The 59,928-nt window shown below is 46.6% G+C and overlaps 4 protein-coding genes and 1 long non-coding RNA gene across 13 annotated transcripts in view; 2 read left to right on the plus strand and 3 right to left on the minus strand.

Annotated features, from left to right (window-relative positions):
* The window catches only part of tedc2 (tubulin epsilon and delta complex 2), a 6,845-nt gene extending 1,708 nt beyond the window's left edge, over window positions 1-5,137 (minus strand). Inside the window, exons 1-8 of one of the 2 annotated variants that reach the window (XM_084678761.1) lie at window positions 4,804-5,137; window positions 2,592-4,432; window positions 2,391-2,446; window positions 1,752-2,298; window positions 1,549-1,602; window positions 1,364-1,442; window positions 913-1,057; window positions 308-397 (exon numbers count right to left, since the gene is read on the minus strand). In XM_084678761.1, the coding sequence (XP_084534887.1) occupies window positions 308-397; window positions 913-1,057; window positions 1,364-1,442; window positions 1,549-1,602; window positions 1,752-2,298; window positions 2,391-2,446; window positions 2,592-2,695 (1,075 nt within the window). In that variant the 5' untranslated portion in view covers window positions 2,696-4,432; window positions 4,804-5,137. Of the gene's footprint in view, window positions 1-307; window positions 398-912; window positions 1,058-1,363; window positions 1,443-1,548; window positions 1,603-1,751; window positions 2,299-2,390; window positions 2,447-2,591 lie in introns of both variants that reach the window. The other variant, XM_084678762.1, reaches the window with a different exon arrangement.
* A 9,193-nt stretch (window positions 5,138-14,330) lies between these two features.
* LOC146253800 (uncharacterized) lies at window positions 14,331-20,439 on the minus strand. Its single transcript, XR_014731788.1, has 3 exons — window positions 20,400-20,439; window positions 20,279-20,326; window positions 14,331-14,527 (listed from the first exon to the last, which is right to left on the minus strand). It is a non-coding gene; the product is annotated as an uncharacterized LOC146253800 (long non-coding RNA).
* Window positions 20,440-25,198: 4,759 nt separating this feature from the next.
* On the plus strand, window positions 25,199-32,888 carry LOC146253801 (uncharacterized). Its single transcript, XM_084676979.1, has 9 exons — window positions 25,199-25,483; window positions 25,568-25,687; window positions 25,767-25,885; window positions 25,971-26,121; window positions 26,222-26,340; window positions 26,416-28,654; window positions 29,294-29,488; window positions 29,534-30,495; window positions 31,118-32,888. The coding sequence occupies exons 1-9, from the start codon at window positions 25,204-25,206 to the stop codon at window positions 32,816-32,818; spliced, it is 5,886 nt and encodes a 1,961-aa protein (XP_084533105.1). The 5' UTR covers window positions 25,199-25,203; the 3' UTR covers window positions 32,819-32,888.
* Window positions 32,889-34,785: 1,897 nt separating this feature from the next.
* On the plus strand, window positions 34,786-41,520 carry hmox2b (heme oxygenase 2b). Of its 7 annotated transcripts, none has more exons than XM_084678080.1 (7): window positions 34,786-34,893; window positions 35,993-36,111; window positions 36,397-36,523; window positions 36,811-36,928; window positions 37,308-37,799; window positions 38,527-38,650; window positions 38,863-41,520. In XM_084678080.1, exons 3-7 carry the CDS (start codon window positions 36,450-36,452, stop codon window positions 38,988-38,990), a joined length of 936 nt encoding a protein of 311 aa, XP_084534206.1. In that variant the 5' UTR covers window positions 34,786-34,893; window positions 35,993-36,111; window positions 36,397-36,449; the 3' UTR covers window positions 38,991-41,520. The 7 variants fall into 7 exon arrangements, with proteins under 7 accessions (XP_084534206.1, XP_084534205.1, XP_084534204.1 ...); XM_084678079.1 differs by having other exon boundaries at window positions 34,875-34,893; window positions 35,990-36,111; XM_084678078.1 differs by lacking the exon at window positions 34,786-34,893 and adding an exon at window positions 34,920-35,068.
* A 5,034-nt stretch (window positions 41,521-46,554) lies between these two features.
* Window positions 46,555-54,208, minus strand: LOC146253803 (eosinophil peroxidase-like). 2 transcript variants are annotated; one of them, XM_084676959.1, is made up of 16 exons: window positions 52,970-54,208; window positions 52,779-52,834; window positions 52,492-52,563; window positions 52,315-52,402; window positions 51,886-52,070; window positions 51,651-51,783; window positions 50,939-51,068; window positions 50,614-50,820; window positions 50,102-50,465; window positions 49,729-49,889; window positions 49,328-49,586; window positions 49,052-49,222; window positions 48,541-48,778; window positions 48,252-48,463; window positions 47,772-47,819; window positions 46,555-47,577 (listed from the first exon to the last, which is right to left on the minus strand). In XM_084676959.1, exons 3-16 carry the CDS (start codon window positions 52,559-52,561, stop codon window positions 47,141-47,143), a joined length of 2,703 nt encoding a protein of 900 aa, XP_084533085.1. In that variant the 5' UTR covers window positions 52,562-52,563; window positions 52,779-52,834; window positions 52,970-54,208; the 3' UTR covers window positions 46,555-47,140. The 2 variants fall into 2 exon arrangements, with proteins under 2 accessions (XP_084533085.1, XP_084533084.1); XM_084676958.1 differs by having other exon boundaries at window positions 52,492-54,208.
* Between the last annotated feature and the right edge of the window lie 5,720 nt (window positions 54,209-59,928).

Consider the following 59,928-nt stretch of genomic DNA (forward strand, 5'->3'; position numbering starts at 1 on the left):
GGAGGGCAGGCAGGATAAAGCACTCAACATACTGTTGCTGAATAATTTCCGAACATCTCCGTGAGCAGATTATTTTGAAGGGGGATGAATAGATCGCACCTGTAGCTCTTCATTTCTCATTTCTCAAGTTTGCTTGCCTCGAAACCATTTGGACCTTGGTCCACAGCTGGACTTTGAGCCGGTGAATCAACGTGATTTCTGACTCAGGGTGTCACCACAGCAATCCGAGTGAGGGTACTTTAATGAGGCCAGCTCGGTCCCTGAGTGTGTACATGAGCGCGTGTGTGGGAGGAACTGCAATCACTACCTTGTCTCAGCTTGTCTGCTCGCTGCTGAAGGTCTTTCACCATCTTTTCTAGGCCACCCAGCATTAGCCAGGACTCGTAGTTCTTCCATGCTGCCACACACACAAAGACACCAAGTTACATGCGCTCTATCGGTCCTCAGTTTTCCCATAAACCCATGTATGTACACTCCCCCAAAGGATTTGATGTGGAAATATCCATGTTACTACTTAACCTTATATGAAATCACAGTTGCTTATTCAACACCAATTAAGCACAGAAGACTAATTATTATCTGGGCATAAAAACATGCCCAGACCTTATGAAACTAAAGAGTTGCAGTAGATAAAGAGTGGCAGCAGCTAGCAGGTTCAGAGAAATGAGATGTTAGAAGACGAAAAACAAATCACAACTCAAAAATAGATGACTGAAAACTCTGTGTTGGAAAAGATTGCTTCCCCTCACCCCCAACTGTTATCTGCCGAGACTCTTCATTTCTTATCCCCCACCAATCTGTTGTTTACTCACCTCCTTGTTCTCCCTTTTCATCCCTCACCCCCTCCCATCACACCATACATTTTTCCTTCTCTCCTTCTCTCTCTCCCTCCCTCCCCACCCCAGCTGGTACCTGGCTGCCTGCCACTTCTGGAGGCCTGGTTGGCCAGCAGAAGCTGAGTTTGGTAGCAGTGGGTCAGGTTCTTCCCCAGTCCAGTCAGTCTTTCCATCTGGGCCCGGATGTCTGCTGGGCTGCCACTAGGCCACTCGCTGGGGAACTGGCACACACACATACAATGAAATATATGTGTATATACACACACACACACACACACACACACACAGACAGACGCGCGACCTGTTGAGACCAGGCAGGCACTTGAGGATATACAGAAGGTCATTCTCTCAAAGCATAGTATAGTGTAGCGGAATGGAGTCTGTGTGAATCTGAATATCTGGCAAAAGCTGACACTGACTTTGATGCCGTGCTAATTGGTAGCAAGCAGCCTGTGTGAAAGAGTGGGAAGCAAGCTGGTTGATTAGCTAGCTGTCAAAGACCTATTGAAGAGAAAGGACTTGGATACCGTGGCTCTCATTTGCTCCACAAAGCGAGTCTTCTCTGGCACTGGCTTGAAATGTGTTTCCATTACTTTGTCCCATAACCTGAGGGCATAAAGCGTCTATGTTGAAAACAGATCATATAAAAGTAACAGTAGCCTATTCAGTTTATTTCAACCTCAGTCATGAAATTACTTTGAGTCAGATTTACCGGTTCTGTTTGTTCTTGAGAGTCCTCCATTTAGAAAGCATCTGGGAGGATATGCTGCCAGACACAAAACACAAATGAAACAGATTGTTGGAACAAAGTCAAATTACTACCTCTCACAGATCAACATAGCATTTCCACATGGACATGCTATACATTGCGGTCTACGTGAATGCAAAAGTCATGTATATCGCTACGCGTCATACCCAATCTGTGGCTGTGGAAGGTGTACTGAGGTAGACCCCACGATGTAGCAAGCAGACACTGGGTCTTCACGAATAGGTAGACAGGTAGCTGTGCCTTTGCCTGAGTCTCCCACACACACAGTATACTCAGAGGGAAAGTGAACCTGTTCAACCTGAGCTGGACCTGGGATAGTTGGCTTTTCTTTCATAGGCGGGTTAGGCAATCTCTTGGCTGGTTCCACTGATCGTTTTTGGACGGAACCTCGAACCAGGCTGGCCCTGCCGTGGTCCAGCTGATGTGTCGGCCTCCTCCGCCCTCCTCTTGAGGAACTTGGTACTGGTACTTTTCTTTCAGCAGGTTTGGTTCCTGCTGATTTCTCTTTGGTGCTTCCTGAGCCTTGTACACCACCCTTAGTCGTCTTTTTCAGCACATCTCCAACATCTTTACGAGGCTCAGTGCAGATGTGAGTTTGTTTGGTGGGTGCGCTGCTGCGCACTCTAAGGGCTTTTTCTAGCACCTTCTGCAGCAACTCCATCTCCTCCCTCTCCTCGGGGGGAAGATCAGAGTCTACACATGGGAAAATAATATGCAGATTAGATTCATTCAAAATCAACAGTGACACATAATTTTCCCAGTACCCAGGGTATGTTTATTCATACCCTTGTCAAGAAGATGAGCGGATTCAATTTCTTTGGGTGGCTTCTTTGCTGGTCTCCTGCAGAAAATAATCACTCGAGTCAGTGACGTTGGTTAAATTCGCAGAAAACTGACAGCTGTCCTGACTATAGATAACTTATCTGCAAACTGTGTGACCCTTTACTGAACTTCCAACGACGACAATGATTGTCAGTTGTACTTACATGGATGCCAGTATCTCTCTGCTTTGTTTGATGTTTTCATTTATTCTAGCTTCTTCAGCGTTGCATAACCTGATAGCCTCATTCACAACACTGAGCAGTGACATTCTACCTAAACAAGGCTGCCTAAAAATTCCACCCACTGGCGGTAAATAATCACATGATCGTTTGGACTTAAAATAGTTTAACACTGACAAAACAAAGAGTCAAGGAGCGATCATTTACTTCACAATGCTTGACACTTATAATCCAAAACCGCTGCCCAACATTTACTTGTACGACCTAGTGCTAGATGTTTTTCGTAATGCCCCGCGAAAGGATGCGGAAGTGAAATAGCAACTAACGACTTTCACTCTGATATAACTAAAACAAATACTTTAAGACACATGTATATACTTAATAATGTTTTCACGGGTACATTAAAGACTATGTATATTAAAGAACGCCACAGGTTAAAAGGCTTGGTAGTCAGAGCTAGGTAGACCAAAGAGCACTTTTTCAGACTCAATCCCGATGTTGTGTCTCGCTCTCGCGATATTCAGCTTCGTTGCTATGGAAATTAGACGCAGATGCTTCAGCCTGACTGTGTAACTGACTTTTCAGTTAAATTTTTTGACAATTGACATTTGTGGAGTTCATAATTTAACATGGAGCCATTTGTAGTCAAAGCAATTCCTGTGCAAATTACAGTTGCGTGTGGGAATAATGTGGTAAAGCATCCATGGCATTACCAGCACAGAAGGGCTGTGTGGGAATAACACCACTGACTACCACGTACAGTACTGTCCAGTAGTAGGCAGTCAACTGTAGACAAATAGCTAGTATAGGAATGTATGGCAAAAACGCAAAACAACAAAAAATACTTAATTTATATAACCTTATTTGTGTTTATGTACATAAATATTTATTAGCTTTGTTTTTAATGCATCGTTAAACATTTGCCAGCTAGTGAGGCAGCTATATCCAGCTACAGTAGCTAGCTGCCTCATATTCTATGTATGTTGCTCGCTAATGCTAGAGGCAGCTATGCTTCCCATTAAGATACATCCTCTCTATAAATGCTCAAATCTAAAACTGTACGTGAGTGTCTTGACTGAACTGCAGTTGTCAACATGAGCAACAGATATCGAAAGATCATCATTGACATGACCAACATGGAGGGAAGACTAGTCTTCAAGTTCAAGTATTTTATTGTCAGATGCACAGAACATCACCAACAGGGTCAGACCCGGCACTGACATTCTGTGCACAAGACAACGCAAAGCAACCTGGCATAACATGCTCTTTTGGTTCTACCCATTGGCACTTATTGCTTTTTCACAATGTATGCTTCATCTTTTGGCTACCCGCAATATTTGGGGCTATCTCGTTGTTTATGATCATGCTTTTTGTAAAGCTCTCTAATGGAAGTCACTTTGGATAAAAGCGTCTGCTAAATGAATAAATGTAAATGTAGTCAAAGGTGAATCCCAAGTAATATATATTTAATTATGGATATGGATGGCTAATATGTTACTTGGCAGATAAAACATTTCAATAGATTGTATTTTTGCTTTAATTCAGTGCTTGTCGATGTATTCAAACACAGGCCTGACCTGTAAACACAAGGGTGTGAAAAGTTTTTGAACACAATAGGAGGGCTGGTTGAAACTGAACCTGTACTCTAGCTCTATAGCTAGTTTTGATAAAAGTACTGTAAACTATTGTATTTCCTAGAGTAAACTGATTACATTTAGCTTTTGCAGAAGGGCAACAAGCCCAACGAGTCCTTCTTCAGCTTTGTCTGGGCTCAATTCAATGGCCTAGTCCTCGGGGATTCCCAGAAGCTTGATGCGTCTGTGGACCTGGGAGTAAAGTACAACTTTACCTGCAGCTTTGAGTGTTCAGAGGCTGCTGACACATTGGATGATGTGGCACATAAACCAGTCATACGTGAGCTAACATAGGTATTGTCCTGGCTATTGATTGTACTGCAATTAGCTGTTAAAAAACAAACAAACATGTTAGCAACGTCAGCTGATTTGAAGCCGAAAGAATGTTCAACATCTTTGGCGAACTATTTCTCTGCTGATCAACACTACAAATGGTAACAAATAAATTGTAAAAAGACACACTGTGTTAAGTTATTTTTTTGGCAAATAGCCGTGTAATAAGCGGCATAATGTATAGAACGCTGGTCATAGTCGGGAAATTAAGCCCCGTCAGCCCACATTACCTCAACCGTTAGGACTTCATTTTCGTCACAGCGGTTCTCGACCCCTGCAGCCAGGCGTAGCAGTGGACCTCGCTGTGGTGAGAAAGCCGGTGATGTGTGCTGCTGTACCGGCTGCTGTTGCTGTTTGCTAGCCTACCTTTGGAATGGCTAACTAGTTAATGCCGCCTCTCCCATGATTGAAATGTCGAATGATTTTCCACCACACAACCGACATTTGGCTCGTCCCGGGTCTTTGTCTGTTGTAATGTATCTTTCCATTTGTAGCCAAGCATCGTTACATTTTCCTTTGCGTTTTGAATTATCCCTCGCGCTTTCTGAGTTACTGTTGCTGCGGCCATCGAACTTTTCAGTTAGTATGAGAGCGTATACTTGCTTATATTTTGAACGTATTTCTTTTAAAAGCATGTGAATTATTTAAAACTTAGTGTAAATGAACAATATGAAAATATGATAACAACTTTCCATGACTTTTCCAAAACTTTTGGGATTTTATTTTTTTCAAGCACTTTTCCAGGCCTGGAAATAACCATTTTAAAATTCCATGACTTTTCCAGGTTTTCCATGACCGTAAGAACCCTGTATGCATCATCACATAATTGGTCCCTTGTCCAGGGGGTTTCAAATTACATATGTGAAAATGCGTTGGCCCCTCTGCCCTTACATACATGTGGATATGTACAGGCCCATGTTGGGTGTCCACACCGGCTTTCTCTTTGAACGGAGTCTGTGTCTCTTAATTAGAATAGGGATGCTCACGCTTTTTTACACAGAAAAAGTCAGCTTAACATAGGACTGGTGCTGACCTTTGTATGACAGCTCCAGACAGACAATAGGAGCTCCAGACACGCTTCCAGAAGTTGGGCCATAAATGTACGTCATCATTTATGTCTAGGCCTCTACATTCCTACTAGTGGTCTTTCTCACATCCTCCTCTAACACCAACATCTCACACTCCTATAGTTCATAATCAGTCAGAGCTTAACAAGGTTTCCAATAATACAAAATACAATATAAGGGTTAAATGAGACATTCACTTTCAATCAAATAGTTCCTTAATCGTAACCCATCTTCATCATTTCAACAGTGTGATATAAATTTGGACATCAACCCCACCCCTGGATTATCTGCTGAGGTTGCTTACCAGGAGGACAGCAGTAAGGTACACCCCCACACCCCACACACACACACACTTTGGCCTGCCATACCATTTGGTCTGTATAGGAAATGACAAATCATTACCATTACAGACACAACCTTTTGTCTCTTCCCCTGGGCTCGTGGCTGTCAGTCAGATCATTGTTGGGCCCGACCTGCCTTTGTCAGATGGTGTGACGATAACTTCCTAGACCTTAATGTATCAAAATGAAGGACTCAATGATTGATTTCAGGCAGAATAGTAACAAACCAATAGTCAGCATGATACATGGCAAAGACGTTTACATTGTCGACCCAGTTTCAAGTATCTGGATTTCGAACCGAGTCGGTTGTTACGCGAAGACAGCAAATAATTCACTTAATGTAAAAGCTGAACTATTTGAAGTTTTTTCACTTTCTCATGTATTTGCCGGTTAAATGTGTTGTCTGTGAAGGACAAGCAGAGCTTAAATGCTATTGTGAAAGCCTGCTACAAGATAACTGGAACCCAGCAAAGAGACTTGGGCTCCCTCTGGGAGAAACAGGTGGCCCAGAAAGCAAAAGTAGTTATCAGCCAACCTGAACATGTTCTGTACAGTGAATTCACCTTCTGGTTGACACCCTTGGGAAAACAAACCGCTGCACTAAGTCTTTCCTTCCTTCCACTGTCAGGCTCATAAACACTGACTTTAGTCATTGGTCAGGAGTGTCACATTATTTTAAACTCGATCATTTATATAACTATATTTTATTTATATTTTTCAATATTTATACAATTTATGCTTTTGTTTTTATCTGTGCCTGCATGCCTATAAATCTTTTGTGTGTGTGAATGGACTGGGTAAGCTGCATATTGTTGGGATCTATAAAGTTGTCTGATTCTGAAACGTTAACAAGCTTCTTAACCTTAAACCCGGCCATTCTAGAGGATATGTCGTGTATAATCACAACAGGACACACGGAATGATTATTATGAATGTATCTTCTGTGATTTCTCTACTCCTTTCTGCTTGGCACCCAGCCATCTTTAAATGGAATCATCTGTGTGCCAGAGCCTCTGCTCTCTGTTGTCCAACTGTCAGAATCCAACCTGTTGAAGGTGACAGTGGAGACAGCCTACTCCGTCCCGGAGTTGTGGAACCCTGCCTTGGGGTCTGACTATGTGGCTGCACTGCAGATACCCCTCACAGCTGAGGTAAGAGAGACATTAGGTCATCTTTAAACAATCATGAAGCTCCTATTAAATAGCCGCCTCTCTGTGTTTGTGTGTTAGCAAGCTGAGAATGAGTTCCAGATCTCCTTCCACTTTGTGGCTTACATCAACATGGCCCCTCTATTGTATCACGGGGCGAAACATATCCGAGGAGCATACAACCTCTACCCCTTCTACGACTCTGAACTGTTAGCTAAGGTGAGGACAAACAAACGAGGGAAAGCAATCTTGCAGGCAGACACGGATGAAGCCACTTCAAGACAAAACGTTGTAATGGTGCTGTTTCTGTGACAGTACAGTACAACAGGTATGGAGAGGGGCAATAGGACTGAGTCAGAGGAGCATGTCAGACTTGACTAGCAGGAGCTGGGGGAGAAGAAAGAGGGTTCAGCATCAAAGAACAGACGTAGCCAATCATGTGAAGTTAAGAATTTTCAGCCACAGCAGTTGGCCAGATTGTTATTATTTTCCTGCCAAATGCCACGTCCCTATAATTTTCTCTGTCAGATTGGTTCTGTCCAAATCTGTTCAAGAGTGTTTTTGAGGATATTTGATTAAGAATTTTTCTTCTTTATTTCCTTTCTTTTTTAATTGCTACATTACAACATAAATTGTTCTCAAAAGGAACATTTTAGACATTTTTCATCAAACATCTTATGAGATATATATATATATATAATATAAACTATCTCTGGGGTCCATTTATCACTGTTGTTTCCACCATAGTGTGGGCTCTGGTCTCTTCAGATAATTTAGTTACCTGTGTCGTTCCAGCACTGATCATTATCTGTTTTTTTCAGTCTTTTGATGTCTGCCTTGCTGAAATCCATCATAAGTGCTCTGATGCTCTAAGAATCTCCAAGTGATACCTCTGAGCTCCGCGGCAGGCTGTTTCCGTGGCAACTCGGAGCGCCCGCTCGCCAGTTTTCACAGTTATCACCAAGGTTATTATAGTTTGGATTTTTTTTTTTTTTTGTATTTTATTGTATTTTATTTTAGTTTTGCGACCAAACAATACAGCTTAATTTTTTTTTTATAACTTGTTTTTATTTTTATTTCAGTTAATGGCAATGCTTTTTACCACCTAGTTTTCGTTATTTTGTTTGTTTTCTTTTAAGATTATAACCTTGGTTATCATCAGGGCTAGACATAAAGTGTTTTGCTCTCCAGCCACTGTGGCTAGTGATTTTCCAAAGTCACTAGCCACAATTTTGTTGTTGGGAAATTAAGTTTTATTTATTTTAATTTGACTACGGTTTGCTTCAATTTTCTTGTAGAGCTAGATTTACAATCCTTTCAAATGTAAATGACTATTTTAAACACCCAAAATCAAGACAACATCAAATGTATGTGTTGCCAAATCTTCAGCTCTTAGAAGTGTTTAAAGCTCCTTTTGTATGAAAATATGCAAACTATTGAGACAAAGACAAAAAGAGTAGCACATTGCATATAACGGGGTGTAAAGATGTAGCCTATTGAAAATATATGAACTAAACAGAATTTATTTTTGTCCAGTTAAATATTTATAAACAACACCAATAATTTTTGTCTCTTTATTTTCGGTTTTTACTTTCATCACCAGTTTTCTCTTTTTTTGTCTGCCCTCCTGGTTTTCCTTAGCCTGACGTTGTCATACTCATAATTCTAGTCAGAATATGAGTCTGATAACTCTCCGTTGGGCTGCGACTATGGGGCGTGTTTCAACCAAACTCGTAAAACAAATGCCTCCTCGCTCAATTGGATAGACTTACAACCAATCAGAGCAACTTAATATGTTGTTTGTTGAAAACGAATTCAACCCAAGCGCTCTTTCGTGACGTTGTTGATTACGTTACTGTTGATCATCTGTTCATCATCGTATAAAGCCCGCCCTGGCCTCCCAGATCCTGGTTTTATATAGGTTGTCCCCAATACAGCCCTTCCAGACCCAACTTCCCGACCAAATTTTTTTGTGGGCGGGGCCAAGTTGGGCTGGCAGCCAGGCTAGGTTTTCCTACAACTGTTATGTAGCCTACCGCCAAATCCGTGCCTTGCACTGAGCAGGGTCCTCAAGTTTGATCAAAAGCCCCACAAGACGAGCTTTCGCGTGTGTTCGCGCGTCTATGTTGCTTAGCAACGAACGTACATGGCCGAGACTGTTTAAGGCTCCGTCCACACTAGCGACCCTAGTGTGGACGGGTGACCCTGATCCGTGACCCTGATCCGTCCCCACCACTCTCCCTACGTAAGGAGACAAGCATCAGTTCTAACTGCACAGCTGATTAGGCGATGTTAGCGTGTGTAACGTTGGCCACACAAAAGTACTACAACACCTGAAAAGAAAAAGTGTATTATGATTATTTTAACGTATTTTTGGAGCCGGCGTTTGTGCTTTTAGGCTTGGCGTCTTCCTGGTTGTCATGGAGATGACGTTAATAGGCCCGTTCTTTTGGCTGCTTAAAATTGTAATGTTTGGCTCGCTCCTTTTCATTCAGTGTTGATCATCTGTTCATCATCGTATAAAGCCCGCCCTGGCCTCCCAGATCCTGGTTTTATATAGGTTGTCCCCAATACAGCCCTTCCAGACCCAACTTCCCGACCAAATTTTTTTGTGGGCGGGGCCAAGTTGGGCTGGCAGCCAGGCTAGGTTTTCCTACAACTGTTATGTAGCCTACCGCCAAATCCGTGCCTTGCACTGAGCAGGGTACTCAAAGTCGCTTTACAGAGTCCAGCATACATTCAGACACAGTCAAACCGGTGGTGGCACGGAAGCGTGTCTGTCAATCAGCGCCTACGGCCCCTCCGACCACCACCAACATTCGTTACCAACATTCATTCATACGACGCATGTCTTTATGATGGTGGGGGAAACCGGAGTACCCGGCGGAAACCCACGCAGGCATGGGGAGAACATGTAAACTCCACACAGAAAGGACCTGGAAGCGACCGTCATGCCCTGGTTATCACCTGTGTGACCTTGTGTGTTTCAAAGGCTAAGTGCAGCGTCAGCGTTCTGAAGGAGAACGCTGGGGCGCAAGGAAGAGGTTGAGCTCCTTTGTCCGTGGGGTCCTGCAAGGCTGCCCCCAGCAAGTCCTTCGACAGCCACAAAGGTTAGGAGGACACCAAGGAATCGCCCAGAAAAGTAAGGCCGGCTGCCAAGAAAGCAGTCCTGTATGTTCTGTAGCCTTGCTCTTAGTTACAGTGTGGCTCACAGGGCCGACAAAGGCCGCCTGTGCCAGTGGTCTGTCTTAGATCAGAGCCGGATTTCCCATCTGATTGAATCCGGTTCCACAGTACAGAAGCTGCCTCCAAAGCAATTAGCAGTAACAGCAGCAGCTTGTGGCTCCATCAGAGGATGGTGAATCATCTTGTTAGCTCATCTGCCCCTCACCGGCTCCCTGTGGAGGCGCAGCAGACAGAGGGAGAGAGGAGCACACAGCCACCCCAACAACTGAGCATCTGACACGGCAGACGGCTGCCAGACAAATAACACATAACTCCCACACGCGTAGACTCACATGCACACACGAGGTGGCACGTGCGTGCACATGTGTGCGCACGCGCAGAGCTTGAAAGTGCAAGTGGGCACACGCATTCAAAACACCAGCAGACTGCATGGGCTCGACACATGTACACACACTTACACAAATGACAATTTTTTTAGTATTTGTTGAAAAACTCATTGAACAAATTTGTGGCCTCATACGTGACTCATGCTCTCTCGCCCACACATGCCCACAGGCACCTGCAATAGAACCGGTTATTTTTCGAATTGTGCTCATTTCCATAGAATTGAATCAAAGGCCAGATTTTTCTGCTCCCCAACTGAATTTGCAACTGTCTTCAACAATCCATGACCACACTCTAATGAAGAGAAACAGCTGAAAAAAAGCTGGGAAGTTTTATATATGGGCTAACTATACTAAGGATACATAAACTAGCAATACTAAGTGGAATACAATTAAAATATGCAATAAATAAAATAAAGTTGCCATGAGATAAAATAAAATATAAGTTGCCAAGTTACAGTATAGAAAACAATATAAAATACAAATATTACACGAATTGTGAAGTAGTGCAAATGCAATTGTTTTAAGACATGAAGTCATTAAAGTCAGTGTGAACTCTTGGCCTTGTTGAGGAGGCCAACAGCGGAAGGGAAGAAACTGTTTGTGTGGCGTGAGGTTTTGGTCCTGATGGACCGCAGCCTTCTGCCGGAGGGGAGTGACTGAAACAGGGAGTGTCCAGGGTGGGAGGAGTCGGCCACAATCTTCTTCGCTCGCCTCAGGGTCCTAGAGGTGTGCAGGTCCTCGAGGGAAGGCAGATTGCAGCCAATCACCTTCTCCACAGAGCGGATGATACGCTGCAGCCTGCTTTTGTCCTTGGCAGTGGCAGCAGCGTACCAGATGGTGATGGAGGAGGTGAGGATGGACTCAATGATGGCTGTGTAGAAGTGTACCATCATCGACTTTGGCAGGTTGAATTTATTCAGCTGCCGCAGGAAGTACATCCTCTGTTGTGCTTTCTTGGTGAGGGAGCTGATATTTAGTTCCCACTTGAGGTCCTGGGAGAGGATAGTGCCCAGGAAGCGGAAGGACTCCATAGCGTTGACTGGGGAGTCACACAGGGTGATGGGGGTGAGTGGGGCTGTGTTCTTCCTGAAGTCCACAACCATCTCCAATGTCTTGAGCTCATTGAGCTCTAGGTTGTTCTGGCTGCACCAGGTCAACAGGTTGTCCGCTTCCCACCTATAATCAGACTTGTCTCCACCAGAGATGAGCCCAATGAGGGTGGTGTCATCCGCAAACTTCAGGAGTTTGACGGACGGATGACTTGAGGTGCAGCTGTTGGTGTACAGGGAGAACAGCAGAGGAGAAAGGACGAAGCCCTGAGGAGATCCAGTGCTAATGGACCGGGAATCAGAGACGTGTGTTCCCAGCTTAACGCACTGCTTCCTGTCAGACAGGAAGTCTGTGATCCATCTGCAGGTGGAGTCAGGCACGTTCAGCTGGGAGAGCTGAACGGGGCTGATGGTATTAAAGGCAGAGCTGAAGTCTGTCTATTGACAGGGTGAAGGAGCTGCTTATTCCCAGACGCCCCCTGCCTCGCAGACCCGCTGGAGCAGAGAGAGTAATCACAACACACACTTTACAATCACACAATACAATCACCCTGACGCTAGCACACTTCTCCATTCACTTTGCTGTGTCGACCCCTTGTGGCCATTTGTCTGCCACTACAGGTCTTCTTACTTCCTCCTGCTGGTGTACAGGAGTGACCAGTGCTGACTGCAGTTGTGCCTTAGGCTATCCAAGGGTACCACAGCCAGATTGCCAGTGTGGCGGGCCAGGTTCTGGAGCAGTACAAGCAGCTGTTTGGAAAGAAACCTACCTTACTGTTTGTGTGTCTGTGTGTGTTTTTTAGTACTCTGTGGTGAAGATCGAACAGGAGAAGATGCTGAGGACTGAGGCCTTCACTGATGCTGAGTAGCTCCAGACATTCCCCAGCCAGCTCCATGTGTTTCTGGTGGATGAGATGCACGTGGCTCTCAACAAGGCAAAACACACCTAGTTACCACCTTAGAAGTGTCTGGAGATGTGTCCACAGCGACAGTAGCAAACCAGCCTTGTGCCGTGTCATCCATTAAGTTCTTTCCCATAGTTTTCCTTGGTGTCTTGTTACCTAGCCTGGCTCTGCCCTCCTATGTACTTCCGCTCAATTTTCATTTTGCTTTTGTACTGCGTCTGGGCTTGAGGTATGTTGGTCAGACGTCTCAGGTAAAAAAATGTACTGGTCCAATCAGCAAACAGAGGGAGTGGCTGAGAACGATGAAGTTGATGTGTGCTAGTTTGAGTTGTAGTTCCCTAATGGCGGCGGAGAAAGATGCGAGCGAAGCCATTCGGTCCGTTGTGGCAACGCTGCTGAATATCCAGAAGTTAAAGCCGGAGCAAGAACAATCTTTGATCCCCACGGGGTTCGTTTGATTTTCCAGCTAGCTCCATTAGTGGTGAAGGAGTTGGCTAAGGCGAACGCTAGCGATTGGTCATGGCAGATCCAGTGGCTCTGGGCAGAACCAATAGTTTAGTAAACTTCAACAGAGTACTCGCCTTCAAGGAAGTTAATACTTGTCAATAGAGCGAGCCCAGACTCTCTGTACAAATGGAATGTACGAGAGTCCGGTTAGGACCAGGCTACTTGTTTCCCCGTCTCCAGACCCTATGGATGCCCAGGAGAGCCCACTTCACCCGCTGCTAGACTGTGCCCTGCTGGGGCACTTTGCCAGGGAGCCTCAGCTGAGAGGAGACTACCAGCTGGCTTCTCAGTACTACCAGGAGGTCCACTACCACTGACCCTGGCATGAACACGCTGCCAACACCCTCTTCAAACCTATTTATCAAAATACCACATGGGTTCATTCACCATTCTGTCCCTCAGTGAACCTACTGGTTTATCACTGGGTGTTTTCTGCAATTTTTCCTCACCTGAATTATGCCATCTTCTGGGTGTTTTGCTGACTACAGGGGCTGACTCGAGCGCAATAACCCATCCCACTGGTTTGACCACGGGGTGTTCTACATGCTGAGAGCTGACTTCCTGAAGGCTCAGGAGTGCTTTTACTATGCTGTATCCAAAGACCAGGCACACCTGCCCAGGTGAGCAGGCAGCAGAGTGGGGGCCTCTGGCTTCAGCAACGCTTCCGCTGCTGCGAAGCTGGGAATGTTCACCCATCTGGTATAGGCTAACAGTGTTTCCAGCCTGCAGCTTGATGTGTGCATGTGTGAGATGGGTGAGCCCCACGAGGAGGCAGAGACCTACTTTGAGAGAGCCACGTGCATCAACCCCACCAGTGTGGCTGTTTGGTGACAGCACACATCCTGAGGGACTCAACTGTGTTGAGCATACACTAAGAATAGGTAAACCTATTGTGTGAACACTAAAACCATAACAAATGTTCATAGAGCCAAATGGCGCCACGTCCATGAACACTAACCATTTCATCAACCAGCTAGGACCAATTTGTTCTACCAGAGACTAGGGGTGTAACGATGTACTCAGCTCATGTGGTTAACGAACATTGATTTTACACAATAATTCCGAGCTCCATTTAATAACCGACAACCATATTTGCATACCAAAGGACCACAGGGGTGAAGAAACGCAAAGCTGCAGTTTCCTATAACTGGTAACACCTTTTCCAGTAAAGATTAAGCATACAAAGGTGGAAGCAGGCCTACGCAATTGTACAGCAACATTATTCTATGGTTCGTCTAAAACCCAATTCAATATTGTCCAGAAAGTCAAACAGCAGTGCTTTTATAGTACCGTCAAATTGAACACTACCCTGGAAACTCAACTACTGGTCCAATCCAGAGTGAGAAGGTCCTTTTACCAATTGAGCTGTGAATTTAAATTAAGGACTCAGGACAAATCAAGTGTAAAACAATGTTTGGATAAAAGTGTCTGATAACCAACATACCGTATAGAATAGCATCCAGCAAAAATACATTTCTAAACCAGTAAACCAGTGTAAAGGTGAGAATTTATTCAAGTAAAGTTACACAATTACTTCAAAAAGAATTGTTGAGTCACTTGCTACGAGTTCTCGGGAGCAGGTGGAGGGAGTGCACCCCTACTGCGAGACCTAAAGCCAGGAATCCTTCTTTGGTCCTCCACACTAGCAGTGGTGGAAGACTTGGCGGTACCTGCTGGAGCCGGTGTAACACTCGACTGAAGGGAAGCATCGTCCTTGAACATGATGTCGTACACTGGATGAACCATCTGCTTACCCCTCTTTGATTTAAGTCTGAAAAGGGCAGCATTAATGCAGGGAGACCCAGGAAACTGAGGGGACCCAGGAAATGGAGGGGAGCCGGGGGAACCTGGCAGCCCTTGAAACTGAGGGGACCCTGGGTAACCTGGCAGTCCGGGAAACTGAGGGGACCCTGACAGTCCAGGTAACTGAGGAGACTCAGGGAAAGGGGGGTAAGGAAGGTCTGTTCTCTGGGGGCCAATGGGCGCAGCTATTGTCGTGGTAGTCATTGGGAATGGTCCAGGGAACTTGGGGTATGGAGGCAGCTCTACTGACTCAGAATCTGATGACCCTGAGACCCCAGGAAACTGAGGAGACCCTGGGTAACCTGGCAGTTCGGGAACCTGAGGGGACCCTGCCAGCCCTGGAAACTGCGGGGACCCAGGAAACTGAGGGGACCCTGGGGAACCTGGCAGCCTTGGAAACTGAGGGGACCCTGGGGAACTTGGCTCTCCTGGAAACTGCGGGGAGCCGGGAAACTGAGGGGAGCCTGGCAGCCCGGGAAACTGAGGGGACCCGGGGGAACTTGGCTCTCCTGGAAACTGAGGGGACCCGGGGGAACTTGGCTCTCCTGGAAACTGAGGGGACCCGGGGGAACTTGGCTCTCCTGGAAACTGAGGGGACCCGGGGGAACTTGGCTCTCCTGGAAACTGAGGGGACCCGGGGGAACTTGGCTCTCCTGGAAACTGAGGGGACCCGGGGTAAACTGGCAGCCCTGGAAACTGAGGGGAGCCGGGGTAAACTGGCAGCCCTGGAAACTGAGGGGAGCCGGGGTAAACTGGCAGCCCTGGAAACTGAGGGGAGCCGGGGTAAACTGGCAGCCCTGGAAACTGAGGGGACCCTGGGGAACCTGGCAGTCCGGGAAACTGAGGGGACCCTGGGGAACCTGGCAGTCCGGGAAACTGAGGGGACCCTGGGGAACCTGGCAGTCCGGGAAACTGAGGGGACCCTGGGGAACCTGGCAGTCCGGGAAACTGAGGGGACCCTGGGGAACCTGGCAGTCCGGGAAACTGAGGGGACCCTGGGGAACCTGGCAGTCCGGGAAACTGAGGGGACCCTGGGGAACCTGGCAGTCCGGGAAACTGAGGGGACCCTGGGGAACCTGGCAGTCCGGGAAACTGAGGGGACCCTGGGGAACCTGGCAGTCCGGGAAACTGAGGGGACCCTGGGGAACCTGGCAGTCCGGGAAACTGAGGGGACCCTGGGGAACCTGGCAGTCCGGGAAACTGAGGGGACCCTGGGGAACCTGGCAGTCCGGGAAACTGAGGGGACCCTGGGGAACCTGGCAGTCCGGGAAACTGAGGGGACCCTGGGGAACCTGGCAGTCCGGGAAACTGAGGGGACCCTGGGGAACCTGGCAGTCCGGGAAACTGAGGGGACCCTGGGGAACCTGGCAGTCCGGGAAACTGAGGGGACCCTGGGGAACCTGGCAGTCCGGGAAACTGAGGGGACCCTGGGGAACCTGGCAGTCCGGGAAACTGAGGGGACCCTGGGGAACCTGGCAGTCCGGGAAACTGAGGGGACCCTGGGGAACCTGGCAGTCCGGGAAACTGAGGGGACCCTGGGGAACCTGGCAGTCCGGGAAACTGAGGGGACCCTGGGGAACCTGGCAGTCCGGGAAACTGAGGGGACTCAGGGAAAGGGGGGTAAGGAAGGTCTGTTCTCTGGGGGCCAATGGGCACAGCTATTGTCGTGGTAGTCATTGGGAATGGTCCAGGGAACTTGGGGTATGGAGGCAGCTCTACTGACTCAGAATCTGATGACCCTGAGACCCCAGGAAACTGAGGAGACCCTGGGTAACCTGGCAGTTCGGGAAACTGAGGGGACCCTGCCAGCCCTGGAAACTGCGGGGAGCCGGGAAACTGAGGGGACCCTGCCAGCCCTGGAAACTGCGGGGAGCCGGGAAACTGAGGGGAACCTGGCAGCCCTGGAAACTGCGGGGACCCGGGGGAACCTGGCAGCCCTGGAAACTGCGGGGACCCGGGGGAACCTGGCAGCCCTGGAAACTGCGGGGACCCGGGGGAACCTGGCAGCCCTGGAAACTGCGGGGACCCGGGGGAACCTGGCAGCCCTGGAAACTGCGGGGACCCGGGGGAACCTGGCAGCCCTGGAAACTGCGGGGACCCGGGGGAACCTGGCAGCCCTGGAAACTGCGGGGACCCGGGGGAACCTGGCAGCCCTGGAAACTGCGGGGACCCGGGGGAACCTGGCAGCCCTGGAAACTGCGGGGACCCGGGGGAACCTGGCAGCCCTGGAAACTGCGGGGACCCGGGGGAACCTGGCAGCCCTGGAAACTGCGGGGACCCGGGGGAACCTGGCAGCCCTGGAAACTGCGGGGACCCGGGGGAACCTGGCAGCCCTGGAAACTGAGGGGACCCGGGGGAACCTGGCAGCCCTGGAAACTGAGGGGACCCGGGGGAACCTGGCAGCCCTGGAAACTGAGGGGACCCGGGGGAACCTGGCAGCCCTGGAAACTGAGGGGACCCGGGGGAACCTGGCAGCCCTGGAAACTGAGGGGACCCGGGGGAACCTGGCAGCCCTGGAAACTGAGGGGACCCGGGGGAACCTGGCAGCCCTGGAAACTGAGGGGACCCGGGGGAACCTGGCAGCCCTGGAAACTGAGGAGACTCAGGGAAAGGGGGGTAAGGAAGGTCTGTTCTCTGGGGGCCAATGGGCACAGCTATTGTCGTGGTAGTCATTGGGAATGGTCCAGGGAACTTGGGGTATGGAGGCAGCTCTACTGACTCAGAATCTGATGACCCTGAGACCCCAGGAAACTGAGGAGACCCTGGGTAACCTGGCAGTTCTGGAAACTGAGGGGACCCTGCCAGCCCTGGAAACTGCGGGGACCCTGGGGAACCTGGCAGCCTTGGAAATTGAGGGGAGCTGGGAGAACCTGGCAGCTCTGGAAACTGCGGGGAGCCGGGAAACTGAGGGGACTCTGGTTGCCCTGGAAACTGAGGGGAGCCTGGCAGCTCTGGAAACTGAGGGGAGCCTGGGGAACTTGGCTCTCCTGGAAACTGCGGGGAGCCGGGAAACTGAGGGGAGCCTGGCAGCTCTGGAAACTGAGGGGACCCGGGGGAACCTGGCAGCCCTGGAAACTGAGGGGACCCTGGGGAACTTGCCTGCCTTGGAAATTGAGGGGAGCTGGGAGAACCTGGCAGCTCTGGAAACTGCGGGGAGCCGGGAAACTGAGGGGACCCTGGTTGCCCTGGAAACTGCGGGGAGCCGGGAAACTGAGGGGACCCTGGTTGCCCTGGAAACTGCGGGGAGCCGGGAAACTGAGGGGACCCTGGTTGCCCTGGAAACTGCGGGGAGCCTGGCAGCTCTGGAAACTGAGGGGAGCCTGGGGAACTTGGCTCTCCTGGAAACTGCGGGGAGCCTGGGGAACCTGGCAGCCCTGGAAACTGAGGGGACCCGGGGGAACCTGGCAGCCCTGGAAACTGAGGGGACCCGGGGGAACCTGGCAGCCCTGGAAACTGAGGGGACCCGGGGGAACCTGGCAGCCCTGGAAACTGAGGGGACCCGGGGGAACCTGGCAGCCCTGGAAACTGAGGGGACCCGGGGTAAACTGGCAGCCCTGGAAACTGAGGGGACCCTGGGGAACTTGGCTGCCTTGGAAATTGAGGGGAGCTGGGAGAACCTGGCAGCTCTGGAAACTGCGGGGAGCCGGGAAACTGAGGGGACCCTGGTTGCCCTGGAAACTGCGGGGAGCCGGGAAACTGAGGGGAGCCTGGCAGCTCTGGAAACTGAGGGGACCCTGGGGAACTTGGTTCTCCTGGAAACTGTGGGGAGCCGGGAAACTGAGGGGAGCCTGGCAGCTCTGGAAACTGAGGGGACCCGGGGGAACCTGGCAGCCCTGGAAACTGAGGGGACCCGGGGTAAACTGGCAGCCCTGGAAACTGAGGGGACCCTGGAAACTGAGGGGACCCTGGGTAACCTGGCAGTCCGGGAAATTGAGGGGACCCTGGTTGCCCTGGAAACTGAGGGGACCCTGGTTGCCCTGGAAACTGAGGGGAGCCTGGCAGCTCTGGAAACTGAGGGGAGCCTGGGGAACTTGGCTCTCCTGGAAACTGCGGGGACCCGGGGGAACCTGGCAGCCCTGGAAACTGAGGGGACCCGGGGGAACCTGGCAGCCCTGGAAACTGAGGGGACCCGGGGGAACCTGGCAGCCCTGGAAACTGAGGGGACCCGGGGGAACCTGGCAGCCCTGGAAACTGAGGGGACCCGGGGGAACCTGGCAGCCCTGGAAACTGAGGGGACCCGGGGGAACCTGGCAGCCCTGGAAACTGAGGGGACCCGGGGGAACCTGGCAGCCCTGGAAACTGAGGGGACCCGGGGGAACCTGGCAGCCCTGGAAACTGAGGGGACCCGGGGGAACCTGGCAGCCCTGGAAACTGAGGGGACCCTGGGGAACTTGGCTGCCTTGGAAATTGAGGGGAGCTGGGAGAACCTGGCAGCTCTGGAAACTGCGGGGAGCCGGGAAACTGAGGGGACCCTGGTTGCCCTGGAAACTGCGGGGAGCCGGGAAACTGAGGGGACCCTGGTTGCCCTGGAAACTGCGGGGAGCCGGGAAACTGAGGGGTCCCTGGTTGCCCTGGAAACTGAGGGGAGCCTGGCAGCTCTGGAAACTGAGGAGAGCCTGGGGAACTTGGTTCTCCTGGAAACTGAGGGGACCCGGGGTAAACTGGCAGCCCTGGAAACTGAGGGGACCCTGGAAACTGAGGGGACCCTGGGTAACCTGGCAGTCCGGGAAATTGAGGGGACCCTGGCAGTCCAGGTAACTGAGGGGACTCAGGGAAAGGGGGGTAAGGAAGGTCTGTTCTCTGGGGGCCAATGGGCACAGCTATTGTCGTGGTAGTCATTGGGAATGGTCCAGGGAACTTGGGGTATGGAGGCAGCTCTACTGACTCAGAATCTGATGACCCTGAGACCCCAGGAAACTGAGGAGACCCTGGGTAACCTGGCAGTTCGGGAAACTGAGGGGACCCTGCCAGCCCTGGAAACTGAGGGGAGCCGGGGGAACCTGGCAGCCCTGGAAACTGAGGGGAGCCGGGGGAACCTGGCAGCCCTGGAAACTGAGGGGAGCCGGGGGAACCTGGCAGCCCTGGAAACTGAGGGGAGCCGGGGGAACCTGGCAGCCCTGGAAACTGAGGGGACCCGGGGGAACCTGGCTGCCCTGGAAATTGAGGGGACCCGGGGGAACCTGGCTGCCCTGGAAATTGAGGGGACCCGGGGGAACCTGGCTGCCCTGGAAACTGAGGGTAAGGCAGAATGTCTGGTGTCAGGATAGTGTCATCAGTTGTTGCCGGAGCAGCAGTTGGAGACAGGCAGGATACTGTAAGCCGTTGGCCATCCAGCAACAGGACGAGAACATAAACCGTATCCTGTAAACACAAAAGCATTAGTGGAAGACCCAAATATACCATACATATTTTTGATCAGAAGTTGGAACTAAACCTCCATCTTGACGCAGGGTTCTTTGTAAGGAGCCCTGATCATCAATCTGCTAGAATGCGATGCTACAGTAAATCCACAAAGTTGTCTAGATGACAGCAGGGGCTCCCATACGTTAGAGACTAAACGTAAGAATTAACCATTAGTCATTTAGTCAACAAACGGTTGAAATACAGTACATGAACTTTGATTCCAGAAATGAGAGCAACTGCTGAAATGTACCTTTTACAGAGAGTGCATCTGCTGCCATATTACCCATATTCAACACCATGCCTTTTCGGAGGCAGGAGACTGAAAGGTGAGGAGGTGCAAGAGGACAAGACATTTTCATGGACTCCCCCCACAGCTTTAGATGCAGTACATGATCACCACCCTGTTGGAAGAGTAGACCACTTGGCTCAAATGTAACCAAATAAAGAGGGGTGTGTTTAGTCTGCCATTACGTCATAATGAATTACCTGCTCAGTAACATGGCAGCCTTGGTATGGAGCTACAAAAAGCACATCTCTGCGTGACCGTCTCACAGATAATCCACACTGAGATGGCAGCCGAGTCATGGGAATGAGAGTCCCGTCACCTGTGCACAAAGCAGATTCTCAGATCAAACTACTTGCCGTTGTCACGGGAAATCCACAGAAATGCATCCTTGACCTCACCGTTGTCAACCAGAAAATGGGGAGTCTTCCCTCCCTTCACCCGCAAGGTCATAGCATCATCAGCGCACTGCACCGAAGGTCCCATGCGCTCTAGCTTAGCATTCATCAACAGGTGCCGAGCTAAGACAGTAGGGAGTAAGTCATTATACTGGAGGCACCGCTAAACACGCGTTGGCTAACTTGAGGGATGTTGTGTATACTCACAAGCCATGCCTGTGGTTTGGTTAGCCTCACGACCATCTGAATCAAAGGCAAGAGAGCCCGTTCTAGTTATGACGCCAGTTGGAGTGGATTCATTTGCGTCACCAAAAAGGTCTCTTCTAAATTTGGTCCCAAATTCCGTTGGATCGGTCTCTTCATTTGTTAACCTCAATGTGCTCCCATCTCTAATACTACCATAGGAAACTGCTACAAAAGAGGTCAAAGTCCTCAGTACTAAGATGCAAAACTGAGCATTATTCCACGGCACCATGTTGAACAGCATCTCAATGCCACCCTACCAACATAATGTCAATACACATATCACAGAGCTTTAAGATGTTCTCTCAAATTGGACGACCAATCCAATTTGAGGAGGGCAAGCCTTCGTTCAAACGCACCTGAAGTGCAATTTGATCATCGTTAGACGTGAAGTGACTTTGTCAGTGATTGTTGCAGGTAGAGGGGTTTGTGCACGTGGATCCTCCCATTTGGCAATTTGTTTGGTCAATTTAGTGCTGATGAGCTCCTGCCAATCCGACTCGGAAATTGTATAATTATTACTTTCAACTTCCAATTATTTCGTTATGTCTGTTTTTGAACTCACCGTTTGCTTCTGAAATATTTATGATAACATTTTACAAGATTTGATTACGATGCTTTTTTGATGTTTTACAGATTGCTTTCAGAGTCCGTGTAGGCCTACCTAGTGGGTATATTGTTTTTTCTATTTTGCAACCCGTGTTGACAAACGCAAAATAGGGCTGTAATATCGTTTTGTCACTTTAGTAACTCAGACTTCAGTAGGCTATAACGGCTGGTTTTCGTTTTTTGGGAAATAATGTAATAACCATATAACACAAATAGTCTAACAAGCCATCAATCGTTGGTTTGATTACTCCATATCCTTTATGCTGGTATCTGCAAAAAAAAAATGCATAACAGGCTCGTAATATCATTTTGTCCATTTCGGATGACAGAACTAGATTATGGGGAAATGCTTGGTTTCCGTTGTTTTGTTTCATTTTGGAATCACGGAATAACCATATAACACAAATGGCATAACGAGCCATTTACTTGTTTGTTTGATTTACCGTAATAATACGGTAGCCAGTATGGTATGCATAATTATGCATACTGACCATACTGGCTCTCGTGAAAAAGAGAGAGATGTGCAATGATTGGAGGTGTTATTATTTCCGAACACCAGAGGGCAGCAACGAATGTCTTTTTTTTACCTGTGATCTGTAGGCCTACTATCTTGAGGACACAGCAGCAGTTTCTTTAGTAGAAAACACACACACACCAAGCTGGATGCACTTGTTGACCGAGTTTACTAGTTGCTACTTAGTTAGTAAACAATTCTTTGATGAACCAAGTTTAATATATATTAGAAACAGGGCCTGACATTATTATTTTTTGCTTACCAGCCACTGTGGCTAGTGGTTTTCCAAAGTTACTAGCCACCCTAGCAATTTCACCAGCCACAATTTTGTTCTTGGGCAATTAAGTTTTATTTGATTAAAGTTGACTACGGTTTGCTACAATTTTCTTTAAGAACTAGATTTACAATCCTTTCAAATGTTTATTTTTCAATTGGTAAAACCTTGTCTAGTGAAGGTGATGTGTTTTTGTCACTTAATTTTTCAGTCCCACCCTTACGTTTCTTAGCATGGTTTTCCAAATTAATTATAAACATTTAAAACTGAAAGCATGCAGCCAAGGAGCTCTCCACCTTTATTACTCATTTAAAAACTATTTGATCAATTGAATATAAAATCATCATAGAATGTACAGTAAAGTTTTTTTGAGCAATTAAATATATTTCTTGTTTTGCCTGTTTTGTGATATACATGCCTAAAAGGTGCGTAATATTTATATAGACCTACTGAAATAATATCGGCATTATAATTATAATAACTTATGATTTTTCAGTTGGCAATTTTTTGGTGCCCCCTCAGGCCTTGGTGCCCTACGCACAGTGCGTAGTGCGCGTTATGGGAGCGGCGGCACTGAAGTAACCCCTCCCCCCACCACCTAAATGACCGCTTTCAGCTCTGTTGTACGTTTTAATGAAGTGCATTGAGGCAATCATAGTGAGCAAGTTGACGTCATGTGGTCTACCTTTGCAGTTTATATATTAATATACTATATATGAAACTTGGGTTCCTCAAAGATCATTGTTTATTAACTAAGTAGCAAGCCCACAAGTTACTAAATAACAATTAAACTGGCAAACTTCCATAAGCAGGCACTGCTGGCTTGGCAATTAGCTTGTAACCACAACTTTTCACCTAATCAATATTTTGTATGGAATAATAGAGATATCTTGTATAAAAGAAAGTCAATATTCAATGAACATGTCAGCTGTTATCGTACTCAGAATTCTTACAAAAGTGTCAGATTCCTGTGAAACCAAAGGATTATGCAATTATCTTTGACAATTGTCAATCATCTCAAGTAAAATGGTTTAATTGCTGCGATTTTCTGGATATCCACCTGTTGATATACACTTACAAGCCCCCACTTGCAGTGTTACGATATTTATTGGTGATATTAACATTGTCAAAGATAAATGCAGTAATAGATATATTAGAAAATTACTAAAGAACAATTATACGCTGTGTTTTACTATATTTTGGTCATCTAAATTTGAAGACATTAAGTGGAGAGACGTATGGATAATGCCAAAACCATTTTTTAAATAAACAATAAAGTTAGGGAGTTTTCATGAAAAACATTGCACAGAATTTATCCTGTCCATTTGAACGTTTCAACTTGGATATGGAAAACTCGTGAAGTTTGTGGCGTTTACAGCAAAAAATAATAATGTCAGGCCCTGTTTCTAATATATATTAAACTTGGTTCATCAAAGAATTGTTTACTAACTAAGTAGCAACTAGTAAACTCGGTCAACAAGTGCATCCAGCTTGGTGTGTGTGTGTTTTCTACTAAAGAAACTGCTGCTGTGTCCTCAAGATAGTAGGCCTACAGATCACAGGTAAAAAAAAGACATTCGTTGCTGCCCTCTGGTGTTCGGAAATAATAACACCTCCAATCATTGCACATCTCTCTCTTTTTCACGAGAGCCAGTATGGTCAGTATGCATAATTATGCATACCATACTGGCTACCGTATTATTACGGTAAATCAAACAAACAAGTAAATGGCTCGTTATGCCATTTGTGTTATATGGTTATTCCGTGATTCCAAAATGAAACAAAACAACGGAAACCAAGCATTTCCCCATAATCTAGTTCTGTCATCCGAAATGGACAAAATGATATTACGAGCCTGTTATGCATTTTTTTTTTGCAGATACCAGCATAAAGGATATGGAGTAATCAAACCAACGATTGATGGCTTGTTAGACTATTTGTGTTATATGGTTATTACATTATTTCCCAAAAAACGAAAACCAGCCGTTATAGCCTACTGAAGTCTGAGTTACTAAAGTGACAAAACGATATTACAGCCCTATTTTGCGTTTGTCAACACGGGTTGCAAAATAGAAAAAACAATATACCCACTAGGTAGGCCTACACGGACTCTGAAAGCAATCTGTAAAACATCAAAAAAGCATCGTAATCAAATCTTGTAAAATGTTATCATAAATATTTCAGAAGCAAACGGTGAGTTCAAAAACAGACATAACGAAATAATTGGAAGTTGAAAGTAATAATTATACAATTTCCGAGTCGGATTGGCAGGAGCTCATCAGCACTAAATTGACCAAACAAATTGCCAAATGGGAGGATCCACGTGCACAAACCCCTCTACCTGCAACAATCACTGACAAAGTCACTTCACGTCTAACGATGATCAAATTGCACTTCAGGTGCGTTTGAACGAAGGCTTGCCCTCCTCAAATTGGATTGGTCGTCCAATTTGAGAGAACATCTTAAAGCTCTGTGATATGTGTATTGACATTATGTTGGTAGGGTGGCATTGAGATGCTGTTCAACATGGTGCCGTGGAATAATGCTCAGTTTTGCATCTTAGTACTGAGGACTTTGACCTCTTTTGTAGCAGTTTCCTATGGTAGTATTAGAGATGGGAGCACATTGAGGTTAACAAATGAAGAGACCGATCCAACGGAATTTGGGACCAAATTTAGAAGAGACCTTTTTGGTGACGCAAATGAATCCACTCCAACTGGCGTCATAACTAGAACGGGCTCTCTTGCCTTTGATTCAGATGGTCGTGAGGCTAACCAAACCACAGGCATGGCTTGTGAGTATACACAACATCCCTCAAGTTAGCCAACGCGTGTTTAGCGGTGCCTCCAGTATAATGACTTACTCCCTACTGTCTTAGCTCGGCACCTGTTGATGAATGCTAAGCTAGAGCGCATGGGACCTTCGGTGCAGTGCGCTGATGATGCTATGACCTTGCGGGTGAAGGGAGGGAAGACTCCCCATTTTCTGGTTGACAACGGTGAGGTCAAGGATGCATTTCTGTGGATTTCCCGTGACAACGGCAAGTAGTTTGATCTGAGAATCTGCTTTGTGCACAGGTGACGGGACTCTCATTCCCATGACTCGGCTGCCATCTCAGTGTGGATTATCTGTGAGACGGTCACGCAGAGATGTGCTTTTTGTAGCTCCATACCAAGGCTGCCATGTTACTGAGCAGGTAATTCATTATGACGTAATGGCAGACTAAACACACCCCTCTTTATTTGGTTACATTTGAGCCAAGTGGTCTACTCTTCCAACAGGGTGGTGATCATGTACTGCATCTAAAGCTGTGGGGGGAGTCCATGAAAATGTCTTGTCCTCTTGCACCTCCTCACCTTTCAGTCTCCTGCCTCCGAAAAGGCATGGTGTTGAATATGGGTAATATGGCAGCAGATGCACTCTCTGTAAAAGGTACATTTCAGCAGTTGCTCTCATTTCTGGAATCAAAGTTCATGTACTGTATTTCAACCGTTTGTTGACTAAATGACTAATGGTTAATTCTTACGTTTAGTCTCTAACGTATGGGAGCCCCTGCTGTCATCTAGACAACTTTGTGGATTTACTGTAGCATCGCATTCTAGCAGATTGATGATCAGGGCTCCTTACAAAGAACCCTGCATCAAGATGGAGGTTTAGTTCCAACTTCTGATCAAAAATATGTGTATGGTATATTTGGGTCTTCCACTAATGCTTTTGTGTTTACAGGATACGGTTTATGTTCTCGTCCTGTTGCTGGATGGCCAACGGCTTACAGTATCCTGCCTGTCTCCAACTGCTGCTCCGGCAACAACTGATGACACTATCCTGACACCAGACATTCTGCCTTATCCTCAGTTTCCAGGGCAGCCAGGTTCCCCCGGGTCCCCTCAATTTCCAGGGCAGCCAGGTTCCCCCGTGTCCCCTCAGTTTCCAGGGCAGCCAGGTTCCCCCGGCTCCCCTCAGTTTCCAGGGCAGCCAGGTTCCCCCGGCTCCCCTCAGTTTCCAGGGCTGCCAGGTTCCCCCGGCTCCCCTCAGTTTCCAGGGCTGCCAGGTTCCCCCGGCTCCCCTCAGTTTCCAGGGCTGCCAGGTTCCCCCGGCTCCCCTCAGTTTCCAGGGCTGCCAGGTTCCCCCGGCTCCTCTCAGTTTCCAGGGCTGGCAGGGTCCCCTCAGTTTCCCGAACTGCCAGGTTACCCAGGGTCTCCTCAGTTTCCTGGGGTCTCAGGGTCATCAGATTCTGAGTCAGTAGAGCTGCCTCCATACCCCAAGTTCCCTGGACCATTCCCAATGACTACCACGACAATAGCTGTGCCCATTGGCCCCCAGAGAACAGACCTTCCTTACCCCCCTTTCCCTGAGTCTCCTCAGTTACCTGGACTGCCAGGGTCCCCTCAATTTCCCGGACTGCCAGGTTACCCAGGGTCCCCTCAGTTTCCAGGGTCCCCTCAGTTTCCAGGGCTGCCAGTTTACCCCGGGTCCCCTCAGTTTCCAGGAGAACCAAGTTCCCCAGGCTCTCCTCAGTTTCCAGAGCTGCCAGGCTCCCCTCAGTTTCCAGGGCAACCAGGGACCCCTCAGTTTCCCGGCTCCCCGCAGTTTCCAGGGCAACCAGGGTCCCCTCAGTTTCCCGGCTCCCCGCAGTTTCCAGGGCAACCAGGGTCCCCTCAGTTTCCCGGCTCCCCGCAGTTTCCAGAGCTGCCAGGTTCTCCCAGCTCCCCTCAATTTCCAAGGCAGCCAAGTTCCCCAGGGTCCCCTCAGTTTCCAGGGCTGCCAGGTTCCCCCGGGTCCCCTCAGTTTCCAGGGCTGCCAGGTTCCCCCGGGTCCCCTCAGTTTCCAGGGCTGCCAGGTTCCCCCGGGTCCCCTCAGTTTCCAGGGCTGCCAGGTTCCCCCGGGTCCCCTCAGTTTCCAGGGCTGCCAGGTTCCCCCGGGTCCCCTCAGTTTCCAGGGCTGCCAGGTTCCCCCGGGTCCCCTCAGTTTCCAGGGCTGCCAGGTTCCCCCGGGTCCCCTCAGTTTCCAGGGCTGCCAGGTTCCCCCGGGTCCCCTCAGTTTCCAGGGCTGCCAGGTTCCCCCGGGTCCCCTCAGTTTCCAGGGCTGCCAGGTTCCCCCGGGTCCCCTCAGTTTCCAGGGCTGCCAGGTTCCCCCGGGTCCCCTCAGTTTCCAGGGCTGCCAGGTTCCCCCGGGTCCCCTCAGTTTCCAGGAGAGCCAAGTTCCCCAGGCTCCCCTCAGTTTCCAGAGCTGCCAGGCTCCCCTCAGTTTCCAGGGCAACCAGGGTCCCCTCAATTTCCCGGACTGCCAGGTTACCCAGGGTCCCCTCAGTTTCCAGGGTCCCCTCAGTTTCCAGGGCTGCCAGGTTACCCCGGGTCCCCTCAGTTTCCAGGGCTGCCAGGTTCCCCCGGGTCCCCTCAGTTTCCAGAGCTGCCAGGCTCCCCTCAGTTTCCCGGCTCCCCACAGTTTCCAGGAGAACCAAGTTCCCCAGGGTCCCCTCAGTTTCCAGAGCTGCCAGGCTCCCCTCAGTTTCCAGGGCAACCAGGGTCCCCTCAGTTTCCAGAGCTGCCAGGCTCCCCTCAGTTTCCAGAGCTGCCAGGCTCCCCTCAGTTTCCCGGCTCCCCGCAGTTTCCAGGGCAACCAGGGTCCCCTCAGTTTCCCGGCTCCCCGCAGTTTCCAGGGCAACCAGGGTCCCCTCAGTTTCCCGGCTCCCCGCAGTTTCCAGAGCTGCCAGGTTCTCCCAGCTCCCCTCAATTTCCAAGGCAGCCAAGTTCCCCAGGGTCCCCTCAGTTTCCAGGGCTGCCAGTTTACCCCGGGTCCCCTCAGTTTCCAGGGCTGCCAGGTTCCCCCGGGTCCCCTCAGTTTCCAGGGCTGCCAGGTTCCCCCGGGTCCCCTCAGTTTCCAGGGCTGCCAGGTTCCCCCGGGTCCCCTCAGTTTCCAGGGCTGCCAGGTTCCCCCGGGTCCCCTCAGTTTCCAGGGCTGCCAGGTTCCCCAGGCTCCCCGCAGTTTCCAGGAGAGCCAAGTTCCCCAGGCTCCCCTCAGTTTCCAGAGCTGCCAGGCTCCCCGCAGTTTCCAGGGCAACCAGGGTCCCCTCAGTTTCCCGGCTCCCCGCAGTTTCCAGGGCAACCAGGGTCCCCTCAGTTTCCCGGCTCCCCGCAGTTTCCAGGGCAACCAGGGTCCCCTCAGTTTCCCGGCTCCCCGCAGTTTCCAGGGCAACCAGGGTCCCCTCAGTTTCCCGGCTCCCCGCAGTTTCCAGAGCTGCCAGGTTCTCCCAGCTCCCCTCAATTTCCAAGGCAGGCAAGTTCCCCAGGGTCCCCTCAGTTTCCAGGGCTGCCAGGTTCCCCCGGGTCCCCTCAGTTTCCAGAGCTGCCAGGCTCCCCTCAGTTTCCCGGCTCCCCGCAGTTTCCAGGAGAGCCAAGTTCCCCAGGCTCCCCTCAGTTTCCAGAGCTGCCAGGCTCCCCTCAGTTTCCAGGGCAACCAGAGTCCCCTCAGTTTCCCGGCTCCCCGCAGTTTCCAGAGCTGCCAGGTTCTCCCAGCTCCCCTCAATTTCCAAGGCTGCCAGGTTCCCCAGGGTCCCCGCAGTTTCCAGGGCTGGCAGGGTCCCCTCAGTTTCCCGAACTGCCAGGTTACCCAGGGTCTCCTCAGTTTCCTGGGGTCTCAGGGTCATCAGATTCTGAGTCAGTAGAGCTGCCTCCATACCCCAAGTTCCCTGGACCATTCACAATGACTACCACGACAATAGCTGTGCCCATTGGCCCCCAGAGAACAGACCTTCCTTACCCCCCTTTCCCTGAGTCTCCTCAGTTACCTGGACTGCCAGGTTACCCAGGGTCCCCTCAGTTTCCCGGACTGCCAGGTTACCCAGGGTCCCCTCAGTTTCCCGGACTGCCAGGTTACCCAGGGTCCCCTCAGTTTCCCGGACTGCCAGGTTACCCAGGGTCCCCTCAGTTTCCCGGACTGCCAGGTTACCCAGGGTCCCCTCAGTTTCCCGGACTGCCAGGTTACCCAGGGTCCCCTCAGTTTCCCGGACTGCCAGGTTACCCAGGGTCCCCTCAGTTTCCAGGGCTGCCAGTTTACCCCGGGTCCCCTCAGTTTCCAGGGCTGCCAGTTTACCCCGGGTCCCCTCAGTTTCCAGGGCTGCCAGTTTACCCCGGGTCCCCTCAGTTTCCAGGGCTGCCAGTTTACCCCGGCTCCCCTCAGTTTCCAGGGCTGCCAGTTTACCCCGGCTCCCCTCAGTTTCCAGGGCTGCCAGTTTACCCCGGCTCCCCTCAGTTTCCAGGGCTGCCAGTTTACCCCGGCTCCCCTCAGTTTCCAGGGCTGCCAGTTTACCCCGGCTCCCCTCAGTTTCCAGGGCTGCCAAGTTCCCCCGGCTCCCCTCAGTTTCCAGGAGAGCCAAGTTCCCCCGGGTCCCCTCAGTTTCCAGGAGAGCCAAGTTCCCCCGGGTCCCCTCAGTTTCCAGGAGAGCCAAGTTCCCCCGGGTCCCCTCAGTTTCCAGGAGAGCCAAGTTCCCCCGGGTCCCCTCAGTTTCCAGGAGAGCCAAGTTCCCCCGGGTCCCCTCAGTTTCCAGGAGAGCCAAGTTCCCCCGGGTCCCCTCAGTTTCCAGGAGAGCCAAGTTCCCCCGGGTCCCCTCAGTTTCCAGGAGAGCCAAGTTCCCCCGGGTCCCCTCAGTTTCCAGGAGAGCCAAGTTCCCCCGGGTCCCCTCAGTTTCCAGGAGAGCCAAGTTCCCCCGGGTCCCCTCAGTTTCCAGGAGAGCCAAGTTCCCCCGGGTCCCCTCAGTTTCCAGGAGAGCCAAGTTCCCCGGGTCCCCTCAGTTTCCAGGAGAGCCAAGTTCCCCCGGGTCCCCTCAGTTTCCAGGAGAGCCAAGTTCCCCCGGGTCCCCTCAGTTTCCAGGAGAGCCAAGTTCCCCCGGGTCCCCTCAGTTTCCAGGAGAGCCAAGTTCCCCCGGGTCCCCTCAGTTTCCAGGAGAGCCAAGTTCCCCCGGGTCCCCTCAGTTTCCAGGAGAGCCAAGTTCCCCCGGGTCCCCTCAGTTTCCAGGAGAGCCAAGTTCCCCGGGTCCCCTCAGTTTCCAGGAGAGCCAAGTTCCCCCGGGTCCCCTCAGTTTCCAGGAGAGCCAAGTTCCCCCGGGTCCCCTCAGTTTCCAGGAGAGCCAAGTTCCCCCGGGTCCCCTCAGTTTCCAGGAGAGCCAAGTTCCCCCGGGTCCCCTCAGTTTCCAGGAGAGCCAAGTTCCCCCGGGTCCCCTCAGTTTCCAGGAGAGCCAAGTTCCCCCGGCTCCCCGCAGTTTCCAGGAGAGCCAAGTTCCCCCGGCTCCCCGCAGTTTCCAGGAGAGCCAAGTTCCCCTCAGTTTCCCGGCTCCCCGCAGTTTCCAGGAGAGCCAAGTTCCCCTCAGTTTCCCGGCTCCCCGCAGTTTCCAGGAGAGCCAAGTTCCCCTCAGTTTCCCGGCTCCCCGCAGTTTCCAGGAGAGCCAAGTTCCCCTCAGTTTCCCGGCTCCCCGCAGTTTCCAGGAGAGCCAAGTTCCCCAGGGTCCCCTCAGTTTCCCGGCTCCCCGCAGTTTCCAGGAGAGCCAAGTTCCCCAGGGTCCCCTCAGTTTCCCGGCTCCCCGCAGTTTCCAGGAGAGCCAAGTTCCCCAGGGTCCCCTCAGTTTCCCGGCTCCCCGCAGTTTCCAGGAGAGCCAAGTTCCCCAGGGTCCCCTCAGTTTCCCGGCTCCCCGCAGTTTCCAGGAGAGCCAAGTTCCCCAGGGTCCCCTCAGTTTCCCGGCTCCCCGCAGTTTCCAGGAGAGCCAAGTTCCCCAGGGTCCCCTCAGTTTCCCGGCTCCCCGCAGTTTCCAGGAGAGCCAAGTTCCCCAGGGTCCCCTCAGTTTCCCGGCTCCCCGCAGTTTCCAGGAGAGCCAAGTTCCCCAGGGTCCCCTCAGTTTCCCGGCTCCCCGCAGTTTCCAGGAGAGCCAAGTTCCCCAGGGTCCCCTCAGTTTCCCGGCTCCCCGCAGTTTCCAGGAGAGCCAAGTTCCCCAGGGTCCCCTCAGTTTCCCGGCTCCCCGCAGTTTCCAGGAGAGCCAAGTTCCCCAGGGTCCCCTCAGTTTCCCGGCTCCCCGCAGTTTCCAGGAGAGCCAAGTTCCCCAGGGTCCCCTCAGTTTCCCGGCTCCCCGCAGTTTCCAGGAGAGCCAAGTTCCCCAGGGTCCCCTCAGTTTCCCGGCTCCCCGCAGTTTCCAGGAGAGCCAAGTTCCCCAGGGTCCCCTCAGTTTCCCGGCTCCCCGCAGTTTCCAGGAGAGCCAAGTTCCCCAGGGTCCCCTCAGTTTCCCGGGCTGCCAGGTTCCCCAGGGTCCCCTCAGTTTCCCGGGCTGCCAGGCTCCCCTCAGTTTCCCGGAGAGCCAAGTTCCCCAGGGTCCCCTCAGTTTCCAAGGCTGCCAGGTTCCCCAGGGTCCCCTCAGTTTCCTGGGTCCCCGCAGTTTCCAGGGCTGGCAGGGTCCCCTCAGTTTCCCGAACTGCCAGGTTACCCAGGGTCTCCTCAGTTTCCTGGGGTCTCAGGGTCATCAGATTCTGAGTCAGTAGAGCTGCCTCCATACCCCAAGTTCCATGGACCATTCCCAATGACTACCACGACAATAGCTGTGCCCATTGGCCCCCAGAGAACAGACCCTCCTTACCCCCCTTTCCCTGCATCCCCTCAATTTCCTGGGTCCCTCGGCTCCCCTCAGTTTCCCGGCTCCCCGCAGTTTCCAGAGCTGCCAGGTTCTCCCAGCTCCCCTCAGTTTCCAGGAGAGCCAAGTTCCCCAGGGTCCCCTCAGTTTCCCGGGTCCCCTCAGTTTCCAGAGCTGCCAGGCTCCCCTCAGTTTCCTGGCTCCCCGCAGTTTCCAGAGCTGCCAGGTTCTCCCAGCTCAGGGCTGCCAGGTTCCCCCGGATCCCCTCAGTTTCCTGGGTCTCCCTGCATTAATGCTGCCCTTTTCAGACTTAAAGCAAAGAGGGGTAAGCAGATGGTTCATCCAGTGTACGACATTATGTTCAAGGACGATGCTTCCCTTCAGTCGAGTGTTACACCGGCTCCAGCAGGTACCGCCAAGTGTTCCACCACTGCTAGTGTGGAGGACCAAAGAAGGATTCCTGGCTTTAGGTCTCGCAGTATTGGTGCACTCCCTCCACCTGCTCCCGAGAACTCGTAGAAAGTGACTCAATTTTTGAAGTGATTGTGTAACTGGACTTTAATTTTAATAAATTCTCACCTTTACACTGGTTTACTGGTTTGGAAACTTATTTTTGCGGGATGCTATCCTATACGGCATATTAGTAATCAGACACTTTTATCCAAATATTGTTTAACACTTGCTGTGTGTTTGACATGCAGCTCTGCCAGCTTGATTTGTCATGGTTCCTTAATTTAAATTCACAGCCAGTTGGTAAAAGGACCTTCTCACTCTGGATTGGACCAGTAGTTGAGTTTCCAGGGTAGTGTTCAATTTGACAGTGCTATAAAAGCACTGCTATTTGACTTTCTGGACAATATTGAATTGGGTTTCAGTACACGAACCATAGAATAATGTTGCTGTACAACTGCGTAGGCCTGCTTCCACCTTTTGTGTGCTAAATCTTTACTGGAAGAGGTGTTACCAGTTATAGGAAACTGCAGCTTTGCGTTTCTCACCCCTGTGGTCCTTTGGTATGCAAATATGGTTACTGTCGAATAAATGGAGCTCAGAATTATTGTGTAAAAGCAATGTCACAAGGCTCATATCTTTGGCACTTCTTGCAGCCTCCAAATTACTTGGAATTAACTGTAGAAACAGGACTGTTCCGATTTGTCTAAAGTCTTGCTTACCTTTTTGGTTGCATATTTTTGTAACCCATTTGAGTTGACCTAGACACAGCACCACTAATCTGAGTTCATGTGAATAAAGTCATGCATTTGTAAATTTAGAATATCATTGGGACTATTTGAGAACCTTCCTCCACGACTCGGGCTACTGACCCTATCATTACTGTAACGGTGTAGCACTAGGACCCGGCAGTAACAGGAAGTATATATAAGGTGGAGTGTGATTCGGACTCCCTCTTGACTCCTGTTGGTTGGAAGGCACATGGTCTGAGCTAAAAAGGAATTCCCGTTCCGTTCAACAACAAAAAACGCCACAAACTTCATGAGTTTTCCATATCCAAGTTGAAACGTTCAAATTACACCTTGACAGGATAAATTCTGTGCAATGTTTTTCATGAAAACTCCCTAACTTTATTGTTTATTTAAAAAATTGTTTTGGCATTATCCATGCGTCTCTCCACTTAATGTCTTCAAATTTAGATGACCAAAATATAGTAAAACACAGCGTATAATTGTTCTTTAGTAATTTTCTAATCTATCTATTACTGCATTTATCTTTGACAATGTTAATATCACCAATAAATATCGTAGCACTGCAAGTGGGGGCTTGTAAGTCTATATCAACAGGTGGATATCCAGAAAATCGCAGCAATTAAACCATTTTACTTGAGACGATTGACAATTATCAAAGATAATTGCAAAATCCTTTGGTTTCACAGGAATCTGACACTTTTGTAAGAATTCTGAGTAAGATAACAGCTGACATGTTCATCGAAAATTGACTTTCATTTATACAAGATATCTCTATTATTCCATACAAAATATTGATTAGGTGAAAAGTTGTGGTTATAAGCTAATTGCCAAGCCAGCAGTGCCTGCTTATGGAAGTTTGCCAGTTTAATTGTTAGTAACTTGTGGGCTTGCTACTTAGTTAATAAACAATGATCTTTGAGGAACCCAAGTTTCATATATAGTATATTAATATATAAACTGCAAAGGTAGACCACATGACGTCAACTTGCTCACTATGATTGCCTCAATGCACTTCATTAAAACGTACAACAGAGCTGAAAGCGGTCATTTAGGTGGTGGTGGGGGGGGGGGGGGGGGTTACGGTGGAGCAAGAATGTTGGTTCGCGTTCGTTACTATACCGTTTGAATGACGAATTTTAAGGATTTTGTGTTGAAAATAGCATCTGATATTTACACAGATAACAGACACCCTTCTCTTGAATTCAACAACAAAGACGGTATAATGTGACATTTCAGTCTCCCCTTCTTTTGGATGCGATATCAAGACGAAATTCTTCACTCTTTGAATCGCGCGCGCTCCCGCGAGGGGGTGCCAATCCTGAGAATCATGCATCGGGTGATATAACACCGGTCCTAATGAACGAATCGTTCACGAACGACACATCAGTAGGTGTAAGTGAACTGTTTCCCGTAAGGTTTTGTAGTCAATGGGACTGCAAGCTAACAGGAAAGCTGTATACGTGCTTGTTGGTTGTACACTCTCAATTTTGAAACTGAACTGCAGAAAAAAATATCCTGGGAGGATTGTGCTTGCCAGCCTTGCCTGATACTATTTTAACCTTTAACGGTAGGCTACACGTTGCTTTTCTTCAACCAGAAACAGGCTGTACTTTCAAAGTACAACCAGAGAATGTCTACTACTTTGTGACGGACACGTGATTGTAACTTGGCCACTCAGCACTTCCTGTTTTGACAGTGAACAACAGTGGACAGATTCGTGGAGAGGTTCGCTAGGCTTTGTTAGTCTTTGTACCTTGGACTGTAAGTTTTCAAGTTCAGTGATGTACAGTTAGTTTTCTAGGCTCAGAAGGACTACCATTCTTAGAACTAATTGAAATCAGTCTGCCACATCCGCATGTTGACTAAGACAGCAGCATTTAAAGCTCGTGGTAGTGCTAGCACTATCAAGCTAACGCATAATGTTAGCGAAGCTGCTGACTGTAGCTTGCAAACTGCTGTTGATGGTGATGCTTCGGTCATTATTTGGGAGATAATTTAACGGCTCGGCTTGTCGTTTGCCTGCAGCTAGCTTCTTAGTTAACGTTTTTATGAATCCAAGTTAACGTATAAATATATCGTAAATGTACTTTAAGTAACTGATAAGTTATTTACGACAATACTTGTGGGGAATGTGTACAGTGTTACAAGTCATTACTATCTGGTTGATATACTGTAGGTACCGTCAGAGCTATAAAAAAAAACGGAATAAGTGTCATGAATGACCTTCAGTTCGACATGTGCTTAGCTAACTTCAGTAACGACCAGAAAAACTGTTATCCTCTGTGTGTTCGTGTACTGACGACATCGTGTGTGTGTGTTTGTAAGCTCCTTTTGTGAATCCATGTTCCTAGTTCCAGGCCATTGTTGATTTCTCTTTCATTATTGGAGGCCTTGCTAGGCTGTGCCAGCTGTCCAGTTTTTCACCAGAGGTCTGTTCAGGTTAGTTTATCAATGGCTGAAAGTCATACATGCACCTCCTTCTCTCTAGCAGGCTGAAGAAGGTCACAGATGAACTAACCGGCAGGGGACACTATCACTGACCACTCAACCGCTGAACAAGGTCAATACGGCAACAATCTGTCACGTTTTGATACAGGGTTGAGGATTCAGGTAGGCAGCATTGCTACTCTCATACATGTTGATGTTAAAGTGCTGTTTGTATTTTAGTGTGGTATTAAGTTGGTTGTTAAATTAAAAGCAATGTAACTAGTACATTTCAAATGGTCTTTTGTTGGGGGGATAATGAGTTTTTCTTACTTATTCTGGGCATTTTTTCCTTATTGTTTAGTATAAAGTACACCACATAATCAAGAGACATGCACAGTAATATATAATAGCTTTGCATGGCAGTCTTCCACAATGTCCAATGCTACTATACCAAAATACTTTGGGCAGATTGAGGCGCAGGGTGACACAGACGAGTGGAACGAGCAACGTCATAGGTGACGATGGAGAAGACAGTGACTGTGTCCAATGGAGCAGGGATGGTGTATGCTGAGAAGGAACCAGACACCACTCTCAGGTAATCAGCCCAGCACATCCCTGTAAGATCCCTGTATCCACCAGAGGCCTTGTTTCTAAAACGGCGCGAGCTCTGTGGAAATGAGGTCTCAAGGTCTGACTCTTTTTGTAAATGTGTGCATGAGCCTGTGTGTGTGTGACAACGATGGGTTGTCGTATCTTCCAATTCAATGACCAGAACTGTATTTCTGTATAGAAGGTGGTGACGGGACAGGGTACATACAGTATACCCCTGGTTATCTGTGTGGTATCAGTGTGTGTGTTTCTTCTCAACCCTCGTCCTCGCAGCCCTGAGGACCTGTCGGAGCTGCTGGCAGCGGGGACCAAGGAGGTGCACGAGAAGGCTGAGAGCACCCAGTTTGTCAAAGACTTTCTCAGGGGACGGATCCGCAAAGAGCTCTTCAAGGTCAGCCCCCGAGAAAGAGAGGAACAAAGCCTCCATTTAAAGAATCAGTACCTCTTGTCTCAGTTCCTGCCCGACAAAACACAGAACAACACGGAATGTATTTACAATCACATTGATGTCGTGTAGTAATGTTGTGTATTCATTTAGCGGATGCTTTTTTGATCTGAAATGACATACAGAAGGGGGATTTAAACTTTTGACCTCTTGATTTGCAGTCAGGTGCTTTAACCACTATACCTAGCCCTATACAATTGTCAATGATGTCATTGCCATTGATTGTTTATGCTGTCATGAGTGCAGAGGTGTGTTATAACTAGTTTTTGTTTCATGAAAACAGAATCTGAACCATTGCATACTGTGCTAACTCTTGTTCCCCCAGCTGGGTGCAGTGGCTCTCTACTTCACCTACTCTGCCATGGAGGAGGAGATTGAGAGGAACAAGGACCACCCCCACTTTGCCCCGCTCTACTTTCCCAACGAGCTGCACCGCCGCGAGGCCCTGGCGAGGGACCTGGAGTACTTCTACGGAGCCGACTGGCAGGACCAGGTCAGCTGCTCCTCGGCCACCCAGCACTACGTGGACCGCATCCACCAGGTGGGGCGCGAGGACCCGGTCCTGCTGGTGGCCCACGCCTACACCCGCTACATGGGGGACCTGTCCGGGGGCCAGGTGCTGAAGAAGGTGGCCCAGCGGGCCATGAAGCTGCCGCCCACGGGGGAGGGCCTTGACTTCTACACGTTCGACGCCATCCACAGCGCCAAAGCGTTCAAGCAGCTGTACCGCAGCCGGATGAACGAGCTGGAGCTGGACAGGGATACCAAGGATAGGCTGGTGGTCGAGGCCAACCTGGCCTTCCAGTTCAACATGGAGGTGAGGAGGGAAGGAAGTTGTTTTGTTTTTTTCTTCAGTAACTTGTTTATACATATCCGTGGCATCAGGTCCATGCTAACACCCAGGCCTTCTAAACATGTGGGGGGGGAGTTAATTTCTACATGGTGATCGCAAGCGCACCTGTGGGCTTTCTGTAAATTTGGGTTTGTGGTTAAGAGCATTAGCCCATTCACATCGGTTTCACAAAGGAAGATGTGCAGCTCTCTAAACCCTTTCATTTAATTAATCTCCCCAGCTAATTAGCTAGCCTCCATCTCCGTCCCCTAGAGTAAAGCTAGGAGCCCGATGAGATTTAAGAACTACAGATGGCTGGACAAAGCTTATCACCGTAACCCTCGGGAACAGATCCAGACGAGAATAGAAAGATATAACTGAAGGGTTGTCCTAGAATTTTAAATTATAACACGATAAATGTATTCAGTTCATCAGGTTAGGCCACATTCTAAATGTCTCTTTTATTACAGTCTACCAACCCACAGTGTGTTTTTTATTAATAACATATTTATAATTAACATATTATGATTAAACGGGTCACAAGTTTTACTCATATTGCCTACTCATTAGCAGTAATTGCCTCAGCTTTTTCTCTGTTTTTCCAAACTGGTAGAGAGCTGAGATTGCTGCAGCAGTGGTTTTGTGAGATGTGCTTGGATGAGTGGTGATGTGCTTGTTTTGGTCTTGTGTGTGTGTGTGTGTGTGTGTTCAGGTGTTTAACGAGCTGGAAGAGATCGGGAAGACCATCCAGGAGGAGGTGCTGGATGCAGGCATGCCTGTCCATGGAGCCACGGATGGAGACATCAACAAGTGCCCATATTATGCAGCCAAGACGGGTAGGTTCTCCTTTCTAATGAGCTCCAGAGAGAACAGCTTCTCAGCCAGTATAAAGACGGATTTGGTCATTTCATGGTACCACCTGTGCCACAGTACATTAGACCTGTGTATGAAGTCAGTAGATATGTAAATGTCCATTATATATGTCCATCCACAAGGAAAAGGAATCCATGCACTTAGAATACTAGCTGTCTTTTTCTCCCTATCTCAGCGGCCAGCGGTGGGTCAGCCTATGCCTGTCAGCTGGCCATGGCCGTGCTCCGACACCCTACCGGTCAAGTCCTGTTCGCTGCCTGGGTCGCTGCCCTGGCCGGATTGGCTGCATGGTACCTCATGTGATCTATCCATCATCCAATCACTGTCCAGCAGGGAAACGGGAAGAAGAAGGAAAGAGAAAAGTAGTCGCAAGAGGCAATGAAAAATGGGCAGTTTCGTAATTGCTTGGATGACAAGTCCGTCCATTCCCAGTGCTTGTAACTTTTCCTCCTCTCACTCTCTTGCTCTAACTCCCTCTTACCCTTCCGTGTCGGTTGTGGCTGGGCATATCTCAAGTCCTTTTGTAGATCACTTTCATAGCTTTATACTTACACCATTATGAAAGCTCTAAGATGAATGGTGAGTTGGTCCTTTTGAGAGAAACGTAGGTGTGCATTATTTTTTTACGTTTTGGTTACGAGGACGTTGGTTATGAAGTGGCACGTACTTATATTTCGAAAATGAAATAGTGTCTGGCTTTGATATAAGCCAATTTTGAACTTGTGCAATTGATCATAAAGTTGAGTATAAAATGCAGCATAAACTTATTTGGAATATTTCAGAGCAACAATGTGCTTTGGCAAAACAGAACAAGCTATGCATATATTTTGCATGACTAGGCTAGTTGAGTTAAAATTGCAGGGCAGACAACCGTGTTAAAAGTTGACCATTAATATAACCTGGTTTTATATGGACTAATTTGTGTTGAATGGTTGCTGAGCACAAGATGTGAGGTTTGGCGGACTTGAGAACGATTACTAACGGTTGTTAATGGATGTCCAAGGGTACCTGTGCAGACTTGAAAATACTGAGCCATACACTTTCCAAAAGGACAATACTGTAGTGGGTTAACCTTTTATCACCTGCTCCTTCCTTCTTTCTGTACCCCTTATGCCCTATGGTGATAGCATAATAGCTTGTACTACCTGTACACACGTATGAGGTGCCTAGAAGGATGGGCTGACCTCCAGATTAGAAAGCTGTCATCCTTGATATTTGGTTTGGTTAGAACTGGTAGTGTACTGTATCTGTGTTGCTAATATGTAGTTTCAGTGGAAATGTAGTAGAAAAATAACCATCTCCTTAATGCAAGTGAGAAAGCCTCATGATGAATAGCTGGAAGTAACTACAATTTTCATTGAAAATGAAATGCCTAATAGTTCTTGAATCGTTCATTGGAATGTTTATTTTCAGCTGTTACAGTCACATATACCCTACATTCATCTTTTTGTAGACTGAATTAAACTTTAGGCGGTAGAGGAGAGCTGATGGTAGGGAAACTGAAACATCCGTCCGTGGAAGGCCCAAAAAAGTGTGTCCCCAGCACGGAGGCATCTGTTTTTGTGATTTTCTTTTACCGGCGGCGGCAGACCAGCGAGCCCTGAGCCACTGTTGGTTTTCAGAGCCAGGCTCCAGAGCAGGTAGGTTCAGGTCACACCACACAGGTGGTACAAGACACCTCATGTTTCTCAGTTGATGCAGTATATCCATGGTATGGATAGCATATGCACTGCCTTTGACTGCTATTGATGGATGGCCAAATAGATGTGCGAGTGGTATGAAGTGATGGGAACCATGGTTTTTATATTCCGTTTTTAGAAGTAGCACGAGGGTGCACTAACTGGCAGGAGCGAACGGTTGTTCATTGTCATCATAAATAAAATGCACATTCCCCAAATTACAGGTTTGTCTTATCCAACCTATTTTTTGTGCTGAAAGGCCTCAATATGCAGTAAATACCAAAGGACACACTTGCAGGCATTTATCTCGGTCTCAGTTTTGAAGTGGTGAGTGTGGGTCTTCAGCTGTACTGTCCTTCAGAGATCTCATTCACAAACTAATTGAAGGCTATGTCAACTTCCTTGATCCCCTCTCATCTATGATGGTGAAATAGTGTTCATTCAAGTGTTCTGGACCAATGCCACTGTTGTATTAATCTGGAGCGACAGTCTTGGGTTTAGGATTGGAAGGGGGAGTGTGAGACTAATGCAAGGCTTGTCATATTCTAATAACTCTGTGGTGTCAGGAATACTCCAAAAGGCAGTAGGCCACAACTGATGTGACAGCTCCTCGATAAGCCTTTTGATTGCGCGCACACACACTTTTGATAAGATAACCCTACTTGATTTATTAGAATTATTGTCTTGCTTTATTCCCTGCCTTTAAAATGCTCTCCACAGAACACCTGTCAGCACTGTCTACAGCTGGTGGGTATTGGTCAAGAATGCTGTTTGGTTGTCCCCTCACAACATGATGCATTTTTGTAACCATGGGGACATAACTGAATCAAATGCAGTATTGTGGCTGTTTTGAGACTAAAACCTCAGGAGAGTGGGTGAGTGTTTGAGAATGTGTTCTTGTGTTCTAACTAAATGGATCCCCTTTGACCTGCAGAGTGTCTGACTGGGTCACATCAGGGGGCAAACACAGGCCCCGTATGGCATTTTACTGCGAGTGGTCATAAACCAATCAATTTTCATAAATGTAACTTGTTAGCTTTATTGTTGACTGACATGACAAGTGTAAAATGGTGTGTGAGTAGGGCAGCAGGTCACAGTATTAGGCTACATTGTATTGACTGTAATTAAATAAAATACAGATTTTCTGGAATCAATACTTTCGGTCTGTGATTTTATATTTGAGGAGAAGCCATAGGAAACGCATGAAAGCCCATGGAATAATTCATAGATGGAATATTGAAAACCATGGAACTATGTAACTAATATGGGGATGAAAATTGCTATTAGATAGACAGTTTCCTTTATTAATCCCCAGAGGGAAATTAAATCTAATCATAGAAGCCAAATACATTAAATTAAAGAAGACAACGAGCAAGTGATTTGGAATAGTAAATAAATAGAAAGCTGAGTCCCAGTTTAAAAGCAGGCCAGGGGCCTGGGGGGTGTTCCATCAATGTAGATTAAGGAAAAGCCAGCCTTATTTCAACAAGTCTCGCTAACTTCAGCGAGAGTTCCGTTTCCAATAAGGTGGCTTATTCTTGTTCTAGCTAAGTAACCAAGGTAAATTATACTTCTGAACTCACCTGCTCTGTGTCAGGCTAAAAGTTTAGCTAAATTAAGATGTTGCAAATAATTTCAAACAGGCATAAACAGACTGTCAAAAATATTTTCCATATTGTCTTGAATTTATACATAACCTACATCCAAAAACAATTTTCAATTGTTGCCACATTCTTTTTTGGCTATTATTCTCAACCTCCTGTTGAGAATATCGGCCAGATTACTGTCAGGACGTTTTCAGACATCTTATCAAATACTGCCAATTAGGCCTAAATGCATTAGTTATGTTAAGTAGATTTGGTAGGCCCACAATTTACGCATTTAAACGGTTGTAATGGTTTGACAAGTTTTCTCCCTCGCCGTGTTAATTGCAGCAATGTTGCCCTTTTTGGGGATAACGCCCAAAATAACACCACTCTGCTGGTTTACGCTTTGCTTTTTGCGACATAACTCCACTTTTTGACGATCGCCTGATCTGGGCTGCTTCTGTTCTCGGTGCGCACGATCCAAGCTTATTGAGGTCTAGCTTGAATTAGCGTTGCATGTTAGTGCCTTAGTGGAATGGCTTGAGGCTTAAGTCTGAGTTGACGTTTACCTAAGTGCGTCTTTTTCGTGTAAGTTTGGCTTTTGTTAGCCAAGTTGATGAAACATAGCCTGGTCCTAACCAGACCCTCGTACATTTCATTTGTACAGAGGGTCTGGGATCGCTCCATTGACAAGCGTTAACTTCCTTGAAGGCGGGTCCTCTGTTGAAGTTTAAAACTATTGGATCTGCCCAGAGCCACTCTGATCTGCCATAACCAATCACAAGCGTTCGCCTTAGCCAACTCCTTCACCACTACTGTAACGGAGCTAGCTGCCGTAGCTGGAAAATCAAACTTCCCGAACCCCGTGGGGAGGAGGGCCACAACATCATGGCCACCAACAAAACGCATCTTTTCATTTTTTTTTTTAACTTATTTACTTTGCGATGTGCACCCGGTGCATAATTTTTCAGAGATATTTTCGTTTTTGGGTAGGCCTTTGAACAAATTGGGTTGGCCTGTGCCTACCCGTGGCTACGCCCCTGGTATGAACTTGACTAAAACTCATAAAAAATGTATGCTTGAAACAAAGACGAAAACTAAAAATTTAAACAGGCCGCCAAAAACATCACTAGATCCACCACAGCAAAAAGCAATGCACACGGCCATGTGACTTCTTCCAAAAAGAATGTACCCTCATCCACCAGTTTATCCCCCAAAAAATGAGACGCCATGATTGACGTGAACAATAGGATACGTAAGTCAAATGTTTAGGCATCAGGCATTTAGGTATATATCTCAATCTAAAATCTACAATTGAAAAACAATTCAAAATTCATGAATTTTGAATACTTAATTTACGGCATGAAATGTCTCAACAAATAATTGGTTTAATTAAAGTGACTTTCTTTTGGATCCTTGTCTGAAAATATATGGGCCCTACGTTATGTCATTCAGGGATAGGCTGACCCAATAAACAAACTAAACATTGGTTGCAGGGTCCCAACATAAAAATAAGTAAATATGATCAATATTTTTGTTTATGGCCCCCAAAACCCTAGGGCCGGCCTACAATTTCAGCACCACACAGCAGTTATTCAACAAGTAACCAGCAGATAAACATACCCTGCCATACGTGCAGTGTCCACTGCACACCTCCCCGTTGCTTTTAGTCAGCCATTACAACTAGTCTAGGTCTTTCTAAGCCGTTTACATCTTAATATGTACATTGATTGTTGACTCCCTTTGAAAAGTAGTTGTAGGCATCACTTTTGAAGGCTTTAATAGCCTCTTTACTAACTGTAAACACACTTTAACAAATAATATTTGGAAATCGTATTGGTAGTCTAGCTACTATATGAAATAGTGGTAGACATCGGGATAGGTTCGCTCTACCTTAGCTATCAATTTCAGATCAGCCGAAAATAAATTATAGCCCAAAATAAACAACATTCTGATCCAGTGGGTTGGTTAGGGGACACTATTCGATGTGTCGCTGCTTTTCACAGCCAGTTAATTAATGGTAATATGCGCTAGTCATGTTAACTTGATGGTAGCGTTGTTAACGACTAATCTACGAAACGCACCAGCCGGATGTAGTAATGGACCTTACGTTCTAAAATGATCCGTTATTGTTATAAGACAATCGGTACTGTTACATTGTTACATGCTTCTGTATTTATTTTGCAACATCTCATTGATACATTGTTATGTATTCTCTCCAGTTTTAACTTCCTATATATTCAGTAAACCAACGATGTTGGAGGAAAACGTCTCCGGTGGATTGCTTGTGGGAAGAGTTTAGCTGCCTGTCAAATTATACTCGGCACAGACCCTGGCACTGACCTTACGAGCGGTGAACGGGACTGCACCTGACTACATCAAGTCTCTTGTCCAGCCTTACACCCCCACCCACCACCAAAGGTATTCTTCTGACAACCTTCTGGTGGCCCCACCACAGCGGCCCCACCATGGCGGTCCTAGCACATTTGGTGCTCCGGGCAAGGAAAAGGGGTCGGGAAACACTGCAATAGGTGTGAGCACACACACGCACTACCTTTGCAATGCCAGCAGAGGGCGCCAAACACAAAAATGCCGTTCCTCTTTTCGCGGGTCTCCTGTGCCTCGAGCCGCTACTTGCCTCTCAAGAGCGCCCGCTCCCAACCCAACCTTTTCTCCTGTCTGGCCCCCCAATGTTGGAATCATCTCCCCACCTCCATGAAAAGGCTAAAGAGCACTTGTTCCGGCGGTACACCAGCACTTAAGAATGATTTGTTGGATCAGATGTTAGCTTATTTCCTCTAGGAACACAATGACGATTATTGAGGGAATTTCTGATCATGTTGGTTAGTTGTAACTGATTTAAATATTTATACTGGCTGTGAATTATATTATTGTTGCTTGCTTTCCTCAACGTACACGAACACTTTCGAGGATCATGTTGTTTAATTATAATTTGGTGATTGTAACTGGTGTTGGAAGACACATGCAGTAGGGCAGAATAGAGGAACTGGGCAAAGGGTGCTGGTGTGGAAAGTCCCCAAAAACTGTGCAGAATGGGTAGAGAACACTAGATATCATTGTATCAAGGCCCAATTGGAGAAGAAGCCATAGGATCTTTAAATTGTAATAGGCCAATAGATATAAAGCCCTCACCCGCCACTTACAGGATTCCGAAAAATCAACATGTACAGTTACTGTGTTCTCACTGCATGTTTTAATCAATTCTCTGTATGCTTTTGCCTGATTGTGAACAAGGCACACGTGTTGTTGTCTCACTTAAGTTTCTCCTCATACAGATGAAGCAACTCTTAAAGACTCCCACTATGCAAGTTAAGTTTCATGTTGAAGTGGATCCCACTGGCTGTTTGGTCTTGAACCTCGCTCCCACTGCCTCCATTGAACACTGATTCCACTTACCTCTGGAGCCAGAACTGTATACTTGATTTTGCACTGTAAACAGGTGCAAACAGGTGACTTTAAAGCCCCCTTAGAACCTGAAGCATCAAGTCTGTGTTCTCATGATGAAGACACAGACTTGTACTTCTGTCGGATGCCTTAGGTGGTGTTACATAGAAGGGCCCCAGAGCACAGAAGGATGAGTAACTCAGCTTCATATTCAGGTTCTTTTTGAGAAAGTCTCTATGGAGGTTCAGCATTGAGTCTGTTAAAATCACCCTTTGATGTTTCATCTTGTTCCTGGTGATGGTATCTGTTTTATCAGTTGTCATGCAAGATGAGTTTACAATGAACTCCTTAACAGTCTGGTCGATATGTTGAAGATATGTTGCCATCTTAAATGTTGTCTGTTTTTTTGTCAATCATTAATTTGTATCTAACACCAAACTGGCGAAGCCTATGAAGAAGCCGTTACTTCTTTGAAGTTGGCTTTCCATTAGCATCCACTCTGTTTCTGTTCGTGGAGAATCTACAATAGTTTCATCTTTTAGTTTGACATTTGACATTTCTATTTGAGCCTTCTTTTCCCACCATTCCTGCTTTCTTAGTTTGTGTTGCTCTTTTGTTCATTTCTTAACCTTTTCTTTCAATACTTTCATCTCCCTTGCGTGTATTTTCCTGGTTTCAAGAGGGGAGTATGCTTCTCACAAACCTCCACAAACCTCTTCCTTCTTCCTCCTTTCCACTCAAGAGACCTTGTCTCATCCCCTCAATGATTGATGGAATGAACACTGCTTTCTATAGTTCAAACTATTACAATAGCTTTTTTTTCCTGCATGATTGTTTTATAAGTACTGAGGTCTGTTTGACTGAAGTCAAACATTATCAGGGAATTTCTACCAGGAAATATATAATATCCTGATTGCTGTCGGCCTCACTCAGAGACTGTGGCTGAAGAGATCAGGCATGTCCGATTCCCTAACCGCTCAGCCACCTGACTCCCACAAATTCTTTATTGAAATCATCCCTACTTTGAAGTAAAAGCTGTGACTACAGGGATTTCAACTTGTTTGCTGAATATAAAAAAAAAAAACTGGACTGCTGCATCCATCAACAGAAATAAGTCAAAGGGGGTCCTCAGGGTTAAAGCTGACCAAAATATGCCAGATTTATTTTGAATTTGAAAAATATCTGACGGAGTTTACATGAATTGATGACAGATTTTGAAAGGTTGTTGTTAATGTATAAAATAATGCAATGTTCACTTTAAGTATTTTGTGATATTTTATTAAGCCATCCAATTAACCTCATATTCATATTTGACATTTTAAAACACTTTATATTTGCAGTTCAATACTGTGACCTCTATGGAGGACGAGTTCATTTGCATGGGGTTTCATAGTACAGTGCTGGTATTTTATACAATTACTATGAAATAATACAAATATATACAAAACTAAGGGTCTAAACATACATAAGTCTTTCATATCCAACTTATAAACCCTTTATAAATGAAATAATGTATTGTTTTTTAGGCAAATTGCAACATTTTGATAGGGGACATGTTTTGTCCCTTATTTCCAGAAACAGTGATATATATCAGATGATTTATAGAGCTGTGCCTAATCTTTTGTAACAATAGGAAAGATATGACTATTTGGAAACAAAATATTCTACCTTTAGAAACAGTACTGACATCTACACTAAAACTACTTTCCCTTCCAATTTACAACATTACGTTTACAAGACTTTCTTTTAAAAAGTTGTGTTGAAGTGTAAAGGGTTAGGTTGTTCATACGGTGAAAAGTAGGTGTCCTGAAAAGAAGCTGGTAGAGCTGAGACCATTGTTCCCCAGACTGGCCTCAAGCCAAACCTGGTCTCCTTCGGCTAGCTGCAACACCATGTCACCTGTGGAGGTGTGGCGACCATTTTGGAAAAGCTGGAAGCCCTGCAGCTCCAATGCACCGTTCAGCCACAGGTCAACGCTCCCCATAGTAATGAAGGACGTGCAGTGGTAGCTGAACTGGTAGACGCCAGGCAGGGCACATGTGAACACCCCTGTCTGTGTGTTGTAATGGTCTTGACCATTGTAGATGACCTGACGAAAAACAATGACTTTCTTGCTGGAGTGATTGGTGTCACCCAGACGGACAGAGAAGGCAGAGTGTTGCTGGGTAGCGTTGCTGTTTGAACCGGGGTGTCCGGGGGGACCTCTCATGCCTTCAGGACCTGGGGATAATCACAAATGATGAGGTGGGAGTTATGGACAAGTTCTTAATGCTTCACAGTACTTATCACATTAAATTAAATATAGTTTATATAGTTTGATATACTGTAGGCTTTTTACACAATGTGTGATATTGACTATGACTTAAAATATATTGGACCAATACATTGATAATCTTTTTGCCATAAAGAACTACCTTGTTTTCCTGGGGGTCCTTGGGGCCCAGCAGGTCCCTGTAAACAATCTGTGGGTTTAGGAGGAGAAAGCATTTAGCATAAAAAAAAAAAAATCTATCACATTGATTAAAACATTGATTCATTTGATTCTTAAAGTGCACTTCTAAATAAAAAGAACCATCAGATTGTGTCAGAAGGAACATTGCAGCAAACAGACCAACCACCAAAAGATTTGTTTCAACTGTAAGTGTTGTGCTTGCTCAAATTACTTCGCGTCAGTCAGAATCGGACCTAATTTTCAATATGATTACTGCAACTGCCTGTTGAGCCTGCAAGACCAAATACCATACATGAACCCTGAAGACAACCGCTGTGCTCTCTATCAAGATCATCGTATTTTGAAATGGGAATACCGATTTGAAACAAATGAAAAGTTACCCATTGCATTCTGATAGAATGTACAGTACATGCAAACAAGACCTTCTCCAGTGGCCATTTACCTGGCTCACAGGCTCTCTCTGTCCAGGGTGAGAGGTTGAGGGGAAGGAGGCGGTTGCAGCTGACAAGAGGGTTTGAGCTCGACCTAATGCGGAAGGGGTCGCGGGGGACCATGTTGATATCAGTGTTATCACAGATGATACGACTCAAAGAGACTGACGTCAGGGAAGCTCTTTGCCTTGAGGTGAAGACGCCTGGATTCTGGTACCACAGCCTGGAGACAGCAATACAGTAACAGGTGAAACACAGCCTCATAATACATAATACATTTAGATGCATGCAAACCCTTACCTGTCTCCCTGGCGAATCCTCTTAAACTGGTTGGCTATGAGACAGGCGAAGAGTGGGCCCACACGTCCATTCCGAACAAAGGGCTCGGCCACGCCTCCCAGCCAAACATCAATGTTGGCTGGTGTGCCGTAAAGCTGTAGAAGCCTGCGGGCCAGTTCAGTGTTGTTCAGGACCTGTGCCAACTCTTGTAGGTCTTGGGGCTCAGAGAGCCCACAGAACCTGCGCCACTTGTTGTAACCTTAAAGGGAACAGGAAATTAAAGTTGGTATACTGTAAATGGATATAATGTTATGTTTTTATTCATTTTCTTTTATTCTATACTATTAAACATGGGTTTAATTTGCCTTTTGTATTTAAATAGTAACAATAGAACAGAATGGAATGCCTTTTATAGAATGTATTAGCCAGAATGTGTAAGAAAAGAAATGATGCTGTGCACTGGAAAAGGGCTATTATAAACAATAGAGGGAGGTGACTGTCAGCGGGTGGGACTGGAGGAGGAGGTGTGTACCAGGTAGTCCGTGGTCACGTCCCCTCTGCATGTTTAGAGAGGCCAGGTCCAGAGCTATGTGCATAACAAACTGGAACAGTCTATCCCTCAAAGCGTCCACCATCATGTGGTCCTGAGTACCCAATTTGGCCGGACGGATTATCAAACCACGGAGTAGAGGGTCAATACCACCTAAAGGGAGAGAAGAGAGAGAAAAACTGTATAAAAGGTTTCTCACTTCCAGGTGATATAAACCTGACAGGCAATTCCTCCATAGGCCCCTGCCTTGTCACTTACCCTCAAACACCACTCTCCAGGGGGTGAAGAAGGCCTCATATAGAGGTACGCTGGGAAAATTAGGATTCTCTTTGAGGTTTTCGTCAACACGGAACACCAGGGGCTGGATGGCGAGGTGAGCAAAGCGGTATGCAGCCGTAGCAAACACGTTGGCGATACTTGGATCAATATCCTGATCGTAACCAGGGTAGAGGCCCAGCTTACGGTTCATCACATCTGGGCCCACAATGTGAGGCAGGTAGTCCCGGAAGACTAAAATCTGATAAGGAGATGGAGAGATACTCTGTATGCGTGCATGTTTGAAAAGGTTTCAAATAACTTAAGATACTTAATATAAGAGGATCAAAGTGAACATGTGAAGAAAAATGGTGTGCATGTGCAAGTGTGCGTGCATGGGTTACCTGGGCATAGGCGCCCTGAATCTTGCGAGCTTCTTGGTAGAGTGTCTCACTGTCCCAGTGTGGGTTGATGCGACGCAGCTCGCGAGCCAGCCGGTTGTGCTCACGCACAAAGAGTGTGTGAATGGACGTCAAGGCGATATTCTCATCCACACGTGCATCACCTGGGGCAAAGAAAGTGACTTAAACATCAACTTAAATAGTCACAGGCACCATCGCTGCAAAAGTTCCAATTAACAATTGTCCACAGCCAACGACTGAACCTAAATGTTTTAAATCGCCTCTGCCTTCAGTTTCTGATTGCCTTAAGTTAAGTTTGTGGTTGACTTAAAGGTGTTAGCATATTGTAAGAGAGACACAGTTGAGATCTACCAACCTGCAAAGAAGCAGGGCACTTCCCTGGCATTTGTGTCATTGGTGATCCTTTTGCGCGTAGCGCACATGTTGCCATTGAGGGTGGTGAAGGGTAGCAACTCCCGCCCGTTATCTGTGAACTCGGTGTTGACACGCATAAGGCCGCCGTCATCGGTCAGGTTACGGAGGTCCAAAGCCAGCCCCTCCTCAGAACCATACACTTGTCCTAAGTCTAGGAAGGCCGTTAGAGCGTTGATCTGCTCCCTCTTGTTGCTCACACCGCCAAACATGTAGGCTGTGTTTCCTGTGCCGCAGACAGGCGCAGATCTGAAGACAGGGATGCAGTTGTTGGGGCCAGGGGGAATGCGAGGGTCCCCCGGTGGAATCTGCTCACAAAGGACAGTATATGGTCAATGGCAAAATCGTTTAACTGAGTGTTTACAATGTGGTATGCCCCCTTAATACACAATTAAGCACACTTCCAAACTTTATTTTAAAAATGTATTCAAAACTTGGGGAGTGAAAGTCACTGACTGGGATGGGGAAGCAGGGTTCTGAGCGCTCGCAACTCTGGTCGCAGTCCAGGCCATTGCTGAAAGAGCGGATGCTTGGGGAGAAAGGCGTGAAGGTCAGGTCGTGGTCATTCCACTGGCCAAACAGGGTCACGAGATGGGTGAACTCTTGATCGCTCACCACGGCCTCATCCGTTGTGTTCAAAATGAGGTTTGAGACCTCCCTGACCTGAGCACAAACGGTAAAGAAAAAACGCAGCATTTTTTCCAGGTGTATTAATGACCAGTTTGTGACATTTAAGGTGATATCTTGTTTTAATTTCTAAGTTCTGCTTCTGCGGTCATACCAGAGGAAGCACAAAGTTGTTAAACTTCTTATTTTGGTCCCAGCCTATAGGCTCAGAGACGCCATCGTCATACTGGGCAGGTAGCAGGCGCGTGAAGGGGGTGTTGGAGGCTCCGAAGAAAGGGTTCTTCCTGGCAAATAGACATTGAGAAACCAAACTTTAGAAATGTTTTCAAAATGTGCGGTGAGGTTTCAGTGGCCAAGGTTCAAAGAAACATCATTCAACTTCAGTTGTTCTTCCTCAAAAATATACCTTCATATTTCACAACAGCCCGAACACACAAATGTGTTGGTACTCTTAAATGCATGAAAATGATTATATTTTGTTTAGCTTTTGAAATCTGAAAAAAAGATAATGTGGTTGCTCTTAGGTCTTGTTCACACTTGAAGTTTGGTTCTCTTGATTTTCTTAGTTCGGACCAAAAAAGTAAATGATTGATATAGTCCTGGTTCGCTTAGCGCTCACACTGGCATTTTTAACACCAAACCTAAACAAAAGCATACGAATAAGGTTGCACCCTAAATGGACGGTTTTTATTGTTTCTCTGGAAGCCGAGACCCACTATTCAGGCGGTCTTGGTACACTTGTATGGTATGCACCAAGATTCGTATGGCAGCGTTTACACTTGTTAAAATGAACCGCACAAACAGAACAATCACACCAGAGTTTGTTATAATTCAACCAAAGCTGCCAAATGTAAACAAACCCTTACAAGTTGTTGCAGACACTTGTGGCCGTGCGATACTTGTTGATGTTGGGGGTGGTACGACAGGATGGAGGCCTAATTCTAGCCGCACAGCCAGTCATTGTGGCGATGGTTTCAAGATCCTGGTCTGAGAGTATATCTGAGGTGACAGGAAAAGATGATTAGTATGTGTGCGAGTGCCCGATACGTCAGCGTGTGTTATTCTGTACAATGTTTGTTTGCATGCCAATGTCTAACTGACCTGTTGCATTAATTTGGTTGATGGAGCGTTTGTGTGCATGGTGTACATTGGCTTTGATCAGTCTCAGGGTGTTCTCCATGTAGTCTGCAGCTCTCACGGCAGACCGCGTGTCTCTGCGCGGTTGCTTGTAAAGACGTAGTACGTCTGAAGGCTTGACTGACTCGCTACGCACTCTGGCCAGACTCCTGAGGCACAAACACGCACAGATAATTGATATAACATCGCCGCTGTGTGTCTATTCATCTCTGCCAGGAATACAATAAACTGAAATATTTTGAAACCCAGAACTGTTTTGCCTGAATGGACCACAACTGGGATCAAAACAATGCACATTGCAATATTTTGCCAGGCAGACAGTTGCTGAACACAGATTAGAAGTACTAAAACAATTATGCAAATAGAAGATGGAAAACTGTCAGCTTCACTCACTTCTCTCTGGAGTACTTATAGGCATCGTCCACAATTCTCTTTGCCTCCTCCAGTGCACTTTCTATGTAGGGGCTGCCCAAGCTTTTCTCTGTTGACCATGATAAGCAAAATATGTCAAATATATATGATATATGCACATGAGATTAGTAAATGTGGCCTGTCTGTTTATAATCCTACCTGATAGGACAGAGTAGTTGAGTGTCAGCGCCAAGCCCAACGTCAGAAGGAGAGAGGGAAGGAGATTCATCTCTGAAATAAATATAAGAAATGGTGTTCAGCTGCCATAACTGGGAGTACCTCAAGGAGAATCTTAGGCCAAACCAATAATATACCAAAGAATACCAAAGAAACATGTTGTAAGAACATTTAAAAAAATATATCTGTATTAAACAAGTATGACAAAAGTGGCTTTATAATCACACATACACAGATAAACAGTAGACACAGCTTTGAACACAACTTACCAATCTACTTTGAGTTAGATGTTCATGGATAACTAAAAGATAACTATGATCCTCATCTGTAAGGCAAGGTAAGTGTAAGGCTTAAGTCCTCTTACCTGTGTGAGTCTTTTACAACTGCATGAATTGGAAGATCAGTTTAGTGTTATATCTAACCAGTAACTGTGTATTTATAGAAACAGGTGAAGCCTCACCCCTTCTAGTGTTGCTCACGAGGGGAGTGTGCTTCTCACAAACCTCCACAAACCTCTTCCTTCTTCCTCCTTTTCACTCAAGAGACCTTGTCTCATCCCCTCAATGATTGATGGAATGAACACTGCTTTCTATAGTTCAAACTATTACAATGATTTTTTTTTCTGCCTGATTGTTTTATGTTCAAGTACTGAGGTTTGTTTGACTGAAGTCAAACATTATCAGGGAACTTCTACCAGGAAATATATAATTTCCTGATTGCTGTCGGCCTCACTCAGACTGTGGCTGAAGAGATCAGGCATGCAAACAGGTCAGGGGTAAAAAAGGTAAGAACGATACGTATAAAAATAAAAAATAAAAATATTGATTTTCTCATCGGATCTGCACCAATCACGTAGGTGACCCATTTTGGTTTGAAGAAGGTGAGTCTTTGGTTTGAAGAAGGTGAGGAGTTTGCATGCCTGAGATACTCTTCATCTGCCAACGCTCATCATAGAGGGGATGGAAGAGGTGGCCCAGGATGGTCTTTATTTCGTCCCTCATCCTCCTCTCCACCACTGTGTCTAGACTTGTCTTGGACCAACAACAAAGCTGGCCATCCTCACCAGCTTGTGGAGTCTGTTGCTCTCCCCAGCCTTCCCCAGCTGCCTCCACAGCACGCCACAGCAAAGAACAGTTTGCTGGCTAATATAGATAAGTTGAACATCTGCAGTTGCCAGCTGTACACCTCCAAAGGACCTGAGCCTCAGAAAGAACTAGAGGGTACAACTTCTGGGGAAATTGTGGGGTGTGCTTGCGTCGGTTGCAGATGGGTCAATTTTTTTTACTGAAATCCTTACAACTGCTATACAGCGACGCACCACACAAGTTTGAGTTTAAATACATTATTCAATGTGACATTACGTACTGTACATGCAAGTATTAGCTGAATGTCTTAAATGCCTGATGCGCTTGTCGATCAGTCCTCCTACACTACGGCACAATACTTGTTGAGCAACAGCGCAAACAGCAGATACAGTGGCTAACAACGCTAGTGCTATTAGCTGCTCGGCTCCATGAAGCCGGGTAAAAAGGGCTCGTGAGACTGCTCATCAAAAGAACGAAGGGGAACCCACTTGTCTGGCAGATTGACTTTGTCATTAAGACATGTTCATACCTAGCGAAAAATAACCTAAACTTTCCAAGACTTTTAGCTACGGTACTAATGCTGATGACTCGCTAATATCTGTCTAACTAGAACGTTGTATCTATACATTGTTGCTAACGTGTGCTGACGTTGTGACGTTAGGATAGCACTGAAGTGGCTAGCAAACTACCTAGCATTCAAGGCACTTTTTGCCACAAAAACATGTAAGGTCCTAAACCGTGCAAGCAATGCAATCGTGACCAAGACAACATTTTGACACCGACGTTGTTTATGTACTCCAAATATTGACGAATCTTTTAGGGTGGGCAAATAAATAATAATAAACTGGAGAGGGTACAATTTCTTGGGAAATTGTGGACTGTGCTCCTGTATTTTTGTACAGCTGCCATCCGTAGGGATATATGCAGGTAGCAACGCTAGTGCAAAATAACTATTTAGCTGGTTGGCTCCATGATGCCGGGTAAGTAGGGCTCGTGAGAAAGCTCAGCAAAAGAACGAAGGGGAACCTGCTTGTCTAGCAGATTAAGACATGTAGCAAAAAGATGCCCCAATTTTCCTAGACTTTTAGTGTGGGCTCGCTGACATCCCTGTCTGTCTTACTAGAACTGCGTCTTTGCTAATGTGTGCTGACGTTGAGGTGTTGTCACGCTAGGCAAACACTGAATTCCATTTGTGCACCAGTGTTGAGTACCGTTACTTTTTTAAATAACTAATTACAGTTACTAGTTACATTCCTTGTAAAGTAACTAGTTACTACTTAGTTACTTGTTGTAGAGAGTAAGGTGTTAAGTTACTTTTGCGTTACATTAAGAAAAGTCATTTATTTCTAAGACAATTCACCTTGGTCACTCTTATGCCCAGAAGGCACATTTAATAGCAATAGCACATATTGTACTGAATATTCAGTGTCACTCGCATATAACATGATCAATCCTCATTATACAGCAAAACGGATCAAGGTAATAATCCACTATAATGAAAAGCAATATTTGCATAAAGTTCTTCAATCAAGAAACTCTTTAATCAATAAATAATGTTGTAAAATGTCAGGCAGAAGTCTAGTAGTTAGCTAGCTCTACAAGGGCTAGGTTTGAATCTAGGAGCAAAACAAAGCTTTAACTATAGCTAGGTATATTGTAGCAAAATGGTGTTCACTTATGTACTGAACCAGACTATTTTACTTACTGTAATATAATCCTAAACCAAAACCACTGAACGATACAGCAACACATCACACAAGCTTGAGTTCAATACATTATTTAATGTGACATTACGTAGGGCTGTACATGCAAGTCTTAAAAACTATTTAGCTGGTCGGCTCCATGACGCCGGGTAAATTGGGCTTGTGAGACAGCGCACCAATAGAACGAAGGGGAACCCACTTGTCTAGCAGATTAAAACGTTTTCGTAGGTACCTAGCAAAAAGTAGCCTCAACTTTCCTAGACTTTTAGCTACATGCTGAGTGCTCTCGACCAAAAGACTAAATGAAGTAACACGTTACTTTTTTGAACAAGGAACTAGTACCGGATTCATTCAATTAAATAAGTAACACGTTAAGTTACTCGTTACCTAACAAAAGTAGACTGTAACGCGTTACACCCAACACTGTTGTCCACACAGCTTTTTTTTGCCACAAAAACATAAGCTCGTAAAACGTGATACGGAACTTAAATTCCAATACAAGCAACGCAATCGCTAACAAGACGAACCTTTTGACATCGACGTCTATGTTGTCCAAATATTGACGAATCGTTAGGGGTGGGAAAATAATATATGAAATATATATAACCTAGCGTTATATGTGAGAGAACAATGATTGTGCTCGCCGAAGACTTGAGCAAACCCAATAAAGAAATTAATATATATGAGAGAGAACAAAGGTTGTTTTCTTGCCAAAGGCAACCACACCCAATTACAGTAAAGTGTAGTGTCTACAGTAAAGATTAGCTACAATGGGGTGAGTTCAGGTAATGTGGGACATCAGGTAAAGTGGGACAGTTATGCATTTTGATGATTTAACATGTGCAAAACTGACATCCAATCACCAGAGCTAATCTTGACTCATAAATACAACACTTCTAGTCACTATGCAGTGGATTTTATTTGTCTGACATCATCTGAGTATGCGTCATCTGGCTTGACAGGAGGTCCATACCGAAATAACGCAAGTTCAGCGGCATAGGACATTCTATTTCTCAATGATAAGGCTGGCAAAGGAATTTAAATTAAGTTACAATGAGTACTTTTGCAGTATAATGAACGGTTTTAAACACTGATTGAAACACACACAAACATTTGTAAAATAATGCTTTGTTAGAAGAAAAAAAAACGTTTTATGTGACTGTCCCACATTACCTGTGGGACAGCATTTTTCAGGTAAAGTGGGACATCTAGTAATGCTGTGTTTATGCTATAAAAGTAATTTAATTCAACAGTTCTCAAATGTTTAATACCAATGCATGATAGCCTACTGCACTTAAGTTCCCAACTAAATAACAACTTACACTGTCATCGAACCAGCGCTCTTAGACTTGTAAGCGTGACCGCTGACGCTAGTCCAACAAAATGCTAACGCAGCGGGACTAGCTAGCTAGCACATAGACTGCAGATCACTAAAGTTGACATTAATTACATTTTATGCCTATTGTATAAGTCAAACCCCACAACTAAATGAATCTTGCCACACCCTTTGCATCTAGCATTGTTGTATATAAACAAATGATTATTATATTAGCATTTAGCTGATAATAGGCTGACAGACGACGACTGTCCCACTTTACCAGACAAGCTGTCCCACGTTACCTGAAAATGCTGCCTGAGTGAGAGAGGGGGTCATGTTATGTTTGAAATTGTGTAGCTTCTATAATAATGTGTATTCCCATTTCATTCCAACATGAAAATGTTCCTAAGCCCTAAAACGATTTACAAAAAAAACACTGGGGTGAGTTAACAGTTATTTTGTAAGTCTACTGGAGCCTCTACCAAAAGGTGTCCCACATTACCTGAAATCACCCTACAGATTTGCTGAGAAGTAAGGCCTTGCCCAGCCCCCTTTTGCACTTGGGAACTAGACAGTTCCCCTCTACAGAAAGTAAACTTGCATACCTCACGTTTAGTTATGTTAACTTGGTATTCTTTAATAAATTACCACAGCATTAGTCCTCGCGCCTGTGTTCCCCTTTGTTTTGTCTCAACCCCCTGAGCCGGGTTTGTGACAAAATCTTAATGTAAAATGGCATTCATAATCCACCATTTTCTCTGCATTTTCACCCCGAAAAAATAAATTAAAGGCAAATATCCAAGCTCACATGGGAGTTGAATTTGTCTTTAAACTATTAACACCTGATATTAATTGCAGTATGTTTCTACTGGTGCTCCTGCAAGTGGGGCCTTTGAAAAAGGACATGCTGAAATAGGCCTACTGCTTGTAATCACTTAAAAGGAGCTTAGTGTAGTAATTGTGCCCCTGAGTGCTGAAAAGCTATCCCTGTGTCAAGCTGCAGCTAAGTTTAATATTTCTGGGGGCAAGGGGGCAAAGCCTGACCAGGTAGATCTTTTGTAAAGTGTACCTACCAACAACAGACAAGTATACTTCTGTTATTAGTGGACATTGATTTGGGGCTTACTTTTTTTTCTGCTGTTGTGTATGTATTTAAAAGCTTTTTCTCACGGGTCTGAAGAGGATATTAAGCTAAAATCCTTAAAGAATATAACAGCTTTTGCATCCTCCTTTCAGAAGTAATTTTTTTTTTTCTCAAAAAGATAATGTAGGCTACCTCAAATGAAGACAACTACTTTACCCTAAACACCAACAGAGATTTAAACCTATCATAGATCTGCTAATATGGGTGGTACATATTTATGTCAAGGTTAATCTAATTTCTTGCTTTGTTTCCTTATGGCTTTACCTATAAGCGATAAGGAACTGCGTGTGTTATTGTATTCATTTACAGTCCTATCGGGAACTGTGTCACTTATCTCTGACACAAGTTACAAGTAGAATTGCTATAACAAGTCAATCAATTTAGGTTTTATCTGCAATGCAGGATAAACAACTTTAACCTTGGGACTCCTGTGAGTGAGTTGATAGGCGGATACATAGAGATAGCAACAAACATAATTGGCTGTGAAATTAAATACATTTAATTTAATTCATTTAAAAAATCAGTAAAGCCTACTTTACAATTAATTTAACAAATGGCTTCACAATTGTCAATGTCAATATCCAACCTAACTCTTAGAGAAGACAACAAAAACTCAAAGAAGAGAAAATACATGGATGAAATGTAGTGAGTAGTAAAGCAAAGTATTCTACATTACCTTTAGTCTGTACAAATATACCAAGCCCGGGGGAACATTATGACTCATAATGGATCCACAGGATGGTCAAATAAACCAGAAGCCAAGGGGGGCTTTATATCTTTTCTAATTTCTTTTTTTTTAAATCACAATCTGTTCATTACATTTTACAACAATGAGTTAGGCAAAACAATGAAGGTGATCAAAACAAGGTATCATGTGAAAGCAAAAACAGAGCACTATCAGGACAATACAAAAACTAAGGCTGTAGGCTGGTCTGCTGCCCGTCATATCATATCAGGAAGTACATCACTCAGGGATATTTGGAAAATGCATGTCTCAAATGTATCGAAAGAAGGGGTCCTATATTTTATTGAATTTTATCAGTGAGCCCTTTAGTATACATCGAATTCTTTCCAATTTAACAAACCCAAGAACTTCCCTTATCTAAAGGGTATGCAGAGGTGGTGTTGGGGATTTCTACTGCAATAAGATCAAGCATCTGACGAGTAGACTGACAAAAGCTACAATGCCTTTTTCTGGGGAAGAGAGGGAAAGCATCGATGGAAATACGCCCAACAATTCTACCTTAGCATTTGGATCAATTGCTTTCCCAATGAACTTGGACAATGAACTGAAGACTCCTACCCAACAAGATTTTAGAGTGGCGCAAGACCAAAAAATATGGACATGGCTTGCAGGAGCTTGTCGACAACATCACAAGTTGGGTCAATATCTTTATACGTTTTAGAGATCCTAACTTTGGTAAAGTGAGCACAGTGTACTATTTTGCACTGAACCAGTCCATGTTTTGCGCAGAAAGATGACTTCTGTACATTATCAAGAACATCGTCCCAGAGTTCCTCAGTGATCCCCTCTCCCAGTTCCTCCTACCAAAGTGTCTTAATTGAGTTTAAGGAACCCAAACACATTGAATGTATCAGAACATAAATATGTGACATAATTCCCCTGAGTACAGGTATTGGTTTCAGGAAAGGGTCCACTGGCAAGTCAATTGGTAGATTGGGAAATTGAGGGAATCTGTTTCTGACAAAACTGTGGATCTGTAAATACCTGAAGAAATGTTGTGTAGAGAGGAAAATGTCTCAGTTAACTGTTGAAATGATTCAGAAGTGTTATCAATATATAGGTCTTTAAATGTCTTAAAGGTGCTGTAAAACAAATTCCATGATTTGCTTTTCAGTACATTATATACGTGTGAAATGAGTCGTTGAAAGCATGTGCAAAGCTCTAAAACTTTGTCGCACTGAAATGTGGAGTTTGACCGTTGAATAGTTTCTCACTCGTTTTCAGCTCAGGTTTTGTTTAGGCGGGGAAAAACCGAACCTATCTACTTCACAGCTGAAAAAAAAAAGAGAAATATTTTTGGGTAGGCCTAGAAAAATATGGATAGGCACCTTTAAGTTTTTATTTATTTACTTTGCGATGTGCACCCGGTGCTTAATTTTTGGGAGATATGTTCGTTTTTGGGTGGGCCTCAGAACAAATTGGGT

The sequence above is a fragment of the Hypomesus nipponensis genome, chromosome 17 (genome assembly GCF_054491055.1).
Source record: "Hypomesus nipponensis isolate SF chromosome 17, ASM5449105v1, whole genome shotgun sequence".
In the NCBI taxonomy this organism is placed as follows: Eukaryota; Metazoa; Chordata; class Actinopteri; order Osmeriformes; family Osmeridae; genus Hypomesus; species Hypomesus nipponensis.

Bases quoted from the DNA above. Each gene is read 5' to 3' on its own strand.
- LOC146253801 (XM_084676979.1), top strand. From the start codon at position 25,204: ATGCTGTTCAACATGGTGCCGTGGAATAATGCTCAGTTTTGCATCTTA. The intron at 25,688-25,766 runs GTGAGGTCAAGG...CTTTGTGCACAG, and splicing joins CCATTTTCTGGTTGACAACG to GTGACGGGACTCTCATTCCC. The intron at 29,489-29,533 runs GTTACCCAGGGT...CAGGTTACCCAG, and splicing joins TCAGTTACCTGGACTGCCAG to GGTCCCCTCAGTTTCCCGGA.
- hmox2b (XM_084678080.1), top strand. From the start codon at position 36,450: ATGGAGAAGACAGTGACTGTGTCCAATGGAGCAGGGATGGTGTATGCT. The intron at 36,524-36,810 runs GTAATCAGCCCA...TCGTCCTCGCAG, and splicing joins GAACCAGACACCACTCTCAG to CCCTGAGGACCTGTCGGAGC. The intron at 36,929-37,307 runs GTCAGCCCCCGA...TTGTTCCCCCAG, and splicing joins TCCGCAAAGAGCTCTTCAAG to CTGGGTGCAGTGGCTCTCTA.
- LOC146253803 (XM_084676959.1), bottom strand. From the start codon at position 52,561: ATGAATCTCCTTCCCTCTCTCCTTCTGACGTTGGGCTTGGCGCTGACA. The intron at 52,071-52,314 runs GTGAGTGAAGCT...TTTGTGCCTCAG, and splicing joins TATAAGTACTCCAGAGAGAA to GAGTCTGGCCAGAGTGCGTA. The intron at 47,578-47,771 runs GTAGTTCTTTAT...GATTATCCCCAG, and splicing joins AGGACCCCCAGGAAAACAAG to GTCCTGAAGGCATGAGAGGT.